Source organism: Bos javanicus, chromosome Y (genome assembly GCF_032452875.1).
Source record: "Bos javanicus breed banteng chromosome Y, ARS-OSU_banteng_1.0, whole genome shotgun sequence".
In the NCBI taxonomy this organism is placed as follows: domain Eukaryota; kingdom Metazoa; phylum Chordata; class Mammalia; order Artiodactyla; family Bovidae; genus Bos; species Bos javanicus.
The window spans coordinates 4584608-4656696 of record NC_083898.1 but is presented as its reverse complement, the minus strand read 5'-3'; positions in this window follow the sequence as shown (position 1 = coordinate 4656696).

Below are 72089 nucleotides of genomic sequence, written 5' to 3'. Positions count from 1 at the left end.
ATGCTTTTGAACTGTGGTGTTGGAGAAGACTCTTGAGAGTCCCTTGGACTGCAAGGAGATCCAACCAGTCCATTTTGAAGGAGATCAGCCCTGGGATTTCTTTGGAAGGAATGATGTTAAAGATGAAACTCCAGTACTTTGGCCACCTCATGCGAAGAGATGACTCATTGGAAAAGACTCTGATGCTGGGAGGGGTTGGGGGCAGGAGGAGAAGGGGACGACAGAGGATGAGATGGCTGAATGGCATCACTGACTCAATGGACGTAAGTCTGAGTGAACTCCGGGAGTTGGTGATGGACAGGGAGGCCTGGCGTGCTGCGATTCATGGGGTCGCAAAGCGTCGGACATGACTGAGCGACTGATCTGATCTGATCTGATGGAATGTTTGAAAAGCCTACTTGGTTTTTGAGTACATGTAAAGAGTAAATCTGGAGAAGGAAATGGCAACCCACTCCAGTACTCTTGCCTGGAGAATCCCATGGAGGGAAGAGCTTGGTAGGCTACAGTCCACTGGGTTGCAAAGAGTCAGACACGACTGAGCTACTTCACTTCAAAGAGGAAATACTAGAACATTTATTTTCTTGGTTGTATCTAAAATATGAGGACTATATTGCATCACTCTTTGCTTTCCTTTTTATAAATGTCTACTAATTTTCAAATTCTTTTCAAGGTTTTATGAAAAAAAAAAAAAGATCTATAATGTTTTGCCAACACAAAATATTCATGCCAAGCTTAGATCTCAGGATTATTTCCAATTCTGATAAATTTCAACAGGAAATAGCCACAGTTGTTGAGTCTGTCCCTCTAAGACTTGGGGATATGTGAAACTAAACTGAACCTGAAAATGAGATTTTATGCTACATTTATAGTCAGTTTCTCATTCCAAAACTATATTCATTTTTTCATTTTAAGCTGTATCTATCGCTAACACCATACACAAAAATAAACTCAAAATGGATTAAAGATCTAAACGTAAGACCAGAAACAATAAAACTCCTAGAGGAGAACATAGGCAAAACACTCTCTGACATACATCACAGCAGGATCTTCTATGACCCACCTCCCAGAATATTGGAAATAAAAGCAAAAATAAACAAATGGGACCTAATTAAACTTAAAAGCTTCTGCACAACAAAGGAAACTATTAGCAAGATGAAAAGACAGCCTTCAGAATGGGGGAAAATAATAGCAAATGAAGCAACTGACAACTAATCTCAAAAATATACAAGCAACTCCTACAGCCCAATCCCAGAAAAATAAATGACCAATCAAAAAATGGGCCAAAGAACTAAACAGACATTTCTCCAAAGAAGACATACAGATGGCTAACAAACACATGAAAAGATGTTCAACATCACTCATTATCAGAGAAATGCAAATCCAAACCACTATGAGGTACCATTTCATGCCAGTCAGAATGGCTGTGATCCAAAAGTCGACAAGCAATAAATACTGGAGAGGGTGTGGAGAAAAGGGAACCCTCTTCCACTGTTGGTGGGAATGCAAACTAGTACAGCCACTATGGAGAACAGTGTGGAGATTCCTTAAAAAACTGGAAATAGAACTGCCTTATCATCCAGCAATCCCATTGCTGGGCATACACACTGAGGAAACAAGAAGGGAAAGAGACATGTGTACCCCAATTTTCATCGCATCACTGTTTATAATAGCCAGGACACAGAAGCAATCTAGATGTCCATCAGCAGATGAATGGATAAGAAAGCTTTGGTACATATACACAATGGAGTGTTACTCAGCCATTAAAAAGAATACATTTGAATCAGTTCTAATGAGGTGGATGAAACTGGAGCCTATTATACAGAGTGAAGTAAGCCAGAAAGAAAAACACCAATACAGTACTAACACATATATATGGAATTTAGAAAAGATGGTAACAATAACCCTGTGTACAAGACAGCAAAAGAGACAATGATGTATAGAAGTCTTATGGACTCTGTGGAAGAGGGAGAGGTTTGGAAGATATGGGAGAATGGCATTGAAACATGTATAATATAATGCATGAAATGAGTCATTAGTCTTGGTTCGATGCACGATACTGGATGCTTGGGACTGGTGCACTGGGACAACCCAAAGGGATGGTATGGGGAGGGAGGAGGGAGGAGGGTTCAGGTTGGGGAACACATGTATACCTGTGGTGGGTTCATTTCGATATTTGGCAAAACTAATACAATATTGTAAAGTTTAAAAATAAAATAAAATTTTAAAAAAAGAAAAAAAATGAAAAATATGAAAAATTGGGAGAGAGGGAATATCAGCCTTCACTGAGTTCCAAGACTAGCTCTAATCAGAGAAGGGAAAAAGAAACAAAGAAAATAGTCAAGCAACACAAACTAATAATGATTTAGCCATTATGAAAAGTCAAGAATCTTAATTTCCTCTACAAAGGCTATGGATAATATTCTTAGCCATATCCTGTAAGCAGTCTTATAGATACTGAAGCCTTCAGATCAGATCAGGTCAGTTGCTCAGTCGTGTCTGACTCTTTGTGACCCCATTAATCGCAGCTCGCCAGGCCTCCCTGTCCATCACCAACTCCCGGAGTTCACTCAGACTCACGTCCTTTGAGTCAGTGATGCCATTCAGCCATCTCATCCTCTGTCGTCCCCTTCTCCTCCTGCCCCCAACCCCTCCCAGCATCAGAGTCTTTTCCAATGAGTCATCTCTTCGCATGAGGTGGCCAAAGTACTGAAGTCTCAGCTTTAACATCATTCCTTCCAAAGAAATCCCAGGGCTGATCTCCTTCAAAATGGACTGGTTGGATCTCCTTGCAGTCCAAGGGACTCTCAAGAGTCTTCTCCAACACCACAGTTCAAAAGCATCAATTCTTTGGTGCTCAGCCTTCTTCACAGCCCAACTCTCACATCCATACATGACCACAGGAAAAACCATAGCCTTGACTAGACGAACCTTTGTTGGCAAAGTAATGTCTCTGCTTTTGAATATGCTATCTAGGTTGGTCATAACTTTCCTTCCAAGGAGTAAGCGTCTTTTAATTTCATGGCTGCAGTCACCATCTGTAGTGATTTTGGAGCCCAGAAAAATAAAGTCTGACACTGTTTTCACTGTTTCCCCATCTATTTCCCATGAAGCCTTAGCCATGTTGAAAAACTGAAGTCCACAGACGCCAGCATCATTGGAACCAGACGGGTGATTACGTTGTGTCTCAATTTCCCCAGTAACAGTACGTTAGAAGAACGTCCTAAAACTGATCACACACGCCCCATCGCCCACCCACACTCTGCCTTTAAAAGCCTTTCTCTGAAAGTCTTTTTGGAATGCGGGTCTTCTAAGCACTGGCTAAGCTTGGATTCCTTTCTGCCCTCTCCAATAAATGCTACATGTTCCTTCACGGCAATCCAAATTCATTTGATTGACTTTACTGCACTCAAGCGTGCAGAACCAAGTTTGGTTTGGTAACAGTACTGACAACTAAGAGTGTGTGTACATAAGGGAGATCAATGACATTTATTTCAGTAATCAAGTAGATTTATGGATGGGATTAGTGTGTGTGAAATATTCTTTAGGAATGAGATTTTCTAGGTTTCATGTCTTTGGATATTATTTATGTGAGAAGCCTATATTTTAACTTGATGCAGCTTACTTCATAGAGAAATAAACAATGGCTGAATGTTATCCTTTAATTGCTAGGAGACCTGTGATTTTGTGATGCCACAGCTACTTAATTTGAGAACCCCTGTAATGGTCTACACAGTTGATCTGTGTAGGCCAGCCAATCAGCATTTGAAGTCTCAGTGTAAAATCCAACAAATGAGAAAAGTCGCTGAAAAAAGATTCATTTGAAATTTATTATTTCCTATTTCTTCAGAAATTCAAGATATGTCTCCTAAAGATGAATCAACCAGTTCATAAATCTCCATAAAATTTATTTTGTGTGATTATACAATAACTAGGGACTTGGTCTTGAGACCTGTGTTTCAAGATGATGCTTATCAGGCTGTGTCTACAAAATCTATGATCAAAAGATTATGTTGCACGTTTTCTTTCTCTAAACAAGATGAATTGAATGATTTTCTTACACTCACATTTCCTCAGAAACGTGGGAATATAGTTGTAAGTGATCAGTTTAAATCTATTTGCTTGAATGAAACTGGCACTTTTACAGTTATTATTGAAGAACTCTTCAAGAAAAAAGTCTTGGGACAAAAAGGCCCATCAGTATTTTTTAAAACTAATAGTATAAAAAGTTTAGTTCACTAGCTTCATCTTTAAGGGTTTAGTAGAATTTCAATTGTTATAGGATATTTATATATATATATATATATATATATATATATATATATATATATGATTTAATATAGTGAACCATTAACTATGTTAACATAGGTAGCTAAAATTGATATTAAAATTGAGATAACATTCTGCTGAAATATTTTTCTGTTATCTTCAAGTTGAGAACAGCTGGATATTAAGACATTTTAAGTGTAACAAATTTAAATTTTACGTTCCCATACCCTAGCAACCTGGAATCAGAGAGAAATCCTGAAGCCACTTGAAGGGGTATTTGGTATAGATATACACTATATTGTTACATGAGGAGCAAAATAAATTCAAATAAGTTAGTATTTAAAACCATTAATGGAGGTGTATTATTTGAGGCTATTTTCTTTGTATGCTTAAAAGAACCAATATTTAGAGTTTGGCTTTGTTACTCTATTTTACCTTGATTTCAAAAGTAACTAACAATATTCTTCCTTTGTTTTAGTTGAAGTTCTATCATACTCCAAATGTTAAGCAATGCTATCCCCAACTTTTAGTACGAATGAAAAGAAGAGTTGGCACTAAAAATGTCTCTCCAGTACCTTCATTAGTTTGTGATTACAAGATGAAGCATACTAAAGGAAGGAGTAATGTGGATGATTATATGTCTTGAATTCTTCCTGAAACTAGAGGAGAGTGTGTATTTTCAGTCTCCACAAGTTTAAGTTTGTCTTTCATATGAAGGCCTTCTACTAGCCACATAGTTGCTAATTACAAATGCCCCAACTCAAAGTGATTTTTTTCATCATCAAAGTCATTTAGATCGAAAGAGCAAATTGTGATAGGTCAAATTGATGCTTAAAATCTGTTGATCTTTTTACATCAGCACTCACAGAGCAGCTACAATCAAGCAAATGGTCACAGTGAGAATTTTCGTACGACAACTATTTCTAATTGTCAGTACCACATTGTATCTCCATTGCAGATACCTGATTTTGACTGATGGTCAGCCTTGAATCTTTACAGTTAGATAGAGTGATATGTCAGTCCATGAGGATACTTTTCCTAAACTACAAATGCCAGGCATGGTTCCCAATGCCAACAATCCCTGATGCATCTGCTACCTCTCTTTAAATGTCAACTCATCAGCCATCTTCATTATATGAAAATCATACTAATTACAACTGATCTACCAAATAGGAGCCTGATCAGGCAGGATAATGGAGATTAAAATTTATGTTGGTGATGCCAACAAATTCCTACATTTCTCTTATTTCAATAATAAATTTACATGTTCACCTCCATAGTTTCACTTTCTCTTCTGAAATAAGAGGAAATGAGGCTTCATCTCAATGCCTGATGATTTCATTATGCTTTTATATAAACTCTTGGGCTTTCTGAATGGTCATCTGAATTAAATTCTTCCATTCCAGTGAATTATCCCAAAAGTTTGATGTTCACACTTGTCATCTTCTGTGTGATCTCTTCCAACCTCCATTCATTCATTCTAGGTTCCTATGAAATATCGTTCTTACAGCATCCAACTTTACTTTTATCACCAGTCATATCCACAGTTCGGTGTTGTTTTTTCCTTTGGCTCCATCTCTTTCTTTTTTCTGGAGTTACTTCTTCTCTGATTTCCAGAAGCATATAGGGCACCACCCAACCTGGAGAGTTCATCTTTCAGTGTCCTATATTTTTGGTTTTTTGTATTGTTCATGGGGTTTTCAAAGCAAGAATACTGAAGTGGTTTTCCATTTCCCTTCTCCAGTGGACCTTATTTGCAAGAATTCTCCATGATGTCCAATCCATCCTGAGTGGCCCTACACAGCATGTCTCATAGTTTAATTGAGGTAGACAGGATTGTGATCCATTTGATCAGTTTGGTTAGTTTCTGTGATTTTGGTTTTCATTCTGTCTGCCATCTGATGGATAAGGATAAGAGGCTTATGTAAATTTCCTGATGGGAGAGACAGACTGTGAGTGGACCTGGGTCCTATTCTAATATATGGGGCCATATTCAGTAAATCTTTAATCCAATTCACTCTTGATGGGTGTGGCTGTGTTCAAGCCCTGTTGTTTGAAATGAGAAAAAACAATGGTATGGGTAATAAAAGTAATTGGGTCCTCCTAAAGAATTTGGCCAAACACTCCTGTATTCAGTGCCTGTCACCGCGCTGCATTCCCCTCTTGGACCATGCCTCTGCTGGAGACTCCTGGACACTCACAAGGAACTCTGGTTCAGTCTCTTGTGCGGATGCTGCTCCTTACTCTTGGCTCCTGGTGCACACAAGGTTTTGTTTGTCCCCTCCAAAGTCCTGTGGAAGTTCTGTAATCAAATCCCACTGGCCTCCAAAGTCAAATTCCCTAGGGGTTCTCAGTTCCTTTGCCAGATCCCCAGGTTAAGAAATCTGTAGTGGTCCTTAACTGTACATGAATTTCTTTGGAATAATTGTCCTGTAATTTGTGGATTGTGTGCTAGGTGGCTTTATGGTGGGTTGAAAGGTGACCGCCTCTGAGAGGGCTTATATCACAAACTGCATGATCCAGGTTTGTAGCAGCCAAAGCCTCTCTTCCCTGTCAGGCCATTGCTGATCCGTGCCTCTGCAGGAGACACTCAATAACTCAAAGGCAAGTCTCACTCTTTTTTCAGTCTCTTGGTATAGGTGCACAAAATATTTTATTGAGCACTTGCAGCATCGCTGGTAGGTATTGATTCTAAATGCAAATTCAACCCTCCTACATTCTTTTGGGATTTTCCTTTGAAAGTGTACATGTGTTGTTGTTGTTGTCTTGGTGGGACTCAACATTTTTCTGTCATTGGTCATTCATCAACAAGCTGTAATTTTGGCTTTCTCACAAGAAAAGATGAGTTCACATCCTTCTACTTTGCCATCTTCTCTTCCTCACATGCACAAACCAGCAAAGAGAAAATGCCTACATACCACCTCTGCACTTTCTTCACCTTTCTGAACTGTCAGATAGCCTGGAAGCCCCTGAACAGATCAAGGTCACCACCTGTTGTCTCACACATAAAAAGACAGTGATGGGCTGATCCGAGGCAGCACTATCCCAGAGCCTCCTCTTATTTGGAAAACTTCTCCAGTGCATTAGCTTATCTTTCTCTTCCTCCTCCTTCCAGTCTCTACTCTTTTCTGAAGGACCTTCACCTCTTCACAGACTTGGATCCAGTTATAGCCATTTCCACCATTTCCACAGGTCAGCCCAATTCTCATAGACTGAGGGGTCCACAGGCTATGCTTTAAAAGCCCCACACCACTGGATTTACACTGGATGAGTCCTCAACCCTTCCACCTCCTTTTCCTGGCACACACACACAAACACATCAACACAGCAGAAAATGTGAGCTTCATAATGTCTCTTGATGTAAAGCCAAATTTGGGAACACACTGTCCCTAGTTGTCACTGGTCATCCTATCCTCATTCCTGTCTTGAACAGTACCACCTCAGAGATGTATGAACCAGTTTCACCTAGTCTGTGGATGCCTGGTGCCTCCTTCAGCTTGCTCCATGTCTCACGGTCTGTAACATTCATCTCTGTGTCAGCTGTGGTTGGACGCATATCCACACAGAAAAACACAGAAACCAGGGCAAGAACCTCACGTGGGTAGACACACAAATTTCAAGGCACGTGGAAACATAGGCAAACAGGGAACATAGGTGGTTCTGTAGCACCAGTGCTTCATATGAAATATACATATTTCTTGTAGGAAAATCTCCATTCTTAACTCAAATATGAAGTATAGAGAAGTTCAAATTCCATAATGGAGACTTAGCACCTAGGTTTTGATAGGGTAGGTACAAACCATTTCTCACAACATGGAATCAATCTTTTTTTTTTTTTTTTTTGATGTATATTATTAGAAACACAACAAACTCCTTACTTCATGAAGAAACAGGGGTGCCCAGATTTCATTCGTGCAATAGAGATAATTCCATTTTCATATGAGTTTTCCATATTTTCAAAAAGCAGTGCCAAGATTTTCCTATGTGAAATATCCAGAACTTCATATTTAATGGTAGAGAACTACCATTCAGATTCATATATAAGGTATAGAGAAGTCCACATTACACATAAGAAAAACATCTTCCAGATTTTCATAAAGTGAAATAAAAAGTTCAGTATATCATGGAGGAAAACAAGCATCACTATATTTGCATGTAAAAATGTAGGTAATTTTACATTTGAGTTCAATTCAGTTAAGTCTCTCAGTCATGTTCAAATTTTGTAGCTCCACGTACTGCAGCATGTCATGCATCCCTGTCCATCACCAACTCCCAGAGGATACTCAAACTCATGTCTATAGACTTGGTGATGTCATGTAACCATTTCATCATCTGTCATCCTCTTTTCATATTTCCCAGCATCAAGGTCTTTTCCAATGAGTCACTTCTTCGCATCAGGGTTCCAGATTACTGGAGGTTCAGCTTCAGTATCAGTGCTTCCAATGTATACTCAGGACTGATTTCTTTTAGCCTCCTTGCAGTCCAAGAGACTCTCAAGAGTCTTCACCACACCACTTTTAAAAGCATAAATTCTTCCATGCTCAGCTGACTTTAAGTCCAATTCTCACACCCATACATGACTGCTGGGAAAACCACAGCTTTGACCAGGTGGAGTTTTGCTGGGAAAGCAATGTCTCTGCTTTTGAATATGCTGTCTAGGTAGTTTACAGCTTTTCATCCAAGCAGTAAGTGCTTTTTAATTGCATGGCTGCAGTTGCTTTCTGCAATAATTTTTCCCCCATTCCCCCCCCTCCCCCAAATAAAGTGTGTGGGACTTTCCATTGTTTCTCCATCCATTTGCTAAGCAGTGATGGGACCGGATACCATGATCTTAGTTTTCTGAATGTTGAGTTTTAATCGAAAGTTTTCATTCTCCTATTTCATTTTCATCAAGAGGTTCTTTACATTTTCTTCACTTTTTGCCACAAGACATATCATCCAATAATCTGAGGCTGTTGGTAATTCTCCCGGCAATCGCGATGCATGCTTGTGCTTCATCAAGCCTGAAATTTAGCATGTTGTACATTACATATGAACTATGGACAGAGGTTTGTGATATTGTGCACGGCACAGGAAGTAAGACCATCCCCAAGAAAAAGAAAAGCAGAACAGCTTTCAGAGAAGGCCTTACAAAAAGCTGTGAAAAGAAGAGAAGCCAAAAGCAAAGGAGAAAAGGAAGGATTTATCCATTTGAATGCAGAGTTCCAAAGAATAGCAAGGGGAGTTAAGAGAGCTCTCCTCAGTGATCAATGCAAAATAGAGGAGAAAAATAGAGTGGGAAAGACTAGAGTCTCTGCAAGAAAATTAGAGATGCCAAGTGAACATTACATGCCAAGATGGGCTCATAAATAACAGAAATGGTATGGACCTAACAGAAACAATAGAATTTAAGAAAAGAGGTAGCAAGAGAATACACAGCAGTCCTGTCCAACATTTTCTGACCTGAGGGATTGCAGCATGTCAGGCTTCCTTGTCCATTACCAACTCATAGAACCTGCTCAAACCCATGTCCATCAAGTCAGTGATGCCATTCAAGCATTTCACCTTCTGTCTTCACTCTGTCCTCCAGCCTTTAATCTTTCTCATCATCAAGTGCTGAGGCCCAGCCCCGGCTGATCCAGGGAGTTCGTAGTGGAGATGGCTTCGGCGATTTCACTGGATACAATAGCTTTATTTAAATATTTATAAAAGATATAAAGAGTAATAGAATGAGGATAGCTCAGCAGGAAAATTCAGCAGAGAAAAGAGGCTGACTAGCTTGGTTTACGCAGAAAATCAATATAACCTGTGACATCAGGTTAGCTCTGACCACGGAGGCCGCAGGTGCCCTCTCAAATAGCGGAAGGTGCCCCACCTTAGGCATCTTCTTGAGTAGGTCTTAGAAGCCCAGGCAAATAAATGGTCACAGAGGACCTCCACACTCCAAATGGACAGTCAGCCAGAATGTGAAAAGAAAGAATGACATGGGGAGATCAAGCTTTGGTGAGCAAGGCCCATGCCTTTATTTTCAACAGGGGCTTTTATACCGTAAGTTGTACATAGAGGATAATAGGAGGCGTGAAATCATGCAAAGTCAGCAGTCTTTGATCCTTATTGAAACCAGGGTTTCTTTCCTGCAAATTTATTTTATACAAATGGTTTAGGTGATTTACATCATCTTCTGGCCAGAAGGCCTAATAACATTTTATGACTCTTGACAAAGGTTTGTCAACCATAAGACTTATTTTCTCCAAGAGTAATTATTTCAAGGTTTGGTGCCATCCTCCGAAGGTGTTAGATAAAGTTGCATTCCTATAGGGCAGAGGTGCAGTGGGTTTACAACAAAGGAAAGAATTTATTACCTTAAGGGTCTAAAGTTGCTAACACCAAGGTTGTTACTTATTTTTTTCTACATACCAACTATATTAATTAATACACATTCAAGGATACAATATAGGGGATGAGGAAACTTGGCAGCAAGCATTGGCTCATCAATGACATATTTTACTAGTTTTATTCTGACAGTTTCTAACTCTTTGAGAGGCTCTAAGCTATTTGAATATCTTAAGCTTCCCATGCCTCTCGAGGCTGAGAGACTGTAAACAATCATATGCATAGCTCTAGGAGTCCGGGTAAACTTGTCAGGCCAGTTAGAGAGCTATCTGAGGGGTTTGGATTTAAACACTCCTAATGTCCAAGAGAAGGCAAGGGCACCATCCCATGGACGGAGGAGCCTGTTAGGCTGCAATCCATGGGGTCGCTAAGAGTCGGACACAACTGAGCGACTTCACTTTCACTTTTCACTTTCATGCATTGGAGAAGGAAATGGTGGCCCACTCCGGTGTTCTTGCCTGGAGAATCCCAGAGAGGCGGAGCCTGGTGGGCTGCCTGTTAAGCTGCAATGCATGGGGTCGCACAGAGTCGGACATGACTGAAGTGACTTAGCAATGCCCAGGAACTTATTAACTGGAGCTGTAAGTTAACTCTTTATCAGAGAAAGCAAGATGGTGGTGAGGGACAACCCCCAGTAAAGTCAGAGCACAAAGCAGTAAAGTAGGCAAACTCTGGTTTTGGGGGGTAGATGCTTGAGAATATCCAGGGGGACTCCTGAGGCTCAATTTCACCTTTGTGTACGCCGAGCCTCCTTCCTCATGACCTTTACCACGGTTGGAGCTCCTCACACCGGATCCTGGCAACCAAGGTCTTTTCCAATAAGTCAGTCTTTCACATCAGGTAGCCAAAATATTCAAGTTCCAGTTTCAGCATCAGCCCTTCCAATCAATATTTAGGACTGATTTCCTTCAGAATTGACCCCTTTGATATCCTTGCAGTCCAAGGAACTCTCAAGCATTTTCTTCAACCCCATATTTCAATAGCATCACTTCTTTGGAGGTCAACTTTATAGTGCATTTCTCACCTCTGTACACAGCTTTGACTAGACTAACCTTCGTCTAGCCTGGTCATAACATTTCTTCTAAGGAGAAAGCGTTTTTTTTTTTTTTAATTTCATGACCAGAGTCACCACCTGCAGTGATTTTGGAAACCCCTGCCCCCCTCCCCCTCGCCCCCAAGTAAAGTTTCACACTGTTTTCATTGTTTCCTCAATTTTATACCATGAAGTGATGGGAGCAGATGCCATGATTCTCACTTTGAATGTTGAATTTTAAGTCCACTCTTTCACTGTCCTCTCATTTTCCTCAAGAGTCTCTGTAGTTCTTTTCATGTTCTGCTATATGAATTATGACATCTCCATATCTGAGGTTATATATATTTCTCCCAGCAATCTTGATTCCAAACCCTGTTTCATCCAGTGTGGCATTTTGTATGATTAATTCTACATGTAAGTTAAATAAAGAAGGTGACAATATACAGCCTTGACATACCACTTTCCCATCTTGAAACCAATCTGTTGTTACATGTCCTCTTCTGACTGTTGCTTCTTGACCTGCATAGAGATTTCCTTGAGCATGTAACATGCTCTAGTCCAATGTTTTAGAGATTTTTTCCCCACGTTTTGTTGTGATCTACACAATCAAACTGTGGAAAATTCTGAAAGAGATTGGAATACCAGACCACCTGACCTGCCTCGTGAGAAACATATATGCAGGTCAGGAAGCAACGGTTAGAACTGGACATGGAACAACAGACTGGTTCCCAAAAAGAAAAGGAGTACATCAAGGCTGTATATTGTCACCCTACTTATTTAACTTATATGCAGAGTACCTCATGAGAAACGCAGGACTGGAAGAAGCACAAGCTGGAATCAAGATGGTCGGGAGAAATATCAATAACCTCAGATATGCAGATGACACCATCCTTATGGCAGAAAGTGAAGAGGAACTAAAAAGCCTCCCAATGAAAGTGAAAGAGCAGAGTGAAAAAGTTGGCTTAAAGTTCAACATTCAGAAAACGAAGATCAAGGCATGGGGTACAATCACTTCATGGGAAATAGATGGGGAAACAGTGTCAGACTATAATTTTTTGGGCTCAAAAATCACTGCAGATGGTGACTGCAGCCATGAAATTAAAAGAAATTTAAAATTAATTTATTCATTGGAAGAAAACTTATGACCAACCTAGATATAGCATATTGAAAAACAGAGACATTACTTTGCCAACAAAGGTCCGTCTAGTCAAGGCTATGGTTTTTCCAGTGGTCATGTATGGATGTAAGAGTTGGACTGTGAAGAAAGCTGAGCACTGAAGAATTGATGCTTTTGAACTGTGGTGTTGGAGAAGGCTCTTGAGAGTCCCTTGGACTGCAAGGAGATCCAATCAGTCCATTCTGAAGGAAATCAGCCCTGGGATTTCTTTGGAAGGACTGATGCTAACGTTGAAACTCCAGTACTTTGGCCACCTTGTGAGAAGAGTTGACTCATTGGAAAAGATTCTGATGCTGGGAGGGCTTGAGGGTAGGAGAAGGGGACGACAGAGGATGATATGGCTAGGTGACATCACTGACTCAATGGACTGAGTCTGCGTGAACTCTGGGATTTGGTGAATGGACAGGGAGGCCTAGACACTGGGAGTTGGACACAACTGAGTGACTTAATTGAACTGAACTGAACCTCAAACTCTGTCCTCAAGTCTGTTCTGCCAAAAGGCTCAGAACCTAGTTGACAAACCAGTTTCCCTAATCTATGTAAAGGTATCTATTTGTATGGTAATCTTTCCTTCTACAATATTCAAGTTAAACATTTTATGGCCCAGGATGAATCGTCCAGTGTCAAGATTATCCCAAAATGCATCTTATGGATGAGGGGCCTGGTACCATTCTGAGTTTTAAGACTTTCCTTTTTTTCATTAACAGACTGCTAGTGACTATATAACATCCAGCTATAGACGACCAGTGGGTTACTCTTTCTATCTCTTTCAGATGAGTATGTCAGTTGCTGCTGCTGCTAAGTCACTTCAGTGGTGTCTGACTCTGTGCGATCCCATAGATGGCATCAGCCTCTGCTGTCCCTGGGATTCTCTAGGCAAAAACACTGGAGTGGGTTGCCATTTCCTTCTCCAATGCATGAAAGTGAAAAGTAAAAGTGAAGTCGCTCAGTCGTGTCTGATTCTTCACGACGCCATGGACTGCAGCCTACCAGGCTCCTCCATCCATGGGATTTTCCAGGCAGGAATACTGGACTGGGTTGCCATTGTCTTCTCTGCCTATGTCAGTAGCTTTCTCTATATCCTTTAAACTTTAATAGAACTTTATTACACAAAGCTCTGAGCGATCAAGCCTTGTCTCTGGCCCAAGATTTAATTGTTCTCCTCTGGAGACCAAAAATCCTGGCCATCTTTTCATTCAGCAACAATCTTTCATCTTTGGAGCTCATCTGGGATCCTTCAGGACAAGGTAAGGATGCTTGGAGCTTTAGATCTTGATCTCCTAGCAAACACGTTTTCTGCTGTACTTTACTAATTCTACAGTGTGCTTCTGTGAATGAATGAAATGCCTTGCCCGAAGCAAGTGAGGGGCTACAGTGATCTCACATGGCTTATGGTGGCAATCTGTCAGTGGTTTATACCGACCTTCCAATGCCAAGAGGCACCCAATATCTCCTTTGACAACCAACCAGAAATGGGCATAGCATGTGGACCACTTTCCTTTCTTGGTCAGACATTTTGGTCTCTGACCATGTCATAATTCTTTGGGAATTAGAAGTATTAAGCTAATCTATAGGATCCTAGACTTTCAAGGCACTTGTGATCTATACCGTTACTTTGTACTGTGGCTTATGTCCCAAACTTGGCTTGGTAGTCAGGAAAGAGCCTAGCCTTTGTCTTACCTTGGGAGGCATTCTGGAAGATTACTCTGATTGGACCCTGGGTGGCATCAGAGGCAAGCAAGGTATTAATGGTGAAGAGCTGGATGTCAGGTAGGGATGCCGTCAGATCTACCCCTGGTACATCTCCACCCCATCTCAGTGGTAGAACCAGGAGGGACGAGTACAGCACCTGCGTTGGTAAAGGACAGATTAAGTCTGATGGAAAGTGGAAAGCAAGTTACGCCATAGTGACTGCTAAACAGGTTTTGGAAGCAAAATCTCTCCCCCAGGGAACCAGTGCTCAGTTAGTGGAGCTTGTGGCTCTGACCTGACCTCTAGAGTTAAGCAAGGGACAGCAAGTAAATATCTACACTGCTGCTGCTACTGCTAAGTCACTTCAGTCGTGTCCGACTCTGTGCGACCCCAGAGACGGTAGCCCACCAGGCTCCCCTGTCCCTGGGATTCTCCAGGCAAGAACACTGGAGTGGGTTGCCACTAAGTATGCTTATTTGACTTTACATTCTCATGCTGCAATATAGAAAGAAAGTTTAAAACAGCAACTGCTGCTAAGTCGCTTCAGTCGTGTCTGACTTTTTGCAACCCCATAGACGGCAGCCCACCTGGCTCCCCCATCCCTGGGATTCTCCAGGCAAGAACACTGGAGTGGGTTGCCATTTCCTTCTCCATGAAACAGCAACAGGAGAACCTATTAAGCATTTCAGAGAGATTGAGATCCTTTTAACTGCTATATATTGTCCTAAAGAAGTAGCTGTTATGCATTGCAAAGGGCACAGCAGGGGTGGGAATAAAGTAGCTGAAGGTAATCAGTTGGCTGACTGTAAAGCCAGAAAAGCGGCATGTTCATAATCCCCTTCACTACAGATGCCTTTGATCTGGACAGGTCCTGTGGAACAGGAAAAAAACACAATATACTGAGGAAGAATTAGAAATATATGAAAAAAGAGGAGCAAAGATTACTGATAAAGGATAGTTACAGTACAAAGGTAGATAATTAATAATTTCTGAAAATGCTTAGTGGAAAATTCTTAAGGGTTAACATCAGAGTTTTCATTTGGGTGCAGAGAGTACTTACCAAATAGCTTATCATTTGTATGAAGGAAAAAATATAATGAAAACTTTATCAAAAATATTATCAAAAGATGTGAGGTTTATCAGAAAAATAACCCAAAGACTGAAAAGTTAGCAAAATATGGAATACAACGCAGTGTGTATTATACTGAAGAGGAATGGGAAATTGATTTTACTCATATGCCAAAAGCTAATGGATATTCTTGCTTACAAGTTTGGGTAGATACTTTTACTGGATGGATGAGGCTTTTCCCTGTTGTAGTGAACAGGGTAAGGAGGTTATAATGATTTTAATCCATGAAATTCTCACCAAGTTTGGGCTGCCACAGAGCCTTCAGAGTGACAACGGATCCGCCTTTAAAGCTGCTGTAACTCAGGGAGTATCTAAAACTCTAGGAATAGCATATCACTTACACTGTTCCTGGAGACCCCCAATCCTCAGGAAAGGTTGAAAAAGCTAATGATATTATCAACAGACATCTGCTCAAATGATCTAAACAGACACAGGACAATTTGATTTAAGTCCTACCCATAGCTTTAATGAGGGCTCGAACTGCTCCAAAAAAGGAGGGACTGTCCCCCTTTGAATGTATTTATGTAAAGCTTTTCTTATGCCCATTGTTATAGACCCCAAAGCCTTGGAATTAACTACTTGCGTTACTCAGCTGTCAGCTTTTCAACAGGCATTAGCAGAAATCCAGGAGACGAATTCTGACCCAGGCTCTGAGTCAGGCAATCCTCTATTTGAGCCAGGAATTGAGGTTCTCATAAAACATTGGGATCTGAGGGCCCATCCCTCGAACTCCTCTGGGAAGGCCCTTACCAGGTTTCTCTTTCTTCTCCCACAGCTGTCAAAGTGCCAGGAATTGATTTGTGGGTACATCACAGTCGAGGTAAGAGATGGCACCCTAACCAGAACTAAATGACTTCATTTAATGTCTTTACTGACTTCATTTAATGTCTTTACTGTCTATGCTCTGACTTCGTAGTTTTCATATGGGACTGATAATCTATGTGAGCCTCCTTCTGCTAACTCAAAAAATCCTGAGTCTGCTGTTTGTTCCACAAGACAATGCCTTCCTGTCCTGGGTTCACTCCTAAGCTGCATTTCACAATTGGTCTAACTGCTGGGTCTGCTAAGCATTCCCCTCTTCATCAGTGGAAGGCTTTCTGTGGTGGACATCTCCACTTCAAGGAAAAGACTTTCTCCAAGTCTGTGAATATCTTCGACAACAATCATTTAGGATGCCTCTTCATCTGATGACACCTAACAACCATAAATTGGACGGGTGCAACACGTTGCATTTTAACTATGGACATAATGAGACTTTTAATTTTGATTTTAATTTGTTTTAATGACTGTTTGACCTGCATCTGTAACTGTTTCTAGTCACACGAAAGCTTTCAAGTTACAAATAGTTGCTCAAACTCCTACTAGTGCTGCAGCTTCTTTCAACTACTCTTTGGGGCCCCTAGATCAGATACACTAAATATGAGAATTAGGAGAATATGTTACCTCACCAATTTAGGGACAATGCCCCTTGTCAGCTCAGAAGCAGTTATGGAAAGAGAATAACGCTCCTTTTCCCTAGGAAACATAATTCTTCTAAAAGAAAAGTGAGGAATGAGAGGGTAACAGGCAGGAAGGCCAGCAGTCTTCAAATAGAGGAAATAGCCAGCAAGTGTCGGACATTTTTATCTATCTTAAGTGGCAGGAGGAAACAAACTACCGGTATTATATTATCAAATTTAAAAGGAGGTTTCTCTTAAAATACTGTGTTGCCATAATGATACCTGGTTTCACCTAAAGTTAACTATTCTCAAGCCTTGAGATAATCAATGCATTTTTGTTATGGAAATGCTTATCTTAAGCTATGTTAATGTCCTATGCATTTACCCCAAACTCTGTCTTCAAGTCGGTTCCACGTTGTGGCTCAGAAACTACTTGACAAAACAATATGTTATCTCAGATATTGTTTCCCTAATCTATGTAAACAAAACTGTTGGGAGCCGTGTTAGGCATTACTGACAAAATGGAGTTCCCATTTTGTCCCACTGTCTCCAGCCCCCTCTCCTCATTCTGCAGGATGAGGGAGTTAGGCCTTATCATTCTGACTTGTCTTTTCCTCTCCTCAGCTGAGTTGACTGATAAGGAATATTAAGGTGCTTATTGTTCCTGAGAGGAACATGAGAAGACACAAAGCCTTCTGCAGTTGTGGTCAGAAAATAATTCATAAAGTTAATCATTGACATTTGTTCAAGGACTTTTACAAAAGAGTGTTCCAGGATGAGCACATAGGCCATAGCTTGAGGCCATGGGAGGGATTACTATCTGAAGCTTATTTGTGAGGGAAATGTTTATGGCAAAAAAAGTTTACTGAATTTAAGGCTTAGAAATAATTAAAATAGAAGATAAAGATTTAAGGAATGTTGTGAAGTTAGCATATTTTACTATAGCTTATTGAAGTTTGGAATTTTTAGAGACACCATAGCTAGAAGCCTTTTTAAGAGATAGAGAGCTCAGAATGTTAGAGGCAAACAGGATTTAGGAAGATAAGTAGTAAACTGAGAAATGTAGCATCTGCTACAATGTAATCACAAGTTAACTATAGGACACAATAGAGGAGGTAGATAATAGATGATAAGGCCGATTCGGAGGGAATCACTGAAGCAGGACCTCTGTTTGAAGAGCAACAATGATTTATGGAGATAATAAATCTGGGAGAGGGGGAACTGAAAATGTCAAACCTCTGGCCTAATGTTTTTGTAAAAGTATAAATAGAATCTTAAACTTGGAATAGGCAGGCAGTCCATAGAAAAATGAGAGGCTGTCTTATTGCCAAGACCATTCACCTCTTCAGGTTGAATCCCTGGTTGCTGGAGTTGGACTTAGGCACAAAACAATTTGTATGGTAATCTGTCCTTCTACAAGATTCAAGTTAATCATTTTATGGCCAGGAATGAATCATCTGGTGCAAAGATTATCCCAAAATGTATTTTATGTGTGAGAGACCTGGTGCCATTCTGAGTTTTAAGCCTTTCCTTTCTTTCATTAACAGACTGCTTGTGACTATACAACATCCAGCTGAAGACTGTACTATTTCTGCCCCTTGTGATGGCTATGTCAGAGGCTTTCTCTATCTCCTTTATACTTTAATAAAACTTTATTACACAAGCTCTGAGCGATCAAGACTTGTCTCTGGCCCTGGATTGAATACTTATCCTCCGGAGGCCAAGAATCCCAGCGTCTTTTCATTCAGCAACAACCTTTTTCACTGAGACAAGGATCATGGGACACCAGAGAATTCCTGTCTACAGTGAATATTAACTGATGACAGTCTCCATGAAGTCCTTCTTCTTAATCTAAAATTCACTCCACCCAACTGCCTGCACAACCCAGGGTTGATGTCACCACACCACACAACAAGCAAGACAGAAACACAAATCATATCATCAGCAGATAGATTGCCTAATGCCAGACTAATGTCATAGACACCGGCAAATGACATGAACAGAAATGGTCTCACCATTTGAGAGGAAAGACTCAGCTGCAGAATCAAGAAGTAGTTGTCAGGCTTTCCCACTCCAAAGCCCACAATACCCACTAAACCAACTTTATTGATTTGGAATGGAGACTAGAAGCAATAACTATAACCCAGAAGTCTGGGGGGAAATGACAATTAACAAAGTAAGTAGGGAAATGTACAGACAGAGAAATATATTGTGGGCAAAGGAATGCGGTAAAAACTCAAAACATAATGAAAGAAAAAATGTGCAGGCTCTCTGAAAAATACTTGAAAGTTATGATAGTAAAGGTAATAAAATATGTGAGAGATGGAATGGAGAAAAGACAAGAAATATTTCCAAAGGGCCTAGAAAAATGAATAAGTAAAAATAAAACACTTCATGGTAAATACATGGGGAAACAGTGAAAAGAGTGTCAGACTTTATCTTTTGGGGCTCCAATATGTAGATGGTGACTACAGCCATGAAATTAGAAGACGCTTACTCCTTGGAAGAAAAGTTATGACCAACCTAGTGAGCATATGGAAAAGCAGAGACATTACTTTGCTAACAAAAGTCAAGGCTATGGTTTTTCCAGTGGTCATGTATGGATATGAGAGTTGGACTGCGAAGAAAGCTGAGCACCAAAGAATTGATGCTTTTGAACTCTGGTGTTGGAGAAGACTCTTGAGAGTCCCTTGAACTGCAAGGAGATCCAACCAGTCTATTCTAAAGGAGATCAATCCTGGGTGTTCTTTGGAAGGAATGATGGCCAGTACTTTGGCCCCCTCAGGCGAAGAATTGACTCATTGGAAAAGACTCTGATGCTGGGAGGGATTGTGAACAGGAGGAGAAGGGGACAACAGAGGATGAGATGGCTGGATGCCATCACTGACTTGATGGACATGAGTTTGAGTGAACTCCGGGAGATGGTGATGGACAGGGAGGACTGGCGTTGCAAAGAGTTGGACATGACTGAGTGACTGAAATGAACTCAACTGAACTGAACAATAAATAATTAACAACACAAAACAGGACATTGGTCTATTAAAGGCTAATACACACTGTTGTACTGCTGAAGGCAACACAACTTTGGAAATAAATTATCCTCCAATTTAAAAATGAAGTTTAAAAAGAAACATAAGTGTTCAATGGCACAAAAGACTTGACAAAGTTAATTGATATTTATGGGACATTTCACACAAACAGCGGAATATACATTTTTCTAAAGTGAAAATGAAATATCTACAAGATAAATCACAAACTGGATCTCAAATCAAGCCTTTGTGAATTTAAGATAATGGTAATTGTATCCATCTTATTTTTTAAAAAAACACAATGCTGTGATTTACATACCAGGCTTTGGGGATGGGGATTGTGAAAAACACTAATCCATGTAGGTTAGTCAGAGAGAAAATGAAAGAAAAATTTTAGAAGCAAATAATATTAAAAAACATGACTATCCAAAAGTTATGGAGCATGCTGAAGCAGTAATATAGTGAAGTTGATAAATACTACACATCTCAAGTAATCAACTAAACCTTAAATCTAAAGCATTTAGAGAAAGAAGGAAAAGCAGACAAAAATCCCCAAAAGTGAATAGAAGGGGGAAAAGTCATAGCAGAAATTAAAGAAAACAGAAATGATTTTTTTAAAATAGCCAAAATCAGTAAAAGGGGTCTCTTGGAGAGGATAAACAAAATAGATAAATCATAGTCCAGACTTACCAAGAAAGAAAAGGACAAACACTTAAATCAACAAAATTTGACATGAAAAAGGATGACTTTGTAAATGATACCACAGAAATAGGAAAGAATCATAAATGTGTGTAGCAAACCACTATGTCATTAAAATGTAGAATCAGAAATCCATGGACAAATGCTCAGAAATTGAACTAAGAAGAAACATAAACTATGAACAGAGAAATTACAAGCACTGATATTGAAACTGTGATGAAAAATTTCCAACTGACGAAATTAAAGCCGGATGTTTTCACATGGAAACTTTATGAACCAGTCAGAGAACTGCTAACACATGCACTTCTGAAACTTCCAAAATTCTAGAGTGGAAGGAAAACTCACAAACTCATCCTACAAGTTCACCATCACCCTGATACCAACACCGAAATTACACAGAAAAGGAAAGTTTGAGACCAATATCACATAGATGAACAGAAGCAAACATCTGTAACAAATATAAGCAGAAAAATCCACCAATACCTTAAAAGGATCGAATGCCGTTATTTAGTGGGGGTTTATCCTAGATATGGAAACATTCTTCAGTAGCTGTATATCAATGTATAGAGAAGGATTAAAACCATATGATCACCTCAATAGATGCTGAAAAATTTTTGATATAATTCAACAAGTGTTTGTGATATAATTCTCCAAAAACTGAGCATAGCAAAAACTATCTCATCTTAACAAAGGCACACAAATTCAAACTACAATGACGTATCACCTTGCACCATTCCAAATATCCACACACACACACACACACACACAAAACTACAACAGGGGACTGCCCTGCTGTGCCAGGGGCTAAGACACCATGATCCCAATGCAGGCATCCCAGGTTTGACCCCTGGTCATGGAATAGATTCCACAACGCAGCAATTGAGGTTTGTGGCAACCAAATTAAGAAATAAATATATTTATATGATTGCATAATAATATATGAAGGAGATGCTGTGGAGAAAAGAGAATCCTCCTGCCCTCATGCACTATTACCCCAAACAGTATGGAAGTTCTTTAGATAACCAGGAATAAAACTACCATTTAACCCAACAATCCCACTATTTTTGGCATATACTCAAAGGAAACCTTAATGAAAAACAGATTTGTACGCCAGTAACCATTGCAACACCATTTAGAGGAGCCAACAAAGGGAAGCAACCTCAGTGTCCATTGAACAAAGAATGGAAAAAGAAGCGATGGCACATATATAGGATGGAAAATTATTTACCTATTAAAAGGAACAAAGTTGTATTCTTTGTAGAGGTGCAGATAAATCTAGAGCATATTAAACAGTGAAGTAATTTAAAAAACAGAAAGACCAATATTGCATATTAATGCATATAAGTGAATCTAGAAACTAGGTAATGAAGAACCCATTTTTAGGGTAGGAAGAGATGCAGTAATGGAAACAGACTTGTGGACATAGTGTGGAGATAATGGAATGAATTGAACAAATTGCACTGACGTATGTAAAACACCAAGTATGTAGTAGATAGCTAGTGCTATGGACATGGAATGCTCTAGCGGAGTGGGTTGTGAGGTAGGAGAGGAGGCCCAAGAGGGAGATGGGAGGATTGCTCAAAATGGAGGCTCAGCTATATTTACTAACTGATTTATTTTGGTGGGCAGCAGAAACTAACACAACATTGTAAGTTAATTATACTCCAAATTTTAATCATTTTGTTTCAAGTGAAGAAACAAAATCAGTCCTTGGCTACCTTGTGCAAGTGACAGTTAAAGCATTACAGTGCATGTCAAGTAAAATGTGTACCCAGACTGCTTAATATGTATAGAAAAAGCAGGAAAAACAAAAAAAAAAAGAAAGAAAACTTTTAAATGCAGAGCTAACGAGAATAAATTCAGACACTACACTTGTGTCCCTTCACTAATTTGGCAATTTTTCTAAGAGTAAAGAAGGGGTTCCTAAAAGTAAAGTATGATTGGAAACATGAATCTCCTCATATTTTAATAAGTAATAGCAGACCTTTGACTTTCAGAACTATGCTATATAGGAATGAGTAAACAGGTTAAAACTGAGGTGCTGCACAAGAATTCTTTATATTGCAATTCTAGAATGTGTGCCTCTGACTGGGAAAAAATGGCCCAAAAGTGGAGAATTATATTTTCTTCATCAGGACTTTTATCCTAAGAAGGATTTAATGATGAGGAGCAACTTCTCAAGTATTGCGAAAAGCCTGCTCTGAAGAAGATAGGAGGATCCAGGTTTTACAGAAATTTTGGTATAATGAACAGGTATGGAGAATGTCCAAATATTATGGTTAATGAAAGAAAAACTGGACACCTCAAGTGAATGTATTGAGATATTTTTTACCTATGGGAAGATGCAAGAATCTGGATTCCTTGAAATAATTCCTTTGATAAGCTTAACTAGGACTAGTAGCTGTTCTTTCTGTCTCAAGTCAGTTAGTTCTTTGGGCAACACTGGAGGCAGCTGTAGTAACTAAAGACTTGATAGTGGGCATCCTGATTTCATCAGGAGTTCCCCCAGGTTTCACATTTATGGATGAATGCAATGGCTTATGACTGCAGCATCCTTTGTTTACTGATATTGCTGGCAAATTTTTTGGTTTACAGTGTGCTCTATTCTCTACAATCTCAGAAAAAGTTACTATCCATAAAAAGATGTGTATAGTCTCACAGAAGGTGACTGTGGGCATCTACCTCAACAGGACATACAGAGGACCTAAAGTAATGTGAAAATACCTAATACAGATTTAGTACAAATCCCAAAGAGACAGGAGAGTGAGGGCAAAATATAAATTTGAAGAACATGACCTGAAACACTTCAAGATCAAGTGTTTGAAGTATTGAAGGGTAAAATATATGTAATGTATATTTACAATTATGTAACTACACTGGTATGTTCAAATAGGCATATATACATATACTGTGTATATATCTATCTCTAGGTATACACACACACACACACACACACACACACACACACACACATTCCATATGTATCTGAAATTTCTCTGGAATATTCTCAAAAATAGGCTTTACATTAAGGCATAAATCAAGTCTTAGTATTTTAAATCATACCAAGTATGTTCTCTGAAAACCAAGAAGTGGAGCTAAAAGTTAAAATTGGATACATAATTGCAAAAATGTCAATATGTGGAAAATTAAACAAGACATTCCTAAAGATCCAATATTTCAAAGTGTAAGCCACAAGGGAAGTTAGGTAATTCTCTGAGGTGAATGTAAGTGACAGCACTTATAGCAAATCATCAGATCCTGCAAAATACATAACTGTAGTTATATACCTCCTGCAAAATATGTACTGTTACCTATAGACAGCAAAATTATATACCTAAAATTTCAACATATATATGCATGTATATGTGTAGCTATATATATAAACTAATCATTGCCCAGTAGCACTAATACTAAGGAACCTGCCTTCTAAGACAGATATTATAAGAGATGCAGGTTTGATCCACTGATTGGGAAAATTACCTAGAACTAAGCATGGTAACCCATTTCTATTTCTTCGCCTTGAGAATTTCATGGATTAAGAATATGCGACAGTGACAGTCTGTGTGATACAGAGTGTCACACAGGAATGTAGTGACTTAAAACATGAAATATCATCCCAAAACAATGAATTTCACATTTTTCTCAAGCGCACGTGGAACCTTCTCCAAGATAGATCACATCCTGGGCCATAAAGCTAGCCTTGGTAAATTAAAAAAAAAAATAGAAATCATTCCAAGCATCTTTTCTGACCACAATGCAGTAAGATTAGATCTCAATTACAGGAGAAAAATTATTAAAAATTCCAACATATGGAGGCTGAACAACACGCTGCTGAATAACCAACAAATCACAGAAGAAATTAAAAAAGAAATCAAAATTTGCATAGAAACGAATGAAAATGAAAACACAACAACCCAAAACCTGTGGGACATGGTAAAAGCAGTCCTAAGGGGAAAGTTCATAGCAATACCGGCACGCCTCAAGAAACAAGAAAAAAATCAAATAAATAACCTAACTCTACACCTGAAGCAACTAGAAAAGGAAGAAATGAAGAACCCCAGGGTTAGTAGAAGGAAAGAAATCTTAAAAATTAAAGCAGAAATAAATGCAAAAGAAACAAGAGACCATAGCAAAAATCAACAAAACCAAAAGCTGGTTCTTTGAAAGGATAAATAAAATTGACAAATCATTAGCCAGACTCATCAAGAAACAAAGGGAGAAAAATCAAATCAATAAAATTAGAAATGAAAATGGAGAGCTCACAACAGACAACACACAAATACAAAGGATCATAAGAGACTACTATCAACAATTATATGCCAATAAAATGGACAACGTGGAAGAAATGGACAAATTCTTAGAAAAGTACAACTTTCCAAAACTCGACCTGGAAGAAACAGAAAATCCTAACAGACCCATCACAAGCATGGAAATTGAAACTGTAATCAAAAATCTTCCAGCAAACACAAGCCCAGGTCCAGATGGCTTCACAGCTGAATTCTACCAAAAATTTAGAGAAGAGCTAACACCTATCCTGCTCAAACTCTTCCAGAAAATTGCAGAGGAAGGTAAACTTCCAAACTCATTCTATGAGGCCACTATCACCCTAATACCAAAACATGACAAAGATCCCACAAAAAAAGAAAACTACAGGCCAATATCATTGATGAACAGAGATGCAAAAATCCTTAACAAAATTCTAGCAATCAGAATCCAACAACACATTAAAAAGATCATACACCATGACCAAGTGGGCTTTATCCCAGGGATGCAAGGATTCTTCAATATCCGCAAATCAATCAATGTAATACACCACATTAACAAATTGAAAAATAAAAACCATATGATTATCTCAATAGATGCAGAGAAAGCCTTTGACAAAATTCAACACCCATTTATGATAAAAACTCTCCAGAAAGCAGGAATAGAAGGAACATACCTCAACATAATAAAAGCTATATATGACAAACCCACAGCAAACATTATCCTCAATGGTGAAAAATTGAAAGCATTTCCTCTAAAGTCAGGAACAAGACAAGGGTGCCCACTTTCACCATTACTATTCAACATAGTTTTGGAAGTTTTGGCCACAGCAGTCAAAGCAGAAAAAGAAATAAAAGGAATCCAAATTGGAAAAGAAGAAGTAAAACTCTCACTATTTGCAGATGACATGATCCTCTACATAGAAAACCCTAAAGACTCTACCAGAAAATTACTAGAACTAATCAATGACTATAGTAAAGTTGCAGGATATAAAATCAACACACAGAAATCCCTTGCATTCCTATACACTAATAATGAGAAAACTGAAAGAGAAATTAAGGAAACAATTCCATTCACCATTGCAATGGAAAGAATAAAATAGGAATATATCTACCTAAAGAAACTAAAGACCTATATATAGAAAACTATAAAACACTGGTGAAGGAAATCAAAGAGGACACTAATAGATGGAGAAATATACCATGTTCATAGATTGGAAGAATCAATATAGTGAAAATGAGTATACTACCCAAAGCAATTTATAGATTCAATGCAATCCCTATCAAGCTACCAACAGTATTCTTCACAGAGCTAGAACAAATAATTTCACAATTTGTATGGAAATACAAAAAACCTTGAATAGCCAAAGCGATCTTGAGAAAGAACAATGGAACTGGAGGAATCAACCTACCTGACTTCAGGCTCTACTACAAAGCCACAGTTATCAAGACAGTATGGTACTGGCACAAAGACAGAAATATAGATCAATGGAACAAAATAGAAAGCCCAGAGATAAATCCACGCCCATATGGACACCTTATCTTTGACAAAGGAGGCAAGAATATACAATGGATTAAAGACAATCTCTTTAACAAGTGGTGCTGGGAAAACTGGTCAACCACTTGTAAAAGAATGAAACTAGAACACTTTCTAACACCATACACAAAAATAAACTCAAAATGGATTAAAGATCTAAACATAAGACCAGAAACTATAAAACTCCTAGAGGAGAACATAGGCAAAACACTCTCTGACATACATCACAGCATGATCCTCTATGACCCACCTCCCAGAATATTGGAAATAAAAGCAACAATAAACAAACAGGACCCAATTAACCTTAAAAGCTTCTCCACATCAAAGGAAACTATCAGCAAGGTGAAAAGACAGCCTTCAGAATGGGAGAAAATAATAGCAAATGAAGCAACTGACAAACAACTAATCTCAAAAATATACAAGCAACTCCTACAGCTAATTCCAGAAAAATAAATGACCCAATCAAAAAATGGGCCAAAGAACTAGATAGACATTTCTCCAAAGAAGACATACAGATGGCTAACAAACACATGAAAAGATGTTCAACATCACTCATTATCAGAGAAATGCAAATCAAGACCACTATGAGGTACCATTTCACGCCAGTTGGAATGGCTGCGATCCAAAAGTCTACAAATAATAAATGTTGGAGAGGGTGTGGAGAAAAGGGAACCCTCTTACATTGTTGGTGGGAATGCAAACTAGTACAGCCACTGTGGACAGCAGTGTGGATTCCTTAAAAAACTGGAAATAGAATTGCCTTATGATCCAGCAATCCCACTACTGGGCATACACACTGAGGAAACCAGAAGGGAAAGAGACACGTGTACCCCAATGTTCATTGCAGCACTGTTTATAATAGCCAGGACATGGAAGCAACCTAGATGTCCATCAGCAGATGAATGGATAAGAATGCTTTGGTACATATACAGAATGGAGTATTACTCGGCCATTAAAAAAAATTCATTTGAATCAGTTCTAATGAGGTGGATGAAATTGGAGCCTATTATACAGAGTGAAGTAAGCCAGAAGGAAAAACACCAATACAGTATACTAACACATATATATGGTATTTAGAAAGATGATAACAATAACCCTGTGTACGAGACAGCAAAAGAGACACTGATGTATGGAACAGTCTTATGGACTCTGTGGGAGAGGGAGAGGGTGGGAAGATTTGGGAGAATGGCACTGAAACATGTAAAATATCATGTATGAAACGAGATGCCAGTCCAGGTTCAATGCACGATACTGGATACTTGGGGCTAGTGCACTGGGACGGCCCAGAGGGATGGTATGGGGAGGGAGGAGGGAGGAGGGTTCAGGATGGGGAGCACATGTATACCTGTGATGGATTCATTTTGATATTTCGCAAAACTAATGCAATTATGTAAAGTTTAAAAAGAAAATAAAATTTAAAAAAAAACATGAAATATCACTTGAACAGGTTCTTATATATACACACGTGTTCCTTTCATATATTAAAAAAGACATACTCAGCAAAAAATCTGTTCACTTACTCACTTCACTTCAGTCGAACAGTCATGTATGACTCTTTGCGACCCGATGTATCACCACACACCAAGCCTCCCTGTCCGTCACCAACTCCGAGAGTTCCCTCAAACTCATGTCCATCGAGTCAGTGATGCCATCCAGCCATCTCATCCACTCTCGTCACCTTCTCTTCCTGTCCCTAAACCCTCCTAGAGTCTTTTCCAATGAGTCAACTCTGCGTGAGGTAACCACAGTATTGGAGATTCAGCTTTAGAATCACTCCTTCCAATGGACAGCCAGGACTAATCTCCTTTAGGATGGACTTGTTGGACCTCCTTTCAGTCCAAGGGACTCTCAAGAAATTTCTCCAACACCACAGTTCAAAATCATCAATTCTTCAGCGCTAAACATTCTTCATAGTCCAACTTTCTCATCCATACATGACCACAGGAAAAACCATAGTCTTGACTAGATGAACCTTTGTTGGCAAAGTAATGTCTCTGCTTGTTAATATGCTATCTAGGTTGGCCATAACTTTCCCTCCAAGGAGTAAGCATCTTTTAATTTCATGACTGCAATCATGATCTCCAGTGATTTTGGAGCTCAAAAAATAGTCTTACACTCTTTGCACTGTCTCCCCATCTATTTGCCATGAAGTGATGGGACCAGATGCCTTGATCTTCATTTTCTGAATGTTGAGCTTTAGGCAAACTTTTTCACTTTCAACTTTTTCACTTTCTCACTTCACTTTCATCAAGAGGCTCTTTAGTTCTTCAGTTTCTGCCATAAGGGTGGTGTCATCTGCATATCTGAAGTTGTTGATATTTCTCCAGACAATATTGATTCCAGCTGTGCTTCTTCCAGCCCAGAGTTTGTCATGATGTACTCTGCATATAAGTTAAATAAGCAGGGTGACAATATACAGCCTTGACATACTCCTTTTCCTATTTGGAACTAGTCTGTTTTTCCTTGTCCAGTTCTAACTGTTGTTTCCTGACCTGCATACAGATTTCTCAAGATGCAGGTCAGGTGGTCTGGTATTCCCATCTCTTTCAGAATTTTCCACAGTTTATTGTGATCCACACAGTCAAAGACTTTGGCATAGTCAAAAAAGCAGAAATAGATGTTTTTCTGGAACTCTCTTTCTTTTTTGATGATCCAACGGATGTTGGCAATTTGATCTCTGATTCCTCTGCTTTTTCTAAAACCAGTTTGAACATCTGGAAATTCATGGTTCATGTATTGCTGAAGCCTGACTTGGAGAATTTTGAGCATTATTTTACTAGCATGTGAGATGAGTGCAATTTTGCGGTAGTTTGAGCATTCTTGGCATTGCCTTTCTTTGAGATTGGAATGAAACCTGACCTTTTCCAGTCCTGTGGCCTCTATTGAGTTTCTGAAAAATGCTGGCATATTGAGTGCAGCACCTTTACAGCATCATCTTTCAGGATTTGAAATAGCTCAAAGGGGATTCCATACACCCCCAAGCCATTTTGCTTTTTTGCATTGCTTTTCCATGTGGATGGACTTGATTCCTGTCTCCTGTACAATGTTACAAACCTCTGTCCATAATTCATCAGGCACTATGTGTGTCAGGTCTAGTCCCTTAAATCTATTTCTCACTTCCACTGTATAATCACAAGGGATATGATTTAGATCATACCTGAATAGTCTAGTTATTTTCCCCACTTTCTTCAATTTAAGTCTGAATTTGGCAAGAAGGAGTTCATGATCTGAGGCACAGTCAGCTGACAAACTATAGAGTTGCCATATTTTTAAAAATCCATTATCCCATCTTTAGTATATCACATTAATGTGTTTGGTTTTTTGTTGTTGTTGCTATTTCTTTTACTAAATAGATTTTAGTGTGATTTTAAGAAGTAGTTCTAGATGTTTTGATTGCTGTTGTTCATTCATTCCATCATGTCCAACTCTTCTGTGACTCCCTGAACTGCAAAACTAGGCCTCCCTTTCTTTCAGTGTTTCCCTTGTTTGCTCAATCGCATGTCCATTGAATTGGTGATGCCATCCAACCATCTCATCCTCTGTTACCCCCTTCTCCTCCTGTCCTCAATTTTACCCAGTGTTGTGGTGTTTTCCATAGTTGGTTCTTTGGAACAGGTTGGTAAAATCCTTGAGTTTTTGCTGGGAGCCAGTGTGAGGAACTCTGCCCGTGGCAAAAGTCATGACAAAGGAAGCTCAACATACACCAAGGTGGGATCGAGCCTCAGAAGTCCCCCTGGAAATTCTCGAGCATCTACCCCCCAAACCATAGTCTGCCTACTTTACTGCTTTGTGCTCTCACCTACACCTCTGACTTTACACGGGGCTGTCCCCCACCACCTCTCTCTGAAAAAGGGTTAACTTAGAGCTCCAGTTAATAATAATTCCTGGGAGTGACAGGAGTGTTTCAACCTACAAACTCCTCTAAGGGTTTTCTAGCCTGCCTGACAGGTTTGTCCGGCCACATGTGATTGTTCACAGCCTCCCAACCATGAGAGGCACGAGATGCTTTAAACCTTCTAAAAACAGATTCTTTTGAGAAGTTAGAAAATTATTAGTATAGTATTAGTGGGCTAGTTAGGAATTATACTGGTGGTGGGTTTCATTGTTCAGCCAATGTTTTCTGCCAAGCCTCCACATCCCCTGCCCTTATACACATTAATGAATATATAGGAGAAATAAGTATTAACCTTTGATATTAATCATGTTAGACCTTAAGCTAAGCAAATTATTTCTTTAATTAAAACCCACCTTCACCCTATAGGAATGTAACTTTATCTGGTACCTTCAGAAGGTGGTGTCTGTTTTAAGAATAATCACCCCTGGAGAAATAAGCATTCTGGTTGACTGACTGCTGTCACAAGGAGAGGGTCATAAATTGTCAGCAGGCCCCCTGGCCGTAACATGATGTAACACCCCTAAGACCTTTGTATACATTTGTATGAAGCACCTGATTTTGATAAAAGTCAGAACTGCTGACCCCGCGTGACTTTTATATTACATCTCTGTGTATAAAAGTGGACCTTGGAAAATAAAGAATGGGATCAGTTCCTAGAAAGACTGGTCTCCCCATGTCGTTCTTTCTCTCACTTTCTGGATGAATTCCCATCTGGAGCATGGAGGCTTGTCAAGCCTACTAATTATGCCTGAGCTTCTAAGATCTGACCAGGGAGGCCTTAGTGTCTCCTCTCCTTCGGGAGAACGGGAGCCTGCAGCCTACGTGGGTGATGCAAATTTCTTGTCTTGAAATTTTATTGGCTTTCCACATAAACCAAGATATTCAGCCTCTTTTCTCCACTGAATTTTCATGCTGAGCTATCCTTATTCTATTACTCTTTATACCTCTAATTAATATTTAATTAAAGCTATTGTATCCAGTTCACCGACGCTGTCCACTGGGGCTGGACCCCAGCAAGTTTTAGCTTCAGCATTAGTGCTTCAAAGGTATATTCAGGCTTGGTTTCCTTGAGGATTGATTGGTTTGATCTCCTTGTAGTCCAAGGGACCACTCAGAACTTTTTCCAGCATCACAGTTTTGAAGACATCAGTTCTTCGGTTCTCAGCCTTCTTTAGATTCCAATTCTCACATCTATACATGACTACTGGATAAACCTTAGGGCTTTGTGACTACAGAGACCTTTGTTAATAAGCTCATGTCTCTTCTTTTTAATATAAGGTCTAGGTTTGTCCTAGCTCTTCCTCCAAGAAGGAAGTGTCTATTAATTTCATGTCTCTAGTCACTATTCTCAGTGATTTTGGAGCCCAAGAAATTTAAATCTGTCACTGATTCCATGTTTTCCCCTTCAATTAACCAAGTAGTGATGGGACCAGACTCCCTGTGTTGGTCTTTTGAATGCTGAGTTCTCAGAAATGTTTCTACTCTCCTCATCTATCCTCATCAAGACCCCCTTTAATTCCTCTTCACTTTCTCTTTTTACATTGTTCCCATATGCACATCTAAGGTTGTTGAAGTTTATCCCAGAAAACTTGATTTCAGTTTATTATTCATCCAGGCTGGCATTTTGAATAGTATAGTCTTCATATATTTCACATAAGCAGAGTGATCATGTGTAGTCTTGTCACTCGCCTTTCCCAGGTTTCAACTGGCCTTGTTACAACTCTTGCATCTTGACCTGCATACACATTTCTTAGGTGACAGTTAAGGACTGCGACACTTGTCTCTTTCAAACTGTTCACAGTTTACTGTGATACACAGAGCCAATGTATTTAGTGGAGTCACTGAAGCAAAAGTAAATGGTTTTCTGAAATTCCTTTGTTTCCTCTAGGAGCCAATGAATGTTTCCAAATTGTTCTCTGGTTCGTCTATTGTTTTCAGATCTAGCTTTCACATCTGGAAGTTCTGGTTTATGTACTGCTGAAGAATTTTGAGTTTTACCCAGATACCATGTGAAAGGAGCAACAGCGCAAGCTTGTTTGAACATTCTTTGGCATTACCCTACTTTGGTGTTAATGAAAACTGACCTTTTCCAATCTCATGGCCACTGATGAGTTTCCCAAATATGACACATATGAACTCAGTGTTCCAGGTTATTAGCCTCGTTAAGAGTCTAGCACTTTCATGTTAATGACTCCTTAAAGGTTTTGCTTAAACCATTTGATTTTTCCTTCATAGGTGAATGAGATCTTTGTAGGTGTAGGTTTGGCTCATTCATAATTTTGAGAATGTTCTACCATGCTCTACTGGCCTGAGGAGTTTCTTTTGAAAGATCAGCTGAAATCTTTATGGGGATCCAACTATATGAGATTTATGTCTTCCCTCTTGCTGCATTTAATGTTGTTTTTTGTCTCTAAATTTTCAGAATTTCATTAAAATACTTGTTCAATTAAAATACCAGTTTAATTCAGTTCAGTCTCTCAGTCGTGTTCAACTTTTCCAACCCCATGTACTGCAGCATGTCATGTATCCCTGTCTATCACCAACTTTCAGAGCCTGCTCAAACTCTTGTCCATCAAGTCAGTGATGCAATCTAACCATTTCATCCTCTGTAATCCTCTTCTCTTATTGCCTTCAATGTTTCCCAGCATCAGGGGCTTTTCCAGTGAATCAGTTTTTCGCATCAGGTGTCCAGATTATAGGAGTTTCAGCATCATTGCTTCCAATAGATATTCAGGACTGATTTCCTTCAGCCTCCTTACAGTACAAGAGACTCTCAAGAGTCTTCACCAACACCACATTTTAAAAGCATCAATTCTTCCCTGCTCAGCTGTCTTTACAGTCCAAATCTCACATCTGTACATGACTGCTGGAAAAACCATAGTTTTAGCCAGGTGGAGCTTTTCTGGCAAAGCAATGTCTCTACTTTTGAATATGTTGTCTAGATAGTTCACAGCATTTCATACAAGCAATAAGTGCCTTTTAATTTCATTATTGCAGCCACAACCTGCAATAATTTTGGAGCCCCCCAATATAAAATGTGTCACTGTTTACATTGTTTCTCCATCCACTTGTTAAGCAGTGATGGGACCAAATATCATGATCTTAGTTTTCTGAATGTTGAGGTTTAACGCAAATTTTTCACTCTTCTCTTTCATTTTCAAAAGGTTCTTTGCCAGGAGCCAGCACGGGAGTCCCCACCCATGACAAGGTCATGCGGGAGAGTGCTGGTGGTAAGGTGAGCCAGAGCTCGAGGGGTGCCCCTCTGGACCTGCCTGAGCATCTACTCCAAAACCTGAGCCTGTCTGTTTTACTGCTTCATTACTCTCACCAACTCCTCTGACAGTCAGGAAAGGCTATCCTTGACCACCTTTCTCTGTATGAAAAGCAACTTAGAGCTCTAGTTATTAAGTTACCAGGGTATAATAAGGTATGTTCCAATTGTGATTCTCTCAGAAAGCTTTATAACCTGCCTAACAGGTTTCTGGACTCTTAACAGCTACGCATGTGCTTGTTTGCAGCCTCCCAAGCATGTGAGGCACAGGAGACTTAAGTTATCTTAAAAATGCAGAGCCCTTCTGGGAGTTAGAAATGGGTAAAATAGAACTAATAGAGGAATTCTTTGTTGAGCTAATGTCTGCTGCCAAGTTTCCATATTTCTCATCCACTGTGCCCCTGGGAGTGTACTGATTAATATAGTTGATATATAAGTAGAAGCTTTAATGTTAATAATAACCTAAGACCCTTGAGCTAATAAATTCCTCCCTTAATTATCCCCACAACACTCTTGACCTATAGGAATGCAATTCTGTCTAGTGCTTTTGGGGAGTGGAACTAAACTCTAAGAAAAACCACCTCTGAGGAAAATAAGTTTTTCTGGTTGACTAACTCTTATCAGAAGAAAAATGTTAGTAGGACTCCTGACCAGAAGATTGTGTAAATCACCCAAAGCCTTTGTATCTGACAAGTTTGCAGAAGGAAAGCCTGGTTTCGATAAGGTCTGCTGACCTTGCATGACTTTGCATCCCCTATTATCTTCTATGTACAACTTGGCATATAAAAGCCCCTGCTGAAAATAAAGCTATGGACCCTGCTTACTAAGCTTGGTCTCCCCGTGTCATTCTTTCTCGCTTCCTTTTCTCTCCTTTTCTCTCTATTCTTCCTCCAGGCCAAAATAATTGGAGTGTGGGGGTCCTCTGAGACCACTTACTTGCCTGGGCTTCTAAGACCCACTCAAGAAGGTGCCTAAGATGAAGCACTTTCCACAATTCGAGAGAGCGCCTGCGGCCTCTGTGGTCAGTGCAAACCTGGTGTCATGGGTTTTATTGATTTCTCGTGTAAACCAGTTATAGTTAGGCCTCTGATTCCCTCCGCTGGTGCTATCCCTTTAATCGCCAATGCCGTCATCCTGAGGGAATCCCTGGATCCAACCGGGGCTGGACCTTGGCAGTTCTTTACATCTTCTTCACCTTTTACTACAAGATTGATTTCATCTAAGTATCTGAGGCTGTTTATATTTCTCCCAGCAATCTTGATTCATGCTTGTGCTTCTTCAAGCCTGGCATTTAGCAGGTTGTACACTATACATGAACTATGGATGGAGGTTTGTGACATTGTACAGGGGACAGGAAGCAAGACAATCCCTAAGAAAAATAAAAGCCAAAAAGCAAAATGGGTGTCTGAGAAGGCCTTACAAAGAACTGTGCAAAGAAGAGAAGCCAAAAGCAAAGGAAAAAAGGAAAGATTTATCCATTTGAATGCAGACTTCCAAAGAATAGCAAGGAGAGTTAAGAAACCCTCTCAGCAATCAATGTAAAGAAACAAAGGAGAACAGTAGAATGGGAAAGAATAGAATCTCTTCAAGAAAATTAGAGATAGCAAAGGAACATTTCATACCAAGATGGGCACAATAAAGAACAGAAATGGTATGAACCTAACAGAAGCAGAAAATACAAAATACAGTGGCAAGAATACACAGAACTGTACAAAAAAGATCTTCACGACCTAGATAATCACAATGGTATGATCACTTACCCTCACCTATAGCCAGACATCCTGGAATGGAAAGTCAGTGGGTTGTAGGAAATATCAATATGAACAAAACCAGTGGAGGTGATGGAATTCCAGTGGAGCTATTTCAAATCCTAAAAGATGATGCTGTGGAAGTGTTGCATTCAATATGTCAGCAAATTTGGAAAACTCAGCAGTGGCCACAGGACTGGAATGGTCACCTTTTATTCCAATCCCAAAGAAAGGCAGTGCCATAGAATGCTACAACTGCCACACAACACCATTCACCTCACATGTAGTAAATAATGCTCAAACTTCTCTAAGCCAGTTCAATAATGTTTGAACTGTGAACTTCCAGGTGTTCTTGGTGATTTTAGAAAAGCCAGGGGAACCAGAGATCAAATTGCTAACATTTGTTGGATCATCAAAAAAGAAAGAGAGTTCCAGAAAGGAAAAAAAAAATCTATTTTGCTTTATTGACTATGCCAAAGCATTTGACTGTGTGGATCACAATAAACTGTGGAACATTCTGAAAGAGATGGGAATACCAGACCACCTAACCTGACTCTTGAGAAAATATATGCAGATCAGGAAGCAGCAGTTAGGGCTGGTGATGGAACAACAGATTGGTTCCAAATAGGAAAATGAACATGTCAAGGCTGTATATTGTCACCCTGCTGATTTAACTAAAATGCAGAGATGCATTTCTCTAAAATGAAAAATGCTGGGTTGCAGGAAACACAAGCTTGAATCAAGATTCCTGGGAGATATATCAATAACATCAGATTTGCAGATGACACCACCCATACGGCAGAAAGTGAAGAACAACTAAAGAGCTTCTTGATTAAAGTGATGAGGAGAGTGAAAACTTTGGATTAAAGCCCAGCATTCAGAAAACTAAGATCATGGCCTCTGTTCCCATCACTTCATGGCAAATAGACGGGGAAAAATTGAAAACAGCAGCTGAGTTTATTTATTTATTTATTTATTTATTTATTTATTTGGGGGAGGGGGCTCCCAAATCACTGCAGATGGTGATTGCAGCCATGAAATTAAAAATGCTTACACCTTGGAAGGAAAGTTATGACCAACCTAGAGAGCATATTAAAAAGCAGAAACATTACTTTGCCAACAAAGGTCTGTCTAGTCAAGGCTATGGTTTTACCAGTAGTCATGTATGGATGTGTTATTTGGAGTATAAAGAAAGCTGAGCACCAAGAATTATGCTTTTGAATGGTGGTGTTGGAGAAGACCTTGAGAGTGCCTTGGACTGCAAGGAAATCCAATCAGTACATCCTAAAGGAGATCAGTCCCAGGTGTTTATTGTAAGGACTGATGTTGAAGCTGAAATTCAAATACTTTGGCCACCTGATGGGAACAAGTGACATAATAGAAAATATCCTGATGCTGCAAAAGATTGAGGGCAGGAAGAGAAAGGGATGACAGATTGAGCTGGTTGGGTAGCATCACCAACTCAATGGAAATGAGTTTGGGTAAATTCAAGGAGTTGGCAACGGACAAGGAGGCCTGGTGTGCTGTGGTTCATGGGGTTGCAAAGCTTCAGACATGACTGAGAAACTGAAGTGAACATTACATATAATTTAAAGAAGCAGGGTGACAATATGCAGCTTTGTCATAATCCTTTCCCTATTTGGAAGCAGTCTGTTGTTTTACATCCAGTTCTAACTGTTGCTTCTTGAGCTGCATACAGATTTCCTAGGAGGCAGGTTAGGTGATCTGGCATTTCTGTCACTTTAAGAATTTTCCACGGTTTGTTTTAATCCAAACAGTCAAAACCTTTGGTATAAAAAATGAAGAAGTAGATTTTTTTTTTCCTGGAGCTCTCTTGTCATCTTGATGATCCCATACATGTTGGTTATTTGATTTCATGTTCCTCTGCCTTTATTAAATCCAGCTTGAACATCTGGAATTTCATGGTTCATGTACCATTGAAGACTGGCTTGGAGAATTTTGAACATTACTTTGCTTCTGTTTTGAGATGAGGACAATTGTATGGTTGTGTGAACATTCTTTGGCACTGTCTTTCTATGGGATTGTAATGAACTTTTCCAGTCCTGTGTTCACTGTTGATTTTTTCAAATTTGCTGGAATATTGATGTAGCACATTTTAGGATTTGAAATAACTCAACTCAATATTCATCACTTCCACCAAATTTGTTCTCACTAATGCTTCCTAGGTCCTTCTTGACTTTGCATTGCAGGATGTCTGGGTCTAGGTAATGATGACACCATTGTGTTCATCTATGTCATGAAGAGATACCCCACGCCCAAGGTAATAGAAACCCAAGTAAGATGGTAGGTGTTGCAAGAGGGCGTCAGAGGGCAGAAACACTGAAACTATACTCACAGAAAACTAGGCAATCTAATCACACTAGGACCACAGTCTTGTCTAACTTAATGTAACTAAGCCATGCTGATGGGGCAACCCAAGATGGGCGGGTCATGGTGGAGAGATCTGACAGAATGTGGTCCGCTGGAGAAGGGAATGGCAAATCACTTCAGTATTCTTGCCTTGAGAACCCCATGAACAGTATGAAAAGCAAAAGGATAGGATACTGAAAGAGAAACTCCCCAGGTCAGTAGGTGCCCAATATGCTACTGGAGATCACTGGAGAAATAACTCCAGGAAGAATGAAGGGATGGAGCCAAAGCAAAAAGAATACCCAGGTGTGGATGTGACTGGTGATAGAAGCAAGGTCCGATGCTGTAAAGAGCAATATTGCATAGGAACCGGGAATGTCAGGTCCATGAATCTAGGCAAATTGAAAGTGGTCAAACAAGAGATGGCAAGAGTGAATGTTGACATTCTAGGAATCAGCGAACTGAAATGGACTGGAATGGGTGAATTTAACTCAGATGACCATTATATCTACTACTGCAGGCAGGAATCCCTCAGAAGAAATGGAGTAGCCATCATGGCCAACAAAACAGTCCAAAATGCAGTACTTGGATACAATCTCAAAAATGACAGAATGATCTCTGTTTGTTTCCAAGGCAAACAGATATTGATTGGTTAATCAATATCACAGTAATGCAAGTCTATGCCTCAACCACTAATGCTAAAGAAGCTGAAGTTGAATGGTTCTATGAAGACCTACAAGATCTTTTAGAACTAAAACCCAAAAAAGATGTCCTTTTCATTATAGGGGACTGGAATGAAAAAGTAGGAAGTCAAGAAACACTTGGAGTAACAGGCAAATTTGGCCTTGGAATACAGAACAAAGCAGGGGAAAGACTAATAGAGTTTTGCCAAGAAAATGCACTGGTCATAACAAACACCCTCTTCCAACAACACAAGAGAAGACTCTATACATGGACATCACCAGATGATCAACACTGAAATCAAATTGATTATATTCTTTGCAGCCAAAGATGGACAAGCTCTATACAGTCAACAAAAACAAGACCAGGATCTGACTGTGGCTCAGACCATGAACTCCTTATTGCCAAATTCAGACTTAAATTGAAGAAAGTAGGGAAAACCACTAGACCATTCAGGTATGACCTAAAGCAAATCCCTTATGATTATACAGTGGAAGTGAGAAATAGATTTAATGGACTAGATCTGATAGACAGAGTGCCTGATGAGCTATGGAATGAAGTCTGTCACATTGTACAGAAGACAGGGATCAAGACCATCCCCGGGAAAAGAAATGCAAAAAGCAAAATGGCTATCTGGGGAGGCCTTATAAATAGCTGTGAAAAGAAGAGAAGAGAAAAGCCAAAAGTCCCCTAAAGTCAGGAACAAGACAAGGGTGCCCACTCTCACCACTAGTATTCAAAATAGTTTTGGAAGTCTTACCCACAGCAATCAGAACAGAAAAAGAAATAAAAGGAGTCCAGATAGGAAAAGAAGAAGTAAAACACTCAGTCTTTGCAGATGACACGATCCTCTATATAGGAAATCCTAAAGACTCCACCAGAAAATTACTAGAGCTAATCAATAAATAGAGTAAATTGGCAGGATATAAAATCAACACACAGAAATCCCTTGCATTCCTATACAATGAGAAAATAGAAAGAGAAATTAAGAATCAATTCCATTCACCATTGCAACGAAAGAATAAAATACTTAGGAATATATCTACCTAAGGATACAAAACACCTATATATAGAAACCTATACAACACTGGTGAAAGAAATCAAAGAGGACACAAATAGATGGAGAAATAAAACCATATTCATGGATCTGAAGATTCAATATAGTGAAAATGAATATACTACCCAAAGCAATCTATAGATTCAATGCAATCCTTATAAAGCTACCAAGAGTGTTTTTCAGAGAACTAGAACAAATAATTTCACAGTTTTATGGAAATACAAAAAACCTTGAATAGCCAAAGCAATATTGAGAAAGAATAATGGAACTGGAGGAATCAACTTTCCTGACTTCAGGCTGTACTACAAAGCCACAGTCATCAAGAAAGTATAGTACTGTCATAAAGACAGGAATGTAGATCAATGGAACAAAATAAAAAGCCCAGAGATAAGTCCACACACTGATGAACACCTTATCTTTGATAAAGTAGGCAAGAATACACAATGGAGAAAAAACAATCTCTTTAACAAGTGGTGCTGGGAAAACTGGTCAACTACTTGTAAAAGAATGAAACTAGAACACTTTATAACACCATAGAAAAATAAACTAAAAAATTTATTAAAGATCTAAATGTAAGGCTAGAAACTATAAAATTCCTAGAGGAAACCATAGGCAAAACAATCTCCGACATAAATCACAGCAGGACACTCTATGACCCGCCTCCCAGAAATAAAAGCAAAAATAAACAAATGGTATCTAATTAAACTTAAAAGCTTTTGCACAACAAAGGAAACTATACGCAGGTGAAAAGACATCCTTCAGAATGGGAGAAAATAATAGCAAATGATGCAACTGTCAAAAAAATTTATCTCAAAAATACACAAGCAACTCCTACAGCTCCATTGCAGAAAAACTAAACGACCAAAGCAAAAAATAGGCAAAATAACTAAACAGACATCTCTGCAAAGAAGACATACAGATGGCTAAGAAACACATGAAAATATGCTCAACAACACTAATTATCAGAGAAATGTAAATCAAAACCACAATGAGGTACCGTTTCACACCAATCAGAATGGTTGCTATCCAAAAGTCTACAAACGATACATGGTGGAGAGGGTGTGGAGAAAAGGGAACCCTCTTACACTGTTGTTGGGAATGCAAACTAGTACAGCCATTCTTGAGAACAGTACGGAAATCCCTTTAAAAACTGGAAATAGAAATGCCATATGACACAGCAGTCCCACTCCTGGGCATAAACACGAAGGAAACCAGAATTGAAAGAGACATATGTACCCCAATGTTCATCACAGCACTGTTTACAATAGCCAGGACATGGAAGCAATCTAGATGTCCGTCAACAGATGAATGGATAAGAAAGTTGTGGTACATATACTCAATAGAGTATTGCTGCTGCTAAGTAGCTCCAGTCGTGTCCGACTCTGCAACCCCATAGATGGCAGCCCACCAGGCTCCTGTGTCCACGGGATTCTCCAGGCAAGAGTACTGGAGTGGGTTACCATTTCCTTCTCCAATGCACGAAAGTGAAAAGTCAAAGTGAAGTCGCTCAGTCGTGTCCAACTCTTAGCGACCCCATGGACTGCAGCCTACCAGACTCCTCTGTCTGTGGGATTTTCCAGGCAGGAGTACTGGAGTGAGGTGCCATTGACAAAACCGGAACGGCTTCAATGCAGAAACCAAGGGGTTTCCAATGCCCATGGATAAAGACTTGCCCAGGCAAATACTAGAGGACATGTACATAATTTCAAGAAGTGAGCTGCAAATGCAAGAGAGTTTGGGTAGTGTTAATGTGCACCTTAAAAACAGAAGTTTCATAAACATTTTTGAAAAAACATCTGCTTCTCTTTTCCAGGTACTTGCAACCTCAAATAAAGCAGCACAGGAAGAGTTGGCAGGCGGCTGAGTTTTCTCTGAAAGGATACCTGGATCAGAAAATCTTGGTTCTACCCTATCTGACAGGGGTCTCTGCAAACCTGTATACAGGGACTCTGTGAGAGGGCTGCCAGGACACACAGGTGAGCAAGGAAGGCCGATGGAGACAGTCATGAAGCCTAGTAGCAAAACCTGGGTAATCTTTTCCTTGATTTCCTGTGCTTACTCAGCCATTAAAAAGAATGTATTTGAATCAATTCTAATGCAGTGGATGAAACTGGAGCCTATTATATAGAGTGAAGTAAGCCAGAAAGAAAAACACCAATAGAGTATATTAATGCACATTATGGAATTTAGAAAGATGGTAACAATAACCCTGTATACGAGACAGCAAAAGAAGCACAGATGTATAAAACAGTCTTTTGAACTCTGTGGGAAAGGGCAAGCGTGGGATAAATTGGGAGAATGCCTTTGAAACATGTATATTTTCATATGTGAAATGAATCACCATTCTATGCATGATACAGTTTGCTCAGGGCTGGTAGAGTGGGATGACCCAGAGGGATGGCATGGGGAGGGAGGTGGGAGGATGGTTCAGGATGGGGAACATATTTATACCCATGGAGAATTCATGTCAATGTATGGCAAAACCAATAGAATATTGTAATTAGCCTCCAATTAAAATAAATAAATTTAAATTAAAAAATAAAATTTGAAAAAAAAAACCACAAGGAAAAATCAATTAATTAATTAATTTAAAAAAGATTTTGTCATCTTGTTACTGAAATATTTTACCTAGCATCATGTCCTTAAGAAAATAAATATTTCAAATGGTGGAACCACTTATTTATTCCTTTCTTGAGGTGTTGTTGGCTTGTAATATTGTTTTAAACAATTTTACTTGTTTATAGACTTTTTTTTACAATGCTATCTTAGTTTTTTGTGGTATATCAAAATAAATCTCACTTGTATGTACATAAGTCCCTGCATTTTTAGATTTTCTTCACATTTAGGTCATCAGAGAGCACCGAGTAGAGTTCTTTTATCTTCTTTATTCCTTTTTCATAATTTAATTTAAAAAACTAAGTGTACAATAAGCATAATAGAATATTGCAGTGTTTTTTGTTATATACCTGTGTTAATGACCCATAATTATACAAGGAAAATGCCAGTTTTCATTCCAATCCCAAATAAAGGCACTGCCAAATAGTGCTCACACTACCACACAAATGCAGTCATCTTACACAGTAGCAAAATAATGGTGAAAATTGTCAAAGCCAGGCTTCAACAGTGTGTAAACCGTGAACTTCCAGGTGTTCAAGTTTGATTTTGAAAAGGCAGAGGAACAGAGATCACATTGTCAATATCTTTTGGATCAGCAGAAAAGACTTTCAGAATAAAAAATCTACTTCTGTATCATTGACTACACCAAAGCCTTTGACTGTGGGTCACAACAAACTATGGAAAATTCTTTAAGAGATGCTGATATTAGATCACCTGACCTGCCTCCTGAAAAATCTGTAACCAGGTAAAGAAGCAACAGTTAAAACTGGGCATGGGACAACAGGCTGGCTCCAAATCGGGAAAGGATTACATCAAGGCTGTATACTGACACACTACTATTTAAATTATACTCAGATTACATCATGTAAAATGCCTGTTTGCATATGCACAAGCTGAAATCAAGATTGCCAGGTGAAATATCAATAATCTCTCATATGGAGAAGGCCACAAATTTATGACAGAAGGGGAAGACAAACTAAAGAGTCTCTTTATGAAAGTGAAAATTCAGAAAACAATGATCATGGCATCTGGTCCCATCACTTCATGTCAAATAGGGACAAAGGAAAGAGTGAGAGACTTTTTTTTTTTTTTTTTGAAGAGGGGATATGTATTATCACAGCTGATTGTGAATTTAGCCATAAATTTAAAAGATGATTACTCTTTGAAGAACACTTATGACCAAACTAGACAGCATATCAAATATCAGAGAGATTATTTTTCAAAAAATGTCTGTATAGTCAAAGTTGTGATTTTTCCAGTAGTCACGTATGGATGGGAGATTTGGACTATACAGAAAGCTGAGCTCCACAGAATTGATGCTTTTGAACTGTGGTGTTGGAGAAGAGTCTTGAAAGTCTTTTGGATGGCATGAAGATCCAACTAGTCCATCCTAAAGAAAATCAGTCCTGAATATTCATTGGAAGGACTGATTCTGAAACTGAAACTCCAGTACTTGGGCAACATGATGTGAAAAACTGACTCATTGGAAAAGATCCTGATTCTGGCAAAGTTTCAACGTAGAAGGATAACAGAAGACAGGAGATGAGATGGTTGAATAGCATCATGGACTCAATGCATATGAGTTTGAATACCTTGGTGAGTTGGTGATGCATAGGGAGGCCTGGCATGCTGCAGTCCATGGGGTCACAAAGATTTGGCCATGACTGAGCCACTGGAATGAACTGAACCGAACCGAGCATGGCCTTACCCATCAGAACAAGAACCAGTTTCTCTTTCATTCAATCTGTCCCACCAGGAAGATTCCACAAGCCTCATCCTTATCCATTAGAGGGCAGACAGAATGAAAACCATAATCTCAGAAAGCTTACCAAACTATTCACATGGGACACAGCCTTGTCTAACTCAATGAAACTATGATCCATGCTGGGTAGGGCCACTAAGATGGACGGGTCATGTTGAAGAGTCTGACAAAACGTGGTTCCTGGAGAAGGGAATGGAAAACCTCTTCAGTATTCCTGTTGAGAACTCCATAAGCAGCATGTAAAGGCAAAATATAGCATACTGAAAGACGAATTCCAAGGTTGGCAGATTCCCAATATGCTACAGGAGATCAGTGGACAAGGAACTCCAAAAAGAATGAATCGATGGAGCCAAAGCAAAAACAGCACCCAGTTGTGGATGTGACTAGTGATGGGAGAAAAGCCTAATGCTGTAAAGAGCAAGACTGCATAGGAACCTGAAAGGTTAAGTCTATGAATCAAGATAAGTCAGAAGGGGTCAAACAGGAGGTGTCAAGAGTGAACATCGACGTTTTAGGAATCAGTGAACTAAAACGGACTGGAATGAATGAATTTAACTCAGATGATCATTATGTCTACTACTGTGAGCAAGAACCCCTCAGAAGAAATGGAGTATCCATCATAGTCAACAAAATAGTCCAAAATGTAGTATTTGGTGGCAATCTGAAAAACGACAGAATGATCTCTATTTGTTTCCACGGCAATCCATCCAATAACATAGTAATCTAATCTGTGCCCTGACCAGTCACTGAAGTAGCTGAAATGGAACAATTTTATGAAGATCTACAAGACCTTCTAGAACTTACACATACAAAAGATGACCTTTCCATCATAGGGGAACAGAATGCAAATTAGGAAGACAAGAGATACCTGCAGTAACAGGTAAGTTTGCCTTTGGAGTACAAAACGAGGTCTTCCAAAGGCTAACACTAATTTGCTAAAGGACACAGTGCTCATAGCAAGCACACATGGACATCACCAGATGGTCAAACTGAAATCAGATTGATTGTTTTCTTCACAGTCAAAGATAGAGAAGCTCTAATAGAGACAGAAAAAATAAGACTAGGAGCTGAGTGTGGCTCAGATCATCAACTCCTTATTGCCAAATTCAGAGTTATATTGAAGGAAGTACGGAAAACCACTAGACCATACGGATATGTCATAAATCAAATCCCTTGTGATTACACAGGGAAAGTGACAAACAGATTCAAGGGATTAGATCTGATACAGAGAATGCCTGCTGAACTATGGACAGAGGTTTGTGACATTGCACAATAGGCAGTGATCAAGACCATCCTCGAGAAAAAGAAATTCAAAAAGGCAAAACTTATTGTTTAAGATGCCTTACAAATATCTGGGAAAAGAAAAGAAGGTAAACCAAAGGAGAAAAACAAAGATATAGCAATTTGAATGCAAAGCTTCAAAAAATAGGAAGGAGTGTTAAGAAAGCCTTCAGTGTTAAGAAAGCCTTCTTCAGTGATCAATGGAAAAAAATAGAGGAAAATAATGGAATGGAAAAGACTAGAGATCTTTTCAAGAAAATTAGAGATACCAGGTATCATTTCATGCAGAGATATTCAAAATAAAGGACATAAATTGCATGGACCTAACTGAAGTGGAAGATATTAAGAAGTGGCAAGGTTACAGAGAAGAACTCTACAAAAAGGATCTTCATGACCCAGATAACCACGATGATGTGATCACTCACCTAGAGCCAGCCATGTTGGAATATAAAGTCAAGCCATCCTTATGAAACTTCAGTATGAACAAAGCTAGTGGAGCTGATAGAAATCCACTTGAGCTATTTCATAGCCTAAAAAATGATAGTCTGAAAGTGCTTCACTCAATATGCAAGGAATTTAGAAAACTGAACAATGGCCACAGGATTGGAAAAGTTCAGCTTTCATTCCATTCCCTAAGAAAAGCAAAGAAAAGTGAAAAGTGAAAGTTAAAGTGAAGTTGCTCAGTCGTGTCTGACTCTGCGACCCTGTGGACTGTAGCCTATCAGGCTTCTCCATCCATGGGACTCTCCAGGCAAGAATACTTGAGTGGGTTACCATTTCCTTCTCCAGGGGATCTTCCCGACCCAGGGATCAAACCCAGGTCTTCCACATCGGAGGCAGATGCTTTAACCTCTGAGACACCAAGGAAGCCCTTTCCCTAAGAAAGGCAATGCCAAACACTGTTCACAATACCACACAATTGCCCTCAAGTCAAACAGTAGCAAAGTAATGGTAAAAATTATCGTATCCAGGCTTTAACAGTACATGAACCATGAAATTCTAGATGTTCAAGCTGGATTTAGAAAAGGCAGAAGAACCAGAGGTCAATTTCCAACATCTGTGGGATCACCAAAATACCAACAGAGCTCCAGAAAAAAAAGCATCTACTTCTGCTGCATTGTGTGGATCACAATGAATTGTGGAAAATTCTTAAAGTGATCGGAATACCAGACCAATATCCACATCAAGTAGCAACAGTTAGAACTGGACATGGAAAAACAGGCTGCTTCCAAATCAGGAAAAGATTATGCCAAGGCTGCATATTGTCACCCTGCTTATTTAAGTTTTTGGCAGTATACAACATGTGAAATGCCAGGCTGGATGAAGCAAAGCTTGAATCAGGATTGCTGGGAGTAATATCAATAAACTCAGATACATAGATGACACTGCATTTATGGCAAAAAGTGAAGAACTAAAGAGCCTCTTGATGAAAATGAAAAAGAAGTTGAAAGAGTTCACTTAAAACTCAACATTCAGAAAACTAAGATAATTATACCTGGTCCCATCTCCTCATAGGAAACTTATGGAGAAACAGTGGGAAAAGAGAGAGACTTAATTTTGTGGGGCTCCAAAATTACTGAAGATGTTGACTGCAGCCATGAAATTAAAAAACACTTGCTCCTTTTACGAAAAGCTATGACCTACCTAGTCAGCATATTGAAAAGCAGAGACATTGCTTTGCCAACAAAGGTCTACCTAACAAAAGCTATGTTTTTCTCACAGTCATGTAGGGATGTATGATTTGGACTATAAACTAGCTGAGCAAAGAAGAATAGATGATTTTAAACTGTACTGTTGGTGAAGACTCTTTAGTGTCTCTTGGACAGCAAGGAAGCTATAGGAGATCAGTACTGAATATTCATTGGAAAGACTGATTCTGAAGCTGAAACTCCAACTTTGTCCACCTAATGTGAAGAATTGACTCATTGGAAAATACTCTGGGAAACATTGAAAGTAGGAGGAGAAGAGGATGACAGAGGATAAGATGGTTGTATGGCATCACCTAGTCGATTAGCATGGATTTGAGAAAGCTCCAGGAGAGGCGGTCCTAAGATGGTGGAGAAATAGGATGGGGAGACCACTTTCTCCCCCACAAATTGATCAAAATAACATTTAAACGCTAAGTAAAATCCACAAAACAACTTCTGAATGCCAGCAGAAGACATCAGGCACCCAGAAAAGCAGCCCATTGTCTTTAAAAGGAGGTAGAAAAAATATAAAAGACAAAAAAGGTAGGCAGGGAGCTCCATCCGGGGAAAGGAGTCTTAAAAAGAGATAAGTTTTCAAACACCAGGAAACACTTTAACTGCCGAGGCTGTGCCAAGCCTTGGAAGCACAGAGGGCAACATAATAGGGAGGAAAACTAAGTAAATAATTAAAACCCACAGATTATGAGCCCAACATTAACTTAGCAGAGAAGCAGCGCAGATGCCTGCGTCCACCACTAGCAAGTGGGGGCTGGGCAGGAAGGCACAGGCTGCATTGCTTAGAGTAAGGATCCTGCCTGAGTGCCCCAGAGGGTAAACAGAGCGAACTAATTTGGGCTAGCAAACAAGACTGTGGGATAGCTACCACGTGAAAAACCCTAAGACACCGCCAGGCCCACGCACAGAACAAAGGGCGGAACAGATCCAGCCAGCTACAGACCACCCCCCTCCGGTGACAGGCAGCCAGAGCTGGAAGGGGGCAATCGCAGCCCCAGAGAGACATTATCTACCAAACTGCATGCAGGCTTCTTTGCTTACTAAGACTTCTCGGGGTTCTGGACAGTCATCCGCCTGAGAAGGTGCACTGGTTGTACATCCAGAAAACTGAGCAGCAGGGATGGGAGAGGCGATAAGTTGCAGTGAAGGCACTCATCAAAAACCTCATCACCCGAGCTGCTCAGAGCTGGGGAGGGCACAAAAAGCAGGCTCAACGGAGTCTGCATCTCTGAGGACTACCCAAGTGCCTGAACCTGAGCAGCTTAGACCTGGGAGGTGCATGCAGCCCAGGGCCAGCCTCAGACAGTTCCTGGTGTAGCAACCTAGAGCCTGAGCTATGTGGGCAGGGAGGGTACATACACCATGAGTCGGGGCACAGCCAGTGTGGCTTAGACAGTATGAACACATGCCAGAGTTATTTGTTTGCAGCGTCCCTCCTTCCCCACAGCGTGACTGAACAAGTGAGCCTAAAAATGTGTCCCCCCCCCCCATTGTGTCAGGGTGGAAATCAGACACTGAAGAGACCAGCAAACAGAAGCTAAAACTGAGGGAACTGCCTTGGGATTACAGGTGCAATAGATTAAAACCCTGTAGTTAGTGCCTATAGATCTTGAGAAACATAAGCCGGACCAAGTAACTATCTGAAAATGAACTGACACCACACTGCCCACAACAACACCAGAGAAAGTCCTAGTTATATTTTCACTGTTTTTACAATCATTCTTTTCTTTCTTCTTCTTTTTTCTTTCTGTTCTTTTTTAACATTTTTTAATTCTTAAGTCCTCTATTACTGCTTTAATTTTATTTTTACAACCTACTATTACTTTAAAAAAAAAAGACCATTTTTTAAAGCAAACTTAATATATATATATATAATAACTTTTGTGACTTTGTTTTCTTCTTCTTCTTCTTTTCTTTAATATTGTATATTTGAAAATCCAATCTCTAGTCTAGAATGAAAATATTTGCTTTTTGGTATTGTCAATTTTGTACCTTTAAGAACTGAATCTTCAGTATCTATTTTTACCTGGGAGCGAGATTACTGGCTTGACTGCTCTCTCCCCCTTTGGACTCTTCTTTCTCTCCACTTGGTCACCTCTGTCTCCTCCCTCCCCCTTCTCTACCCAACTGTCTGAGTCTCTGTGTATTCCAGATGGTGGAGGACACCTGGGGAACTGATTACTGGCTGTATCTGTCTCTCCCCTTTTCATTCCCCCCTTTTATCCTCCTGGCCACCTCTGTCTCCTTCCTCCCTCTTATCTTCTCTGTATAACTCCATGAACATTTCTGAGTAGCCCAGACTGTGGAGCACACATAAGGAAGTGATTACTGGCTAATTTGCTCTCTCCTCTTTTGATTCCACCTTGGGTCACCTCTAACTCCCTCTTCCCTCTTCTCTTCTCCATGTAACTGTGAACCTCTCTGGGAATCCCTCACTGTGGAGAAACTTTTCTTAACCTAGATGTTTAATCACGGTGCTGTATAGAAGGAGAAGTCTTGAGACTACTGTAAAAATAAGACTGAAAACCAGAAGCAGGAGGCTTAAATCCAAATCCGGAGAACATCATAGAATACCTGACTACAGGGAACATTAAGCCATAGGAGCTCATCAAACGCCTCCATACCTACACTGAAACCAAGCACAACACAAGGGCCAACAAGTTCCAGAGCAAGACATACCACAGAAATTCTCCAGCAACACAGAAATACAGCCCTGAGCTTCAATATATAGGCTGCCCAAAGTTACTCCAAATCCAATGACATCTCATAACTCATTACTAGACACTTCTTTGCATTCCAGAGAGAAGAAGCCCAGGTCCCCACACCAGAACACCGACACAGCTTCCCTAACCAAGAAATCTTGACAAGCCACCAATACAACCCCACCCACAGCAAGGAAACTCCATAATAAAGAGAACTCCACAAACTTCCAGAATACAGAAAGTCCACCCCAAACTCAGCAATACAAACAAGATGAAGAGACAGAGGAATATCCACCAGGTAAAGGAACAGGATAAAGAGGAAGAGATAGAGAATCTACCTGATAAAGAATTCCAAATAATGATACTGAAAATGGTCCCAAATCTTGAAATCAAAATGGAATCACAGATAAATAACCTCGAGACATGGATTGAGAAAAAGCAAGAAAGGTTTAACAAGGACCTGGAAGAAATAAAAAAGAGTCAATATATAATGAATAATGCAATAAATGAGATCAAAAACACTCTGGAGGCAACAAATAGTAGAATAATGGAGATAGAAGATAAGATTAGTGAAGTAGAAGATAGAAAGGTAGAAATAAATGAATCAGAGAGGAAAAAAGAAAAATGAATTAAATAAGGACAATCTCAGAGACTTCCAAGAAAATATTAAACACCACAACATTCAAATCATAGGAGTCTCAGAAGAAGAAGACAAAAAGAAAGACCATGAGAAAATACATGAGGAGATAATAGTTGAAAACTTCCCTTAAAAAGGAAGGAAATAATCACCCAAGTCCAAGAAACCCAGAGAGTCCAAAACAGGACAAACCCAAGGCAAAACACCCCAAGACACATATTAATCAAATTAACAAAGATCAATCACAAAGAACAAATATTAAAAGCAGCAAGGGGAAAACAACAAATAACACACAAGGGGATTCCAATAAGGATAACAGCCGATCTTTCAATAGAAACTCTTCAGGCCAGGAGGGACTGGCAAGACATACTTAACGTCATGAAGAAAATAACCTACATCCCATATTACTGTACCCAGCAAGGATCTCATTCAGATATGAAGGAGAAATCAAAAGCTTTACAGACAAGCAAAACCTGAGAGAATTCAGCACCACCAGACCAGCTCTCCAACAAATGCTAAAGGATATTCTCTAGTCAGGAGACAGAAAAACGGTGTATAAATTTGAACCCAAAACAATAAAGTAAATGGCAATGGGATCATACTTATCAATAATTACCTTAAATGAAAATGGGTTGAATGCCTCAAGCAAAAGACAAAGACTGGATGAATGGATTCCAAAACAAAACCCCTATATATGTTGTCTACAAGAGACCCACCTCAAAATAGGGGACACACACAGACTGAAAGTGAAGGGCTGCAGGGGACACATACAGACTGAAAGTGAAGGGCTGGGAAAAGATATTCCATGCAAATAGATATCAAAAGAAAGAAGGAGTAGCAATACTCATATCAGATAAAATAGACTTTAAAACAAAGGCTATAAAAAGAGACAAAGAAGGACACTACATAATGATCAAAAGATCAATCCAAGAAGAAGATATAACAATTATAAATATATATGCACCCAACATAAGAGCACCACAATATGTAAGACAAATGCTAACAAGTATGAAAGGAGAAATTAACAATAACACAATAATAGTAGGAGATTTTAATATCCCACTCACACCTATGAATAGATCAACTAAACAGAAAATTAACAAGGAAACACAAACTGTCAATTATACAATAGACCAGATAGACCTAATTGATATCTATAGAACATTTCACACCAAAACAATGAATTTCACCTTTTGCTCAAATGCACATGGGACCTTCTCCAGGATAGATCACATCCTGGGCCATAAATCTAGCCTTGGTAAATTCAAAAAAATTGAAATCATTCCAAACATCTTTTCTGACCACAATGCAGTAAGATTAGATCTCAATTACATGAGAAAAAATATTAAAAATTCAAACATATGGAAGCTGAATAACACACTACTAAATAACCAACAAATCACAGAAAAATTAAAAAAGGAACCAAAACATGCATAGAAATGAATGAAAGTGAAAACACAACAACACAAAACCAATGGGACATTGCAAAAGCAGTGCTAAGGGGAAAGTTCCTAGCAATACAGGCATACCTCAAGAAACAAGTCAAATAAATAACCTAATTCTACATCTAAAGCAACTAGAAAAGGAAGAAATAAAGAACCACGGGGTTAGTAGGAGGGAAAAAAATCTTAAAAATTAGGGCAGAAATAAATGCAAAAGAAACAAAGGAGACCATAGCAAAAATCAACCAAGCCAATAGCTGATTCTTTGAAAGGATAAATAAAATTGACAAACTATTAGCCAGACTCGTTAAGAAACAAAGGGAGAAAAATCAAATCAATAAAATTAGAAATGAAAATGGAGAGATCACCACAGACAACACACAAATACAAAGGATCATAATAGACTACTATCAGCAATTATATGCCAATAAAATGGACAACGTGGTAGAAATGGACAAATTCTTAGAAAAGTACTTTAAAAAACTGAACCAGGAAGAAACAGAAAATCTTAACAGACCCATCACAAGCACAGAAATTGAAACCATAACCCGAAATTTTCCAGCAAACAAAGCCCAGGTCCAGATGGCTTCAGAGCTGAATTCAACCAAAAATTTAGAGAAGAGCTGACACCTATCCTACTCAAAGTCTTCCAGAAAATTGCAGAGGAAGATAAACTCCCAAACTCATTCTTTGAGGCCACCATCACCCTAATACCAAAACATGACAAAGATGCCACACAAAAAAGAAAACTACAGGCAAATATCACTGATAAATATAGATGCAAAAATCCTTACTAAAAACTAGCAATCAGAATCCAACAACACATTAAAAAGATCATACACCATAATCAATAGGCTTTATCCCAGGGAGGCAGGGATTCTTCAATATCCACAAATCAATGTAATACACCACATAAACAAATTGAAAAATAAAAGCCATATGATTATCGCAATAGATGCAGAGAAAGCCTTTGATAAAATTCAACATCCATTTATGATAAAAACTCTCCAGAAAGCAGGAATAGAAGGAACATACCTCAACATAATAAGAGCTATATATGACAAACCCACAGCAAACATTATCCTCAATGGTGAAAAATTGAAAGCTTTTCCCCTAAAGTCCAGAACAAGACAAGGGTGCCCACTCTCACCACTACTATTCAACATAGTTTTGCAAGTTTTGGCCACGGCAATCAGAGCAGAAAAAGAAATAAAATTAATCCAAATTGGAAAAGAAGAAGTAAAACTCTCACTGTTTGCAGATGACATGATCCTCTACATAGAAAATCCTAAAAACTACACCAAAAAATTACTAGAGCTAATCAATGAACATAGTAAAGTCGCAGGATATAAAATCAACACACAGAAATTCCATGCATTCCTATACACTAATAATGAGAATATAGAAAGAGAAATTAAGGAAACAATTACATTCACCATTGCAATGAAAACAATAAAATATTTAGGAATATATTTACCTAAAGAAACTAAGACCTATATATAGATAACTATAAAGCACTGATGAAAGACATCAAAGAGGACAGTAATAGATGAAGAAATATACCATGTTCATGGATCGGAGGAATCAATATAGTGAAAATGAGTATACTACCCAAAGAAATCTATAGATTCAATGCAATCCCTATCAAGCTACCAACTGTATTTTTCACAGAGCTAGAACAAATAATTTCACAATTTGTATGGAAATACAAAAAACCTCAAATAGCCAAAGCAAACTTGAGAAAGAACAATGGAACTGGATGAATCAACCTGCCTGACTTCAGGCTCTACTACAACGCCAAGTCATCAAGACAGTATGGTACTGACACAAAGACAGAACTATAGCTCCATGGAACAAAATAGAAAACCCAGAGATAAACCCATGCACCTATGGACATCTTATCTCTGACAAAGGAGGCAAGAATATACAGTGGAGAAAAGACAATCTCTTTAACAAGTGGTACTGGGAAACTGATCAAGCACTTGTAAAAGAATGAAACTAGAACATTTTCTAACACCATACACAAAAATAAACTCAAAATGGATTAAAGATCTAAACGTACGACCAGAAGCTATAAAAATCTTAGAGGAGAACATAGGCAAAACACTCCCCAACATACATCACAGCAGGATCCTCTATGACCCACCTCCCAGAATATTGGAAATAAAAGGAAAAAATAAACAAATTGTATCTAATTAAAATTAAAAGCTTCTGCACAACAAAGGAAACTATAAACAAGGTGAAAAGACAGCCTTCAGAATGGGAGAAAATAATAGCAAATGAAGCAACTGACAAACAACTAATCTCAAAAATATACAAGTAACCCCTGCAGTTCAATTCCAGAAAAATAAACGACCCAATCAAAAAATGGGTCAAAGAACTAAATAGACATTTCTCCAAAGAAGACATACAGATGGCTAACAAACACATGAAATGATGCTCAACATCACTCATTATCAGAGAAATGCAAATCAAAACCACAGTGAGGTACCATTTCACGCCAGTCAGAATGGCTGCGATTCAAAAGTCTACAAGCTATAAATGCTGGAGAGGGTGTGGAGAAAAGGGAACCCTCTTCCACTGTTGGTGGGAATGCAAACTAGTACAGCCACTATGGAGAACAGTGTGGAGATTCCTTAAAAACTGGAAATAGAACTGCCTTATCATCCAGCAATCCCACTCTTGGACATACACACTTAGGAAACCAGAATTGAAAGAGACACGTGTACCCCAATGTTCACTGAAGCACTGTTTATAATAGCCAGGACATGGAAGTAACCTAGATGTCCATCAACAGATGAATGGATAAGAAATATGTGGTACATATACACAATGGAGTATTACTCAGCCATTAAAAACAATACATTTGAATCAGTTCTAATGAGGTGGATGAAACTGGAGCCTATTGCACAGAGTGAAGTAAGCCAGAAAGAAAAACACCAATACAGTATACTAATACATATATATGGAATTTAGAAAGATGGTAATGACAACCCTGTATAGGAGACAGCAGAAGAGACACAGATGTATAGAACTTTTTTGGACTCTGTGGGAGAGGAAGGAGGGGATGATTTGGGAGAATGGCATTAAAACATATATAATATCATATAATAAAGAATCACCAGTCCAGGTTCGATGCAGGATACAGGAAGCTTGGCGTTGGTACACTGGGATGACCCAGAGGGATGGTATGGAGAGGGAGGTGGGAGGGAGGTTCAGGACGGGGAACACGTGTACACCCGTGGCGGATGCATGTTGATATATGGTAAAACCAATGCAATATTGTAAAGTAAATAATAATAATAAAAGAAAAGGAAAAAAAAAAGAGAGAGAGAGAGAAAGAGAGAAAGCTCCAGGAGTTGGTATTGGACAGAGAAGCATGGTGTTTTCCAGTATTTGGGGTCACAAAGAGTTGGGAATGAGAGACTAAACTGAGCTGAACTCGTAGAGAATTACCTATATTTTTACATGCGAATATAGTGATACTGGTTTTCCTGTTATATTGAATTTTTAATTTCAGTTTACGAAAATTTGGAGGCTATTTTTCTTATGTGAAATGTAGAATTCTCTATATCTCATGTATGAAAAACTGCATGGTGGTTTACTGTCATTAATATGGAATTCTGTATATTTCTATATATTTCACATATGGTACTGGTTTTCTGAAGATATGAGAACCAGTATGGAATTAGAATTATGTCTCTTGCACAAATGAAAGTTCTTGACTTGCTGTTTCTTCATTAAGTATAGTTTATTGTATTTGTCAAATATATATCAAAACAAAGAATTGCTTCAATGCAATGTGAAATGCTCTGTACTTACTGTATCAAAACTTAGATGCCAATTATCTGTATTGGAAGTTCTCTGTATTTTGTATTTGAGATCAGAATGGAGATTTTTCTATGAGAAATATAGAAATCTCCACATTTTATATGAAGCAGTGGTTCTTCAGCTACAGAAACACTATGTTCCCTGTTTGCCTATGTTTCCCTGTGCCTTGAACATTTGTGTGTACACAGGAGGGTAGAGTTGTCTGTGTCTCTGTGTGTTTCTGTACATGAATGTGTGTCCAAGCACAGCTGATGCAGAGATGAAGATGACAGGTCACAAGACATGGGGCAACCAGAAGGAGGCATGAGGCTTCCACAGGCTGGGGGAGATTGGCCCATGCATCTCTGAGGTGCTCCTGTTCAGAACAGGAATGAGGAAAGGATGGCCAGTGACAACTCAGGACAGTGGGCCCACATACCTGGGTTTACATTAAGAGATATAAAGAAGCTCACAGTTTCTACCATGTTGATATGTGTGTTTGTACCAGGAAGTGGATGGGGAAGCTTTGAGAACTCATCTAGGGGTGTGGGGCTTTTAAAGAATAGCCTTTGGACCCCTCAGTCTATGGGAATTGGGGTAGCCTGTTGAAACGATGGACACAACTATAACAGGATCCAAGATTGTGAAGAGGTCAAGGTCCTTCAGAAATGAGCAGAGACTGGAAGGGGGAGGAACATAAAGATAACCTAGTACACTGGAGAATTTTTACAAATTAGAGGAAGGTCCTGGCCTATTGCTGCCTCAGACCAGCCCATGAGGCAGGACACTCCCTCTCTGCATGTGGCCAACAATATCATCATGTGAAACAAATGACATGATAAGGTAGGCTCCTTCATTGTGAAACCACAGGCATCCTAGGATATACTGTGTGAGCATGCAATCCATTCAAGCACTCCCTGCATAACTGTCAGTGAAGAGAGGTGAAGAAAGTGCAGATGTGGGATATATGCTTTTCCACCCTTGCCAGTGTGTGCCTGTGAGGAAGCAAAGATAGCCAAGTAGAAGGGTATACAGTCATTTTTTTCCTGCGAGAGCTCCAAAATAGTAGCTTGCTACTGAACAACCGTGGACAGGAGAATGTTGTGTCCCACCAAAAAGAAATACACCATATTCAGGGGGAATGGAGAGTTCCTAAGAAGACTATATGAATGGTGAAATTGCATTTAGAATCAATACCTACAAGCCACACTCAGAGGGCTCAAACAAAACATTTTGTGCACCAATACACAGAGACTGTCAGAAGACAGTCAGACCTGCCTTTGATTGAGTGTCTCCTGCAGAGGCAGGAATCAGCACAGGCCTGACAGGGAAGAGGGTCTCTGGCTGCTACCGACCTGGGTCATGAGGTTTGTGACATAAGCTCTCTTGGAGGAGACTGCCTTTCAATCCACCATAAAGCTGGTTAGCAATCATCCACATAATTATCCAAAGAAATTGTTGTACTGTTAAAGAAGTTCTAGGACAACTACACACTTCCCCACACAGGGTGCTGCCAAAGGGACTGACAACCCCCAGGGAATTCGACTTTGGAGGCCAGTGGGATTTGATTATAGAACTTCCACAGGAGGCACAAACAAAACCTTATGTGCACCAGGAGCCAAGAGTAAGGAGAAGTGTCCCCATAAGAGACTGACTTGCCAGTCAGTGTGTAGGAGTCTCCAGCAGAGGCATCTGCTGAGAGTGGGCTGCAGCAGGGTGAGGGGTGCTGAATATAACAGTTCTTGCACAAGTTCTTTTGATGGAGGTCCTGATTATTTTCATTACCAATACCAAAGTTTGACCTCAGTTCAAACAATGGGGATGAGTACAGCCACAGCCATCAACAGAAAATCGGATTACAGATTTTCTGAGCATGGTCCCACCTATCAAAATAGGACTCAGGTTCACCCACAATCTGTCTCTCCCATCAGAAAGCTTCAATAAGCCTCTTTTCCTTGTACATTAGAGGGCAGAGAGAATGAAAACCACAATCACAGAGAATTAATCAAACTGATCTAATGGATCACAGTCTTGTATACCTTAATGAACCAATGAGCCATGCCATGTAGGGCCACAGAGGATGGATGGGGCCATGGTAGAGGGTTCTGACTAAATGTGTCCGTGGGAGAAGAGAATGGCAAACAATTTCAATATTCCTGCCTTGAAACCCATGAACAGTATGAAAAGACAAAATGATAGGACACTGAAAGATGAACTCCCCAGGTTGTTAGGTGACCTAATATGCTTCTGGAAATCAGTGGAGATGTAACTCTAGAAAGAATGAAGAGATAGAGCCAAATCAAAAAAACAACCAGTTGTGTCAGTGACTGGTGATGGAAGTAAAGTCTGATGATCTAAAGAACAATATGCATTGGAACTTAGAATGTTAGGTCCATGACTCAAGGTAAATTGCAATTGGTCAAACAGGAGATGTCAACTATGAACATCAACATTTCAGGAATCAGTGAATTAAAATTGATGGAATTGGGCAAATGCATTTTATCTACTACAGTGGGCAAGAATCCCTAGGGAAGAAATGGTGTAGTGCTCATACTCAAAAAAAGAGTGTGAAATGCAGTACTTGGTACAATCTCAAGAATGGTAGAAATATCTCTGCTTATTTCCAAGGGAAACTATTCAATAGCAAAGTAAATCCAAGTCTATGTCCTAATGAGTAATGCTGAAGTTGAAATTGAGGTGAAGGTCAGTGGGAAGCTGAAGTTGAGTGCTTCTATGTTTACCTATAACTTCTTCTAGGAATAACACACACACACAAAGATATCCTTTGCATCACAGGGGACTGGAAGGAAACAGTAGGAAATCAAGAGATACCTAGAGTAACAGACACATTCGGCCTTGTGGTACAAAATGAACCAGGTAAAAGTCTAACAGAGTTGTGCCAAGACAAGGGACTGTCATAGGAAAACCCTTTACCAAACAACACAAGAGATAACTCTACACACGCACATGAGCAAATGTTTAATAAAAAAAAATCAAACTGATTATATACTTTACAGCTGAAGATGGAGAAACTCTATTCAGCCTGCCAAAACAAAACCAGGAGCTGACTGTGGCTCAGATCATCAACTCATACTGAAACATTCAGCCTTATATTGAAGAAAGTAGCAAAAATCCCTAGACCATTCAGGTAAGACCTAAATAAAATTTCTTATGATTATATTTGGAAGTGGCAAGTAGATTCAATAAACTGGATTTGATAGAGTGCTGGGGGAACTGTGGACAGAGGTTCATGACATTGTATGGGAGCATTGATGAAGATTATCCCCAAATGAAAGAAATGCACAAAGGCAAAATGGTTTTCTGAAGAGGCCTTAAACTAGCTGAGGAGAAAAAAGAGAGAGAGAGAGAAGTGGAAGTGAAATGAGAACAGGAAAGATATACCTGTTTGAATGTAGAATTTTGAAGAATAGCTAGGGCAGATAAGAAAAGCTTCCTAATAGATCAATGCCAAGAAATAAAGGTTAATAATAGAATGAGATAGACTAGAGATCAGTTCAAGAAAATTAAAGATACCATAGGAAATTTTATGCAAAGAAGTGCACAATAAATGAAGGAAATATTAGGGATGAAACAGAAAATATAAAAGGTATCAAGAATGCAGAGAAGAACTATACAAAGAAACTCTCCCTGACCTAGATAATCACAATAATGTAATCACTCAATTAGATCCAGACATCCTAGAATGCAATGTCAAGTAGGTCTTAGGAAGCATCAGTAAGAACAAAATTGTTGGAAGTAGTAAATATCCAGTTGAGATAACAGATGATGCTGTGAATGTGCTGCTCTCAATATGCAGGCAAATTTGGAAAACTCAGCAGTGGCCACAGGACTGGAAAGGATCGGTTTCCATTTCAATCCCCAAAATAGGCAATGCCAAAGACTGCTTGAGCTAAGGCACAATTGCACTCATCTTACTCAGAGCAAAATGTATTGCCTGAAATTCTCCAGGGAAGGTTTCAACAGCACACAAATGAATGAATTCCAGAGGTTCAAGATGGATTTAGAAAAGGCAGAGCAACCAGAGATCAAATTGCCAAAACCCATTGAGTGATTGAAAAAGAAAGAGTTCCAGAAAAACATCTATTTTTGCTTTATTGACTATGTTAATGTCTTTGACTTGTGGAACAGGAAAATCTGTGGACAATTATTCAAGAGATGGGCATATCAGGCAGCCTAACCTGCCTCCTGAGAAATCAGTATGCAAGTCAGAAACAACAATTACCATGGACTTGAAACAATGGGCTGGTCCAAGAGTTGAGGAAAGTAGTACCTCAAGGCTGGATGAAACACAAGCTGGAATGAAGTTTGCTGGGAGAAATGTCAATAACCAGAGATATGCAGATGACGCCACCCTTATGGCAGAAAGTGAAGAGAAAGTAAAAAGTCTCTTGATGAAAGTGAAAGAAGGGAGTGAAAAAGCTGGCTTAAAACTGAACATTCGAACAAATGAAGATCATTGCATCTGGTCCCACCACTTCATGGCAAATAGATGGGAAAACAATGGACACAGTGACAGACTTTGGTTTCTTGGTCTCCAAAATCACTGTAGATGGTGACTGCAGCCATGAAATTAAGAGACACCTGCTCCTTGGTAGGAAAGCTAACAAATATAGAAAGCATTTTAAAAGCACAGTAATTACTTTGCTGATAAAGGTCCATCTGGTCAAATTATGTATGCATCCAGTAGTCATGTATGGATGTGAGATTTGGACCATAAAGCTGAGCACTGAAGAACTGATACATTTGAACTATGGTATTGGTGAAGACTCTTAAGAGTCCTGTGCTGCTTGGAGAGTAAACCAATCAATCCTAAACAAATTGGTCATGAGTATTCATTGCAAAGACAGATGCTGAAACTTCAATATTTTGGCCACTTAATGAAATTAAGACACTCCTCAGAAGGAAAGTTATGACCAACCTAGATAACATATTGAAAAGCAGAGACATTACTTTGCCAACAAAGGTACATCTAGTCATGGCTATGCTTTTTCCAGTGGTCATGTATGGATATAAGAGTTGGACTGTGAAGAAAGCTGAGCACCGAAGAATTGATGCTTTTGAATTGTGGTGTTGGAGAAGACTCTTGAGAATCCCCTGGACTGCAGGGAGATCCAACCAGTCCATTCTAAAGGAAATCAGTCCTGAGTGTTCTTTAGAAGGAATGATGCTAAAGCTGAAACTCCAGTACTTTGGGCACCTCATGCGAAGAGTTGACTCATTGAAAAAGACTCTATTGCTTGGAGGGATTGGGGGCAAGAGGAAAATGGGACGACAGAGGATGAGATAGCTGGATGGCATCACCGACTCGATGGACGTGAGTCTGAGTGAACTCCAGGAGTAGGTGATGGGCAGAGAGGCCTGGCGTGCTGTGATTCATGGGATTGCAAAGAGTCGGACTGGACTGAGTGACTAAATTGAACTGAACTGAACTAAACTGATGCAAAGAACTGACAGTGTAAAAACCCCGATACTTGGAAAGACTGAAGACAGGAGAACTGCGTGACAGAGGATGAGAGGGTTGGATGGCTTCATCATTTTCCAAAGAATAGTAAGAGAGATATTGAATCACCACTTGATGGACATGTTTTTGAGCAAACACTTGGAGTTTTTGATGAACAGGGAAGCCTTGCATGCTGTAATCCATGGAGTCACAAAGAGTTGGATGAATGAGGGACGGAAGTGAAGTGAACTGAATTGTGTGGGCTGTTTGCATGAAGTGACCCTGGGGCAGTGGGAGCCATTGATGCCCATGGCAGCTGTTCAGAGCCCGCGGCTTTTCAAGCTTAGGGACCAGGAAATGGCAGCCCTGCTGAAGATGTCCCTTCCCTCATGCCAAAAATCCTGACATGAATTCCTTCCTTTCTCTGTGTCTTATCCTTGGTTGTGGATTACAATGGGCAAGGTGTGGGTCTGCACATAAGGGATGGTTCTGACAGTCTCCCTGGAGTAGAATTTCTGATTTCATCATGGCAGACCTTAAGGAGATATGCACCATGAGACCCTTGATTTTTGGATGTCCCTTAGCCCAAACTTAAGCTGTATTTGTGGTACATGAACTCCTTAGGCTAGCAGAGATCCTGAGCTATAGACAGATCTACCACAGCCTGATGAGGGAAGCAGAGAGACTTGGTATTTAGCAAGATATTGAGGCCTAGCCTGGAATAAAGCCCTCATGGAGCATCTTGGAGAGGAATGCTCGTTTCTGCACAATGGAGGCATGAGCTATGGGCCCAGGGCAGGCAGGATCCCCTGTGTTGGGTCTCTGTATATGTGTGGGTAGAAGTAAAGTGTAGTGCTGACCAAAAGGGAGGCCATCAGACCTTTTTGAGTTCACTTTCAGTGCCTTGTTTCAGCAGAGGCCCTTTGGATTCATATGCACCTTCTTCATGATATTGTTTCAGACACAGCCCTGTCACATTTTCTTTGGTGTTTTGGAGGTCCATTCATCAATTTGGCCTTTTCTGGCTACAGGGGGACAACACTTGGGGGGGAAATGGTAACAGTTATGAACAGCCTATTACACAATTAGGAGGAGGAGGGTCATCTTGCTCAGAAGGTCTTGAGCCCAAGTGGGTACTGGACCTGCCATAAGGGAGGTCCATTGACAAGGAAAGGTTTTTAGAGGTGTAGGCGAGATAGGGTGCTCCAAGTCAGTGCAGTTCAAAGCCACTTGCTATCTCTGGTGTGGTTCCTGGAAGGAAAGCACATGGAATGAAACCATGCCAATGTGACTGGCACTGTGAACCAGTCATGTGATGAGAGAATACAGGACATGAGCACCCATTCAGCTGTCTATCATGAGCACTTCCAGCCCACCCACCTCTTTCCAAGTCAGTCCTCCTCATGAGCAAACCCCAACATTTTGTAATCTTCCAGGATAAAAAGTAGAGATAGAGGAGAACACTAACTTGACTGATAAGTGATTGAAAGAAAACAACCAGAGAAAATGAGAGGTGCTTACCAAAGTCCATTATCCTGGACAAGCAAAGCTATAGTTCTGCCTGTGTGAACATTTCCTTTTAGGGTTGTGTGTGTGTGTGTGTGTGCACGTGCCCACTGGCACAAATGTGCATGTGAGCTGTCAGAACTGGCTTGGCTGGGAGAAGGAAAAATGGATACTGAAAAAATTAACAAACTTGTGTAAACTACAATAACCATGGGGCAGCCAAGGCATGGATGCCAGGGAATCAAGACCACGGATGTTATTGAGAGAGCATGTTGTAAGTGGAGACATGTGGCTGCACCCTGGATCCCTAGGCAGAAAGGAGCAGCAGGGAGAAACCTTTCCAGGGCCATTCAGGGAGATGAAAAGGAGCCAAGAACAGAACGGGCCAGATTACCAGGCACAGAAATAGGGTATGTGCAGCCCCTACAAAGAGTTTTCTGTCCTTCTCAATTGCAGCAGTACTATCTCCAGAGTTTGCCGGTTTGAAACATCCCTCTTTGCAAAATGTTTGACTATCAGCACTCTACAAAAGATGGCTTAGGATGATCCTCTAGCTGCTCGCAGCTCCACAGGGCTGGGATGATGGGATAGGCTGTCATGCGGTTTCACCTGGAGGCAGGATGAGAATGGAACCACTTTGAAAGGGCCTCTGTACAGTAAATGAGTGGACTTCAATTCTTATGGCACTGATGATTCAGGTCCTGTACGGGGATGCTGACCATAGCATATCTTATTTAGAAATGCTTCATCTGTAAATCTCTTTATATAGAGACAATTCCTCTGTATGTCACATATTGACATATGGGCAAAATGTTTCTACATGAAACACAGAACTCAGTATTTCACATAAGAATGTATGCATGTTGTTTTCCTGTATTAAATATGGAATTGTCTATATTTCACGTGTGAAACCCTCAAAACTCAATTTCCAGAATGAAAATGGAAATTTCTATATTTCATATGAGAATATGTATGCATATTTTTTCTACATGGAAATGCAAATTTAATGTATATCACATATGCATAACTGAATGCTAAATTTCCTATACATCATCTGGAATTTTGTGTGCTTATTTTATGAATTGCTAGCCATTGATTTTAGTACCCCAAATAAGGATTTTAAATTATTCCACATATGTAAATCAGGGCACTGATTTTCCTCTCTTAAATATGGAATTCTCTATATTTCATGTATGAAACTCTTGGCACAGAGTGAATCCATGAAAAAAATGAATTACCTATATTCCATTTAGGAAAAGATGGGTCATGATTTTCACTTCCCTGTATTTCACAAATGAAAATCTGGCCCTGATTTTCCTACATCAAACATGGATTTCTTTATTTTTGATACTTGAAACTCTAGGCAAGGAGCTTTTATCCATGAAGTATGAAATTCTTTTGTTTCACATCACCTATCCAGATGCCAAATTTACTACTTGAAATATGGAATTCCTATATTTCACATAGGCAAATCAATGCCAATATTCATATTTGAAATATTAAGTCTCTACAATTCATGTATGAATATTTGGTGAAGATTTTCTTCCATGACATATAGAATTATCTGTATTTCACAGCTGAAAATTAGGATGGTTATTTTTCCTTCAGGAATGTGGAGTTCTCTTTCTTGAACATGACCATCTCTGCAGATTTTCCCACATGAAAAATGACAGTCTCTGGAGTAACAGGCACGTTGGGCCTTGGTGTTTGAAATAAGGTGGGGCAAACAATAGTAATGTTTTGGCAAATAGAAAGGGTAAAATTGGAAATAGTGACAGATAATGTTCTAGGACTCTAATATCACTAGGGACAGTAATTAAAGCCCTGAATCTAAAAGATCCCTTCCGCTAGGAAGAAAAGCAATGACAAGCCTAGATACAATGTACTGAAAAGAAGACACATCTCTTTGCCAACAAATGTCCATATAGTCAAGGGCTATGGTTTTACCAGGAGAAATGTACAGATGTGCTAGTTTCACTCTAAAGAAGGCTGAATGCCAAACAATTGAGGCTTTGTAACTGTGGTGCTGAACATGACTCGTGAGAGACACTTGTGCAGGAAGGAGATCAACCCCTTCAATCCTGAAAGAAACTAGCCAACAACAAATGTATTCCACATACAAAATCGAGATTAGATTTTCAAGCTTGAAATATGGAATTTTCTATATGTCCATACAAAAACTAGATATTCCTACTTGAAATATGGAATTTTCTCTATTTAATTAATGAACCTCTGCATGTAGAATTTACCGCTTAAACAATGACAGCTTCAATATTTCATGCACCAAAATCTGAATAAAAACACAATGACATGGAATACGGATATGAAAAGTGACATGAAATATTTTACATTTCAAATATGAAAATCTGGGGATATCTTTTCTTATGTGAAATAACATATGATTGTGGATGCACTATCAAATTTTTTGTTTCATGTATTGAAATCCAACACCAGAATGTACTATATGAAAGATGAAATTCTCAGTTTCACATATGAAACTCTAGATGCAGATTTTAGGACATGAAACATGAAACTATAATTCACATATTAAAATCTGGGGATATCTGTATATCACATGAAAGTATGGACACAAATGTTTCTGCATGAAATACAAAAATATTTGCTTAACAATTATCTAAATGTAATGACATAATGTAACTGTGATGTAATTTTCATATTTCTCATTTGAAAATCGTATGGGGCTTTCCTTAATGAAATATGGAATGTTGTGTATTTCACATTTGAAAAATGGCATCGATTTTGCTACAAGAAATATGGAATCTTCTATTTCATATAAGAAAATACAATTTTCATGCTAGACCTATGAAATTCTCTATATTTCATTGAAACATCTTCCAAAATGAAATGTGGAATCCAGTATATTTCACATTTGAAAATCTGAGGACAGATTTGCTCATATGAATTACAAAGCCTCTATTATTCACATTTGAAATCCTGTGTCAGATTTTTCACACACAAAATATGGGATTTGCCGGGGTCCATCCCCGGCTGATCCAGGGTATTCAAAGGGGAGACTGCGTCGGTGACCTATTTATTTATTTATTCATCAAAGATATAAAGAATAATAGAATGAGGATAGCTCAGTAGGAAAATTCAGTGGAGAAAAGAAGCTGAGTAGTTTGGTTTACGTGGAAAATCAATATAACCTGTGACAGCAGGTTAGTTCTGACCACGGAGGCCGCAGGCACCCTCTCAAATAGCGGAAGGTGCCCCACCTTAGACACCTTCTTGAGTGGGTCTTAGAAACCCAGGCAAATAAATGGTCGCAGAGGACCTCCGCACTCCAGATGGAGACTCAGCTGGAAGTTAAGGAGAAAAATGACATGGGGAGACCAAGCTTTGGTGAGCAAGGCCTGTAGCTTTATATTCAACAGGGGCTTATATACCAAGTTACACATAGAGGATAATAGGGGATGCAAAGTCAGCAGTCTTTGATCCTTATCAAAACCAGGGTTTCTTTACTGCAAATTTATCATATACAAATAGTTTAGGTGATTTACATCATCTTCTGGCCAGAAGGCCTATTAACATTTTATGACTCTTGACAAAGGTTTGTCAACCGTAAGACTTATTTTCTCTAAGAGTAATTATTTTAAGGTTTGATGCCATCTTCCAAAGGTGTTAGATAAAATTGCATTCCTGTAGGGCGGATGTGTAATGGGTTTGCAACAAAGGAAAGAATTTATTACCTTAAGGATCTAAAGTTGCTAACACCAAGTCCACTACTTATTTTTTCTACATACCAACTATATTAATTAACACACATTCAAGGATACAATACAGGGGATGTGAAAACTTGGCAGCAAGCATTGGCTCATCAATGAAATCTTCTACTAGTTTTATTCTGACAATTTCTAACTCTCTGAGAGGCTCTAAGCTATTTGAATATCTTAAGCTTCCCGTGCCTCTCAAGGCTGGGAGACTGTAAACAATCATATGCATAGCTGTAGGAGTCTGGGCAAATTTGTCAGGCGAGTTAGAGAGCTATCTGAGGGGTTTGGATTTAAACACTCCTAATTGCCCAGGAATTTATTAATTGAAGCTGTTAGTTACCTCTTTGACAGAGACAGCGAGATGGTGGTGGGGGACAGCCCCCAGTAAAGTCAGAGGTGAGAGCACAAAGCAATAAAGTAGGCAGACTCCGGTTTTTTTGGAGGTAGATGCTTGAGAATTTCCAGGGGGATTCCTGAGGCTCGATCCTGCCTTTGCGTATGCCAAGCCTCCTTCCTCATGACCTTTGTCACAAGTGGAATGCCTCACTAGCTCCCGGCAGGGATTATCAACAATTCAGAAACTAAGATCTGGAATGAGCAGTCATAATAGAGTCAACTTATTTCTTATATGACTCTCTGATCACTGATTTCCTTGTTGACATTTAGAATTCTCTATACTGGTCATAACAAACACCCTCTTCAAACAACACAAGAAAAGACTCTACACATGGACATCACCAGATGGTAAACAACGAAATCAGATTCATTATATTCTTTGCAGCCAAAGATGGAGAAGCTCTATACAGTCAACAAAAACAGGACCAGGAGCTGACTGTGGCTTAGACCATGAATTCCTTATTGCCAAATTCAGACTTAAATTGAAAAAAGTAGGGAAAACCACTAGAACATTGAGGTATGACCTAAATCAAATCTCTTATGATTATACAGTGGAAGTGAAAAATAGATTTAAGGGCCTAGATCTGATAGATAGAGTGCCTGATGAGCTATGTAATGAGGTTGTTGACATTGTCCAGGAGACAGGGATCAAGACCATCCCCATGGAAAAGAAATGCAAAAAAGCAAAATGGCTGTCTGGGGAGGCCTTACAAATAGATGTGAAAAGAAGAGTAGTGAAAAGCAAAGGAGAAAAGGAAAGATATAAACATCTGAATGCAGAGTTCTAAAAAATAGCAAGAAGGGGGAGGAGCCAAGATGGCGGAGGAATAGGATGTGGAGAACACTTTCTCCCCCACAAATTCATCAAAAGAGCATTTAAACATTGAGTAAATTCCACAAAACAACTTCTGAATGCCAGCAGAGGACATCAGGCACCCAGAAAAGCAACCCAACTCTTCGAAAGGAGGTAGGAAAAAATATAAAAGACAAAAAAATGAGACAAAAGAGGGAGGGATGGAGTTCCATCCCGGGAAGGGAGTCTTAAAAAGAGAGAAGTTTCCAAACACCAGAAATCTTCTCACTGCCGAATCTGTGCCGAGCCTTGGAAGCACAGAAGGCAACATAACAGGGAGAAAAAATAAATAAACAATTAAAACTCACAGATTGCGAGTCCTACGGTAACCCCCAGTGGAGAAGCAGCGCAGATGCCTGCACACGCCATTAGCAAGCAGGGGCTGGGCAGGGAGGCGCGGCGCGGGCTGCATCGCTTAGAGTAAGAATCTGGCCTGAATACCCTGAGCGCTATCTGAGCGAAATAATTTGGGCTAGCAAACCAGACTGTGGGATATCTACCACGCAAAAAGCCAGTCCCAACCTAAGACACCGCCAGGCCCACGCACGGAACAAAGGACTGAACAGAGATAGCCAGCTGCAGACCTTCCCCCTCTGGTGACAGGCAGCCAGAGCCGGAAGGGGGCAATCACAGCCCCAGAGAGGCATTATCTATAAAACTGTAAGCAGGCTTCTTTGCTAACTAAAACTTCTTGGGGGTCTGGACGGTCAACATCTGCCTTAGAAGGTGAGCCGGTTTTACACCCAGATAACTGAGTGGCGGGGAGGCAATAAGTCGCAGCATTGGCACTTGCCTAACTCCTCATCACCTGAGCTGCCCGGACCTGGGAAGAGCACAAAACGCAGGCCCAACTGAGTCTGCGCCTCTGAGGACTACCCGAGTGCCTGAACCTGAGCGGCTTGGACCTGGGAGGTGCATGCAGCCCAGGGCCGGCCTCGGATTGTTCCCGGCGGAACAACCTAGAGCCCGAGCAGTGTGGGCAGGGAGGCTACACGCGCCGTGAGCGGGGGCAGGCCCAGTGTGGCTGAGGCACTGCTAGCGCATGCCAGTGTTATTTGTTTGCAGCATCCCTCCCTCCCTCCCCAAAGTGCGACTGAACAACTGAGACTAAAAAAAAAAAAAAGTTTCCCCCACCGTCCCCTTTGTGTCAGGGTGGAAACCAGACACTGAAGAGACCAGCGAACAGAAGAAGTTATAACAGAGGAAAATGCCTTGGAAGCTACAGGCAATAGATTAAAACCCTGTGGTTACTACAAACTACATAGGAGGGGGCCTATAGATCTTGAGAAATATAAGTTGAACCAAGGAACTAGCCAAAACTGAACTGAACCCACAATACTCACAAGAAAACCAGAGAAAGTCCTAGATATATTTTTACTATTTTTACGATCTTTCTTTCTTTCTTTTAATTAAAAAAAATTTTTAAGTCTTCTATTGTTCCTTTAATTTTCACTTTTATAACCTATTACTTTCCAAAAAAAAAAAAATCCTATATTTTTCTTCCTCAGCAAACTTCATATATATATATTTTATAATTTTTTGACCTTTTTTTTTCCCTTCTTTTCTTTAACATTGTATTTTTGAAATTCCAAACTCTACTCTAGTTTTTTAATTTTAGCTTTTTGGTATATGTTATCAATATTGTACCTATAGTTTTTTTTTATAAATTCTGTGACTTTTTTTTTTCTGTTTCTTTCTCCACTTCTTTTATATAACATTGTATATCTGAAATTCCAAACTCTACTCTAGATTTTTAATTTATGCTTTTTGGTATTTGATATCAATTTTGTACCTTTATTTTCTTTATAATTTTTGCGACATTGTTTTTGTTTGTTTGTTTGTTTGTTTTCTCTCTTTAGGTTTCTTCTTCCTTTTTTTAACATTGTATTTTTGAAATTCCAAACTCTACTCTAGATTTTTAATTTTTGCTTTTTGGTATTAGTTATCAATTTTATACTTGTATTTTCTTTATAATTTTTGCGACCTTGTTTGCTTTTCTTTGTTCGTTTTTTCTCTCTTTCTTTTCCTTCTTCTTTTCTTTAGCATCGTATTTTTGAAATTCCAAACTCTACTCTAGATTTTTAATTTTTGCTTTTATGTATTTGTTACCAATCTTGTACCTTTAAGAACCCAATCTTCAGGACCCATTTTTCACTAGGGAGCGAGATTACTGGCTTGACTGCTCTTTCTCCCTTTGGACTCTCCTTTTTCTCCACCAGGTCGCCTGTGTCTCCTCCCTAACCCCTCTCTACTCTACCCAACTCTGTGAGTTTCTGTGTGTTCCAGACGGTGGAGAACACTTAGGGAACTGATTACTGGCTGGATCTGTCTCCCTCCTTTTCATTCCCCCCTTTTATTCTTCTGGCCACCTCTGTCTCCTTCCTCCTTCTTCTCCATCTGTATAACTCCGTGAACATCTCTGAGTGGTCCAGTTGTGGAGTGCACAAAAGGAAGTGACTACTGGCTACCCCACTCTCTCCACTATTGATTCCACCTCATCTCATTTGGGTCACCTCTAACTCCCTCCTCCCTCTTCTCTTCTCCATGTAACTGTGAACCTCTTTGAGTGACCCTCACAGTAGAGGAACTTTTCCTCTTTAATGTAGATGTTTTATCAATGGTGCTGTATAGAAGGAGAAGTTTTGAAACTACCGTAAAAATAAGACCGATAACTGGAAGCAGGAGGCTGAAGTCCAAACCCTGACTCCAGGGAACTCCTGACTCCAAGGAACATTAATTGACAGGAGCTCATCAAACACCTCCATACCGACACTGAAGCCAAGCACCACACAAGGGCCAACAAGTTTCAGGACAAGACATACCAAGCAAATTCTCCAGCAACAAAGGAACACAGCCCTGAACTTCAAGATACAAGCTGCCCAAAGTCACCCCAAAACCATAGACATCTCATAACTCATTACTGGACATTTCATTGCACTCCAGAGAGAAGAAATACAGCTCCACCCATCAGAACACTGACACAAGCTTCCCTAACCAGGAAACCTTGACAAGCCACCTGTACAAACCCACACAGAGTGAGGAAACGCCACAATTAAGAGAACTCCACAAACTGCCAGAATACAGAAAGGACACCCCAAACTCAGCAATTTAAACAAGATGAAGAGACAGAGGAATAGCCAGCAGATAAAGGAACAGGATAAATGCCCACCAAACCAAAGAGGAAGAGATAGGGAATCTACCTGATAAAGAATTCCAAATAATGATAGTGAAATTGATCCAAAATCTTGAAATCAAAATGGAATCACAGATAAATAGCCTGGACACAAGGGTTGAGAACATGTAAAAAAGGTTTAACAAGGACCTAGAGAAATAAAAAAGAGTCAATATATAATGAATAATGCAATAAATGAAATTAAAAACACTCTGGAGGCAACAAATAGTAGAATAACAGAGGCAGAAGATAGGATTAGTGAATTAGAAGATAGAATGGTAGAAATAAATGAATCAGAGAGGATAAAAGAAAAATGAATTAAAAGAAATGAGGACAATCTCAGAGACTTCCAAGAAAATATTAAACACCACAACATTCAAATCATAGGGGTACCAGAAGAAGAAGAAGACAAAAAGAAAGACCATGAGAAAATACTTGAGGAGATAATAGTTGAAAACTTCCTTAAAATTGGGAAGGAAATAATCACCCAAGTCCAAGAAACCCAGAGAGTCCCAAACAGGATAAACCCAAGGTGGAACACCCCAAGACACATATTAATGAAATTAACAAAGATCAAACACAAAGAACAAATATTAAAAGCAGCAAGGGAAAAAACAACAAATAACACACAAGGGAATTCCCATAAGGATAACAGCTGATCTTTCAATAGAAACTCTTCAAGCCAGGAGAGAATGGCAAGACATACTTAAAATGATGAAAGAAAATAACCTACAGCACAGATTATTGTACCCAGCAAGGATTTCATTCAAGTATGAAGGAGAAATCAAAAGCTTTTCAGACAAGCAAAAGCTGAGAGAATTCTGCACCACGAAACCAGCTCTCAAACAAATACTAAAGGATATTCTCTAGACAAGAAACAGAAAAAATGGTGTATAAATTCAAACCCAAAACAATAAAGTAAATGGCAACGGGATGATACTTATCAGTAATTACCTTAAACATAAATGGGTTGAATGCCCCAACCAATAGACAAAGACTGGCTGAATGGATAAAAAAACAAGACCTCTACATATGTTGTCTACAAGAGACCCACTTCAAAACAGGGGACACATACAGATTGAAAGTGAAGGGCTGTAAAAGATTTTCCATGCAAATAGGGACCAAAAGAAAGCAGGAGTAGCAATACTCATATCAGATAAAATAGACTTTAAAACAAAGGCTGTGAAAAGACACAAAGAAGGTCACTACATAATGATCAAAGGATCAATCCAAGAAGAAGATATAACAATTATAAATATATATGCACCCAACACGGGAGCACCGCAGTATGTAAGACAAATGCTAACAAGGATGAAAGGAGAAATTAACAATAACACTAATAGTGGGAGACTTTAAG